Here is a 64,469-nt window from a genome sequence, read left to right as displayed (position 1 = left end):
AAAGGAAAGGGGTCATTTACAAAAGTTGAATGAAATAAATCAAAGGGCTTAAAAAAAATGAAATAAATCAAAAGGGGGTTGTCCCATCGTTCCACTACAAGCAAATCAACAAAAAATAAAGGCTAAAAGGAAATAGAACCAGTGCTGTAGATGTTTCCTCTCCACTCCTAAAATATCGGCTTTTTAGGATTTTTTTTTTAATTGAATAAATTAAGGATTCCTTCTTTTGGGTTGGCTAAATCTGCCCAATCACCTACAAATGCTTCCCCAATATTCTCTGTTTGGTATAAACAAATGCATTATTGTATTAATTAATAGGTTGGATTTATTTACTCTTTGTTATTAGATAAGTTGCAGTTTGTTTTAGTTTTATCTGTCGTGACCTGGATCTAGGTAATATTCTACCTTTAACAATTCTCTTGTCCTTATTATCAGAAAAAATTAAATATATTATGATGTACATCGTTTGATGAAAATAAAAAGTCACCCCTACTGAAAGACCAAAGTACCCCTATGTTGTTGACTAAAGCCATAGCTTAATAGGGTTTGCTCATTTGGGTTAAACTTTAATATATATATATATATATATATATATATATATATTTGAATATGCAACCAAATTCAGCCACTCTAGAGTTGTAGCGAACCAACTTGATTAATGTGGCTGAGGCTTGGGCAGCTTTTGAAACTTATAATTTGGTCATGCTATCCTCTCTCCACTGGAATATCATCAAAGAGAAGTTAAATATTCAATATTCTCGTCTCAGAAAAGCTAATTTTGCAGCGGATTGACTTGTAAATATGGGTTATGTTGTGGGATCTAGTGGGTTTGTGAGTTTAACTCGGTCGTTTTTTTTTTTTTTAAGTTAAAGGTGATATTTGGCATCGGTGGTGATTTCTTGAAAATTACTGTCAGGTTGAAGTCACATCAGCATTAGAGGAATTGGCATTGAAATTTCCGTTTAGTTGGCCAATTTTAATGATTTTCAGGAAATCGGTCAAAATTGATTATTGGAATCAGCCTTTTTTTCAGGGATTATCTTTTTTTGGTAATTTCTTGATTTCTAGCTGATTCTGATTTTTTGAGTATTACATGGCATTGTATAATACAAAAATAATTGGCTTGAGAATCAGTACCAAACAAACTCAAAGACGATTTCTCAAAACTGGGCTTACATGAGGGAAATGATAGCAAATAATAAAATTTTCCGATTTTCGAAAAAAACACTAATTTCAAAAATCATCGATTAAAAAAAATCAATAAAAAATAACCAGCACCGATGCCAAACATCATCTAAGTGATTGCTGGGGAGGGCTACCCCATGTTGTATAGCCCACTCTTTCCTCAAAATAAAAACACACACACACAACTGGATTAATTAAAATACCAAAGTTTTGGCCTTCTGAGCTGCAGTGCTCTTGCTACACTTGATTTTCTGAGATGTCACACAACGAAATTTTAAAAAGAAGAAAAAACGAAAATAAGGACATCCAAATTCATTAATAAATAATAATTTAAATAATCTGTGCAAAAGCATAATAACCATAAAAAATTAAATAAAAAAAAATCAATGTAGAACGTCCAGGATTCTAATGAGATTGTGCCCGCCTTGTGGCCCAACATGATAACTAGAAAACAAAAATTCCTGGCTCACCCTTGTTTTAACATTTTAAGGAAATCTTTCACGTGCTTTCTACCACTACAAAGGAAATCCATTCCGGACGATACACATTTTGGGCGGCCCATGTTACCCGTATTTTTTTGTATTATATAATGAAATGGATCCAATCTAGGCCCATTATTTTATTTGTTATCACTGAAATGTCAGAGAACATATCCATCAATGCTTTTCAGGGGATGGACTAAAGTTGGAGTTGTCTGTTTAACTCAACTATTTTTCTATTAAAACCTAATTTTTTCTCTAGTAAAATAAAATCTAATAAAGAGGGTGGTCAAGTTGGAGTTATTGTTCTTTCCTAACTCTTAAATCCTAACAACTCTTCTTTTTTCTAATAGTTTAATTAAATTTGATATTCTCAGTTTAGGTTTATGATATCTAAATTCCCCACATCTGCCAATTCTGCTTCATTGTTTCACTGGGCCTCACATGGGTCCATGCTCATATAAACATAACATGACTGATGTATACAAAAACGTACAGTCAAGTCACATGGGTATACTTATGATGGGGTGGCCATTAATGGAGTTATGTAAATCTGGCGTTTCATGGAGTTAAGAGATTTAGAATTGAGGTTTGGTGCACTTTTTTTTTTGGCTGCATTTATCTTACACTGATTCTTAGTAGTAGTTGGTATTGATTCTTTGATATTTGGATTGGATTGAGTTGGGAATTAGTTGAAGTTCTTGGTAATCCGACTTGCAGCCGTGTGTATAAAAATGTAAGGTAAGTGCATCAGATCCAGACTTTGATTCTTAGTGGTAGTTGGTATTGCTTCTTTTGAAAGGTTCAAGTTAGGGATGGATTTTCGTGTGTATATTTATATGCAAATTTTAGGAAGGGAGGGGGGGTGTTAGTCATACCTTTGGCATTGGGAGAAGACACAACTCATGAATGCAGGCTGGTTTGGTTGAATTGTTGACTGTTGAGCCATTTCTTTCTAATGAAAGATGAGGGTGGATAGGAGACACAATCATGCATTGAATGTGCGTTTGCGTGCTAAAGAGGAGATGAGTGTTTTCCATGCTTCAGAAATTCATTCATGGAGACCCAAAACAGAATGATAAGAGGAAATTTAGAACCTAATGGTAGTCCTTTGATGATCACATCATTGTATTAACTAAAATTATTGAGGGCTTATTTGGTTTGTGGGAATAGACGTCTGAAAGTAAAATTGGAATGGGTTATTCCGATTCCAACTGTTTAGTTGGGTGGAATCAAAATTTTATTCTCATTTTAATTAATTCTGATTTTCATTCCTATTCCTATTTGAACCAAATAAATTATAGGAATAGATTATTTCAATTTTGATTCGAATTCTGACTACAAACAAAATCAACCTTAAGATTTAATTGGAGTAAACTCGATACTAATGCTTAAAATATAGAAATATATGAGTTTACTTCATTTGAAACTATAATATAAAATCATAAATAGGAAAAAGCATGAATTAATATCAAGAAGAAAGTGAAGAGAAGACAAAGGGAGCAATAGGAAATGGGGTTGATGCTTGAGGACAAGAGGAGGGATGGGATAAGGCCTGAAATGAATGGACTCTGATGCCTCATGTCGGGAGAATATTAATAAATTAAAATTAATTAAATAAATGAGATGTCATTCATGCAAATGCATGCACACATACCCATCTGGATTCCAAACATCATATACACAATAATATTTCTTATGATTAATCATTCTTTTTCCTTAATATAAATGGTGGGGGGCTTTTCATCATCAAGCAACAAGCATAGACCGGACTGTATGGATATCTCCTACAGTCCTACTTGCATGAACGGTTATGCTTTCAATCATGAGATATAATTAGATTAGTGGAATCCAGATTATTCTTTAATCAAGAATTGGACATGACATGGGTATTAATTAAATTAAACATTTTTTATATATAGAAGTACTTCCTGTCTCATCCTGTCTATCTTTTATCCGGATGACTCTCAAAAGTTTGCGATTCTTCTTTTAGTGGCATTTTTTGATTGGTCGAAACTCGAACCCAGTGAGTCATCCCGGCCGGTTCTATTTCCACCCGGTTGTAATGATCGCTACAGTAGGGTTGTATTAAGCGGTGTTTGGAGCCAATGCTATTTTCTGAGATGTTTTTATCATCATCATCATCATTATTACTGATATATAGGTGTTTTTCATTATCATGTCGGCATAACATGAAAACACCAAAAAATACGTTTTTTTTTTTTTTTCAGACACAGCTTTCCCAATTTTTAAGGCATAGTCTGAGTATATATTTGGCATCGATGTTGTAGATGCAGCTGCTGATGTCTGAGTTGAAAGCATCGTTTTCTGAGAAAATGATGTATTTTTTTTTTCTTTTTTTTGTTTGGAATCGTTGCTTCCAGGTAGGACATTTCCTAGAGCAACAACAACTTTTTCTATTTGGTACCAATGCTCCAAGAAACGTTTTCAGCACTGGTACCCATTATCCAACACCACATCACTGCCACCTCACATCCTTGTTGGTAGCAACAGGCTGCAGTTCCAAGAAACGCCAAAATCGGCATTGCTCCAAGCCATGCCTTCCCAATTTTCAAGGCGTGGCTTGGAGCACTATCTTTTATGGAAAAATGGTTCCAAACAAATGCCCATTTTCTGGAACACCATTTTTCTGATGTGGTGCTGATGTGACCCCATTTTCTGGAGCAATGGCAACGATGCCAAACAAACACTGAGAAAACGTTTTTCAGAAAAAAAATGGTTAATGAAACATTAAATGTTTTCCCAAAAAATAGATTTCTATTGTAGTGCTGATGATGTTCTTTTATGAGGAAATGGAATTGATGCCAAACACCTACTTAATTAACCAATTTATCAGGCCGCCCTCTCCGCGTACGGACTGCATCTGGACCATCTAAGCTCACCTACCTCCAGGCGACTTCAAGTATAAATAGGAGGTGAGCCCCTCAAAGTAAGAAACTAGAACTTAAGCTCTCTAGCTAGCACTCGAGATCTCCTATTCTCTCTAGTGGCCTCGTCTGGGTGCTCACACCTTGGACCTTGTCCACTTTGCACCTTCTAGTACTAACTTGACCATCGGAGTCTCCGCCTCAAATTTCTACTCGGGGCCTCTGACATTGTCTCTTTCGCAGGATCGACCTACTAGTCCTTGGGTCCCAGATATCTCGGCCCGGATACCTCGATCTCTTCGGCCTCTTTGGATACCTCGGTCTCACTTTGGCTGAGGAGTGAATTGACAGTATTATCCTTGGCCATTCCGAGCATCAACAACATGTAAAATTATAAATAAATTTCTAAATTAATAAAAATAAGAGTTCAGCAAAATACATATATCTAAAAAACTTATAACCAATTAACCGGAATGATAAAGGTGATAATTAATCGGATGAATTTAAAAAAAAAAACGGAAAGATTTTCATCAAAATTAATAAAAGGTTGTGATTGGTCAAACCGGCATCATAGATTTTCTCTAAAAATAAAAGCCACGTGGGTTACACATTTCTTTGGCTGTATTTTGAGTTAAAAGAGCGGAAAACAACAAACAAACTGCCTGAGTATAAGGTATTTTAAATGATTTGACACCGCAGCTGAAAGTGACCTGAAACAAACTTGACGAGTTGAGAAGGAAAAGGATTCATTTTGTAACCGAAACAAAGACTACTGATATTAAGTTAAAGGGAAAATCTATGATACGGAAATATATGGTATGAGAAGGGTTTTGACTTTTGACCAATTAAAATCTACCTATTAATTTTGATAAATAATACCTAATTGGCTATCATGTTTATGATACCAGTTGATTTGGTAAAAAAAAATTAACATATGGCATCTTTCCCGTATCATAATCGAACCCTAAGTTAAGTTAAATCACGAAGCGTGTGAGAGTCAATTTCAAAACCTTGGTGGTATTTGCAGAAAAAGAAAGTCAACGTGGCTGCCGCTTAGGGCCATATTTTTGCCACGTAACCATAAATCACGGGCTTCCATTTGATTTGGGGTTTTTAATGTTCAATCCACTCCGCTCCATTGTACAGTTAGGATAGGTGTTAATTCGGAATTGATGCCAATACATGACGGGGTATTAGTGTTCTAAATGGAGGTATTTAAAATTTTGAATTGAAGTCTACAATGGAATTTAAAATTCTGAGCTGGTGCATTTGTGTACTTCTTTTTTGATTTTTTTGCACCTTGTCTCTTCATCTGATTCAAGGTGAGGCCATAATAATACATTGAATTATTTGATTTCCTGTCATGGCAATAGTGGTTGGACAAAAAGGACCTATTTTCTTTCATTGGGTTGGGATCAAATTAGATGTAGCAAAATACGCATCCGTTCCAAATATTAAGAATCTACATCCAAATTTGATCGGATTTAAAGACTTGAGTTCGAATTCGAATCTTAACAGATTCAAATCGGATTCGGATTTAATTTGACTCTACTTTAATTTTTTAAAATACCAAAAAAATCATTTATTTGTCAACTTTTATATAATTAATTAATATAAATATAACATACTAAATCTCTTATATATATAAAATCATATATAATATAATATTTAAAATATATTTTTAAAAATAATTATATAAAATTTATATATTAAAATTAATAAATATTATAATATAATCGAATTCGAATAGATGAAATCCAAATCCTATCCAATTACATAAATACATCATCTCAATCCGAGATAATGGGACTAGATGTTGGATTGAGCGTAAGGTATCCACTAGTGCAAACTAGAGTAAGATAAGCTATGGCAATGATTGCATGGGCTTATGTAAGTAGGCTGTGTCAGTTCGGTAACTTATAGACGGGCCATGCGTGGCTACGCATGGACCTTCAGAAACTTTCTTATTGGTGCCATTTCTTTAGTTGGATATTATATTCTAATACTTCTCGTGGCGTTTCTTGTTGCTATTCCCTAAGATTCTGAATCAGCTAAAGCTAGTTGTAAGACTTGTACCAAATTAAAAACTGGAATTCTGCACAACAGGTCACGATTTTATCAATGATTTCACTTTTGCTATGACAGTTTAATTCTTAGCGCAGGGCTAAAGCCGAGAATCAAGACTTTTCTTATATTGCAGCATTGACCCCAGTGAGACGATACTTCATCTAATCCAAATAAGGTGGGATCATAGCAAGACATCAAGGGCCTTAACCGGGACCCAACATGCTTGCTGGTTCTTGATTAATTTTCATGGTCCAACCATCTGTCTAGTCCAAGACTAGCTTAGAACACTGGAATCAACAGGAAATTAAAATTAATTTGGGTACAAATTAAGCAGCAGGCTATAGTCTTCCAAAACCAGAAGATGGGCCATCTTCACATCATCTCTGAGGTGGTGTACTCGCATCTCATTTTTCTGATCAAAGATGACTCACCCAGTTTTCCATTTCTTGTATTTTACTTTTTTTTTTCTTTGGTTGGTGAGGAGGGGGTTGGAAGTTGGAACTTCCCTATTCATTTAAATTGAAATGTCAAATCTGATTTGTATTTAAAAGGTTGCGGGTTAATTAACATAAGAGTTTAATATGATCGATTTATTAATATTAGTTAAACATTAAATCAAGATTTCAATCAAACATATTAAAAATGTAACATAATGTATTTACATTTTATTGGATGACATTTAGAAGATGTACTTATTTTAACAAAGTTTAAGAAATTGGTTATGATATGTCTGTTTATCATCGTCGCATCGGCAAAATCAACATATTTTTGTTGACGTAATTGATGATGCACAATCTGGCTGGTTTTAGCTGTCAACGACCTTGCCTCTGAACCGAGTAGCGAAGAACCTGAAACGGAGGAGATGAGGAAGCTCCGAGGGGGGGAACCCGGTGTAAAGGCTCCGAAGCTTAAGTTAGAATCCTTCAAAGGCAAGGTAAAACCAGATGGCGCAAAGTTTGCATACCTCCTCTTTGGGGGTGGAGAGCCTTTTATAACCACCTCGCGCACTCATTCCTAGACTCCTGTCAGGTCGGAAATGAGTATTTCCGTGCTTCTGCCAGTTCGGGCGTCATCGCCTCCGCTGGGGCAGAACCGTCACTGCTCTTTTTGTCGGAGCCGTCTCTGTAACTGGGGGTAGCGGTGACAGGTGACGGTGGCAGGTGGCCGTTTGAAATGCAGCCGTCAAGCGTCAGATCCCAAGTCAGTCAGGTGCGTCGCCCCTGGATATGGACTCCTTTGGTGTCAGGTACGGTGTGGTTCGTTCATTTCAATGCTCTAGAAGCGAAGTGCCTGGAACGGTGCGTGAGGCGAAGTCTTGAGTTTGGATAAAAGGGGGGGTCCCGAACTGTCATAAGACGGGCCAGTTCGGGTCTCTGCTTTGTGTGACTTGGGGCCAAAGGGAGAGTTCGAGCTCTTCGTAGGGAGTTTGAACTCTAAGTAGGGAGTTCGGGCACCTTGCAGGGAGTTCGAGCTCTAAGTGGGGAGTTCGGGCACCTTGTAGGGAGTTCGAACTCCAAGTAGGGAGTTCGGGCACCTTGTAGGGAGTTCGGACCGCTGGTCTCCTCCCTTTGGTGTTTGTATCCTTGGTACGCTGTTTTAAGTGCCGAACTACTTGTTTTTGTCAGGTGGCGTGATTTGCGAGGTCGGGCCAAATCTTCCTTCATCAGTAATAATCGATTATTGTTTCATAAAACAAAACCATACACATTGGGTGACGGTGATTCATGCAAATGATCCAATCATGAGTCATTCAAGTATTCACACGAGGAGGTCAAGAACCCAATAAAGAAGATGTTTGACATCCCTCCAAAATAGGGGCGCAGCACAAGATCAAACCTATGAAACCGTAGGCTCTCCGTAGTAGCAGTGGGCCACATCACATGCACCTTACTTTGTACTCACCCTTGATTCCCCTGTGGTGTGTACTCTATAATTCCAAACGAAAAAAAAAAATGTAAATCACACCAGAAATGATGAAGTCTAACCAGGAATGTAAAGGTGACCGATTAAATGGAGACTACCATCTCCAAGTTTATCAACTAATTAAGGTAGCAAATGTAGAAGCAAAATTTGCTGCTGTTAATTGGTAATCCGTAATAATAGAAAAAGGGGTTTTAACCGTTCAGTCCACCCCTACGGTGGAGCTAAGAGTTTTAGGGGTGGACTGAATTCTGACTGTGAATTGATGTTATATTTATGGGCAGGATATGATTTATTGGAGAGGCCACTAGTAGTTTAAGAGGTGGCTGTAATTTCAGATTTTAGGCTTTTTATTCGTCTTCTATACATACATATTAACTTTATTAATGTAGATTAGGTCTATGAGACTGGATTTATGGCAGGACCAAATCAGCCCGACTACTTTAATTTTTTGACGCAAGTAGGTAAGCCCAGGGAATTAGGTCCATTTTAATTCTGTTCATTGCATGCATGTTGGGCCAACTGATCCATAACATCTAATGGAGGAAGGAGATCGGCTTCAGTCAGAGCAGGGTCCGTTTGAACACTGTTCGAACAGTCTTTATAGCCTTGCATCGGGAATATTTCTATAATGCAAGACTATGATGGCTATTCGAATAGACTTTGCTCTGACTGAATACTGTTTCATTAGGAACGAATTAAAGGTCCCAAAATAACCGTTAATCCAGCCTGCATGATCAAAACTCTTTGGGGTCCTTCCTCTTTCGTTCTGTTTACAATTTTTTATTTTTTTAAAGGAAAGAAGAAATAAGAAAGGAAGCAGAATATCTAACAACAACATCAACACACGCCTAACTCTTTAAAGTCTCCATTAATTAGTTGTGACATGCATGCAAAATGAAAGGAATCGACAAATAGCTTCAGCTGTGCTGAAAAAGCTGAAGGGCACAGCTTGAGCTAATTGACCACTTACCGTCCATGCCTGATCGCATCTGCTGCCATGTTCATCTTCTCTTTTCCCTCTGAAGTCGAGCCACCATGCAGCAACTACTGTAGTTGACAAACCTACTTCAACGTGGTGGGGCTACACACATCTTAATTGAAGTGTGACAAAGATGTCTAGACTCTAGAGAGAGAGAGAGTGCTCTACGTCGTTTATTGCTGTAATATTTGTCTGTCCTGTTATCTGAGCTCGTCCCAATTATTGATTTGATTCAGTACACACACTCTCTCTCTCCCTGTGTGTGTGAAAGAGAGAGTGACATGGCAAAAGAATGGAATAATTAATGTATATAAAGGCTGACTGCTGACGTGGAGTTAGAAAAGGATCCCTAGAGTGAGAGTGAGAAAGAGAGGGAGCCCAAAAATCAAATATGGGGATGAGTAGCATAATTCGAGCTTTAGATACAAAGGTTAGCTACTTGCTATTTCAAGGGCCGGGTGGTCCGATGGGCTGACCCGGCCCTCGGACGGGCTTGAGCATGTATTTTAGTCTGTGGGCTTGACTTCAGGCTTAAAAGCCTGAGCCTGACTATTTTACAGGCCAGGCTCGGAATTTGTTAAAAATGCCCGGCCCGGCTTAACTTTTGTATAAGTTAAACCCTAACCCTAAATATTAATCCCTCTCTTATCACTCATATCCTTTTCTTAGCCGAACAAACTCCCTTTTCAATCATAGTCTCACAAACATTCTCAGAAAGACAAAACCAACGCAACCAATAAACTCCAGCGGTGACTGGTGAGTCCTCTCTCTCTCTCTCTCTCTCTCTCTCTCTTCATTGTTCAGTTGTTCCTCTTCTCATTTCTCCTTCTCACTCTCAGAATTTCAGCTCAGTTCATTTATCAGACGTGAACTCAGGCACCGGCAACGAGTCCTTTCTCTTTGCCCTTTTGTTCTATTCCTCTCTTATTGTTTGGTCGGCGACGAATATAGACACAGACACAAACACCAATCTATCTTTTTGTTAGATTGGGCTTCGGGGTCGGGCCCAGGCTTCGGGTATTTTATTAGGGCCAGACTCGGGCTTGGGCCTAACAAAATTTTGTTTATAAAGAATAAAAATCCGGCCCGGCCTATGAACAGGTCTAATCACGATCAAATTCATTCATCATCAACAAAATCGATCCTTGACCAGTTGACCCCCTCCTAGCTACATGCATGGTGCATGTGCATGGGGGGTATCATCAGCCTTCAGCCCGTCAGCTGCTAATCGGACAGCAGCGCTAGTCAGTTTGACCATTTGATCAACATTTTCCTCAATAACCCAAGAATGGAGAAATAATCGAAGCCGGTGGTTTGCCTATTTAGCTACCATGAAAATAATAAAAACAACACACACACGCCCAGACGAGAGATGAGGGCTCACGGAAGGAATTGTCATTGTCAATTTGTCATTCAGTAAGTGGAGTGGGACCATGAATCAATTACAATTTCCCCGGCCCCATGTACTTCTAGACGGGCACGTTCCACTCTGAATCCCTCTCTTCATTTTTTTTTGGGTTTGGATCCATGTCCATCTGCATTCTGCACTGTTTCTCCTGCTCTGCTCACGTCTAGTGAGTAGTGGCGTTTCATTTGTTACTAGTAGCAGCAGCTGCTCTCCATCTGCATGCACACTGATAGATAGAGATAGATATCGCCCCAGCCAAGCCAGCTCCTTAGTCCTTCCACCATGTTTGACTGCTTGGACTACACTGCTTTTGTTTTTCTTCTACTCCTCTCTTTTCCTGCCTCCCACATAGATATTAGCTAGAATAGATTATAGATGGATGGATCGATATATAGAAGAAAATAAATTCATACGAATCCTTTTCAGTCCACTGATAGAGACTTTCCCCAGCTCTTTTTCGATTGATCGAGTCTGAGGCTCAGCAACTTCACCAGAGCCCAGAATTTGGCTCCCTATCTCTAGCTACACCATGAAAACCCATCACCCCAAGCTCAAAAGCCCACCTCGTCCACTCTTCTCTTGTGGTATCTTTAGCTACTGCACTCAAACAGTACTTAGCCCCACTACTACTCAGACCCCAACCCTCCCTGAACCGGCTTCTGACACACCCCCACCTCCTCTTCCTCCTCCTCCGCCTCCGCCTCAACTTTCCACACCACCGTCCCGGCCTCATCCGGAGTCTGAGTCGTCTTCGTCTTCTACCTCCCAAAGCTTTACACAATGGCGATTCCCGTTGCCACAATCCCCGGTCGTACATCATTACGCATCAGCCGAGTTGGACGCACCTCTGGAATCCACGTCTGCCCAATTACCCAAAGCCTTACCGGAGACCGACACACCTCTGCCACTGGTCTCCAACCTCGAAGAGCTCTTCCACGTGGCGGAACTTCAGTTCAGCACCGGCTCTGACAGTGCTCGGCTTTCAGCTCTTCACCTGCTTGAACGTTCTCTTGTGCCGAATCCGCCGGCTGATGGAAGCCGAGACCCCACCTGCCCGCCGTCGGTAATGAGTGGGGTGGTAAGATTTCTGAAAGATCCGGCAGGTGCCAAGCCTGCAACAAAAGTTCTGCTGGCATTATGCCTGGCAGAATGCAATCGTCACGTCGCCGTGGAGGCGGGAGCAGTTGCAGAGGTGGTGGAGACAGTGGCGGAGCTAGAAGGATCGGCGGCAGAGCGGGCGCTAGCTGCGCTGGAATTGCTATGTACGGTCCCAGAGGGAGCTTCGGAGCTGAGGGCCCACGCCTTGGCCGTTCCAATGCTGGTAGAGATGGTAACGAAGATGGCGGGAAGAGGGAAAGAGCATGGGATAAGTGTTCTGGCAGTGATTTTTGGAGGGGGTGGCGAGGAGGGGGTTGCTCCGCCGGAAGAGGTTGGTCGAGCAGTGGTGCTAGCGCTACAGGGAGAGTGCAGCGCAAGGGCGAGGAGGAAGGGGGCCCAGATTCTAAAGGTGCTTCAAGAGAATGGACGGCTGGATCTGACGGAGGACGGGCGCTGATGAACGTTGATGGACTTTTGTTCTTTTGGCATACATAGGCAGACGACAGACGTAGAGTAGAGGAGAGAGAGAGACCATCTTTTTTTTTCTTCTTTTTCGTGTTTTGTCCTATACTCCTATATTGAATTTATGTTTAATATTCTACAATTCTACTTGGTATTTTGTAGCTGAATGCCTGAAACCCTTCACAGAAAATGAAGTGTGGGAGTCAGATGCCGGCAGCACAGAGAAACAAAAAAGGAATACTTTATACATGTGATGGGATGCCGGCGACCCAACTCTCTCGGATTCGCGTGCAGTGGTTTGTGTCATTGTGAATGTGTGTGAGACATTGTAAATTGTAATTAAGTTCGCAGTCCACACCTCGCAGGGGTGCAATTTGGGCAGGCAGGAATTGGACTTTTGTCAAAATTTAAATGGGTCCCGTCCCGGCCCATAGGGTCTAATCAAACCAGTGGACAATGTAAACTTAGGCCCATCCAAGTTGCACCACTATTAAACAGGGCCGGAACGTGTAGCGTAGCAGTGTAGGTCATGAGGTGACACAGCAAGAGGCAACTAACAAGGCGAAGGACCAGTGGTGGTGTATCAGATTCAGGCCACGTATTTGAATTTACAAAGTGGACGGGCTGGAGGTCTATTTATTAGTGTTGAAGGCTAATTCATCATATTGACGTATGTTGGAACAAAAACGGCCATCCTTGGTAGTTGGTATGGGTCTCAAGTCTCAACTAGGGGCAACGTCATAAGGTTACTTCTGCTTGCTATCTTGCCAAACTCTGTCTATAGTATAATTCACAATGCACAGAGCTAGGGATGTAAACGATATTCAAAAGTTGGATTTTGTATTCATTATTTAATATAATCACATCAAATTTGGACGGCTTTTTCAAATTGTTCAAATGAGCAATCATATACTTTACGTTGTTAAAATTTCCCATACTCAAAAAGTTTGAGAATCATCCATATAATTGATACTAGATTTCTTGTTTATTCAACATTTTAGAAGAAAATGATACAACTTAGGGGCAAATCATACATAAAAAAAAAAACCATTAAAGAAAATATATCCATTAAGAAGAAAATTAAGAGGAAAATATTATGCAGAAAATAGGGAAAAAAATTAAAAGTTAGCCAAAAATAGAAAAATTGCAACCTTGTACGGGTGCAGCTCGGGTTGGCCCAAGTTAACATTATACAGTGCTTTGGTCTGAGCCCATTCAAATTTTGACAAAAACCCACCCCAAGTTGCACCCCTGCAAACTTGAGATGCTAGATTTCTAGTCACCAAAAAGTGTAAAATAGTAAGAAAAAAAACTATTTAATTTGGCTAACAATGAAAAGAGAATAATGAACTTGTTGCATTGATTACTAGGAACTCTATATGCTCCGTTAGCTTTTCATTTTAATCTTATTTTATTTGGCCTATAATTACCAAAGTGCCCTTACCATATGTTTTAAAGTTAAAAAAAAAAAAACTCAATTGTCACAATTTTTTAGACTTATTCCTACAAGCTTATATTAATAAACTTACAGGAATCTGATATAGAAGCTCTACTCACTCCCTTCTCACATGATTTTAGAGCCATCAAAAGACTAGCAGTTACACCAGTGAATCTTTCTAAACATATTTTTTTGACCAGTTACAAATGGAAGAAGCATTGTTCATAATATTCACAATAGATAGAGCATTGCAATGAATAACCAGATCTTTAGGCTATGTTTGGTTTGAAGGAAAAGGTAGGGAAACCTTATACAGGTTTCCCAGTCTTTCCCTTCCTTTCCCTACCTTTTCCTTCAAACCAAACATAGCCTTAATATTTCTTCTCCATGCTTCCTGAAGGCCCAAAATAATTGCCTCCCATTCAGCATCCTAGGGTTGTTTTGCCTTAACCATATGACCTGCTGCTGCAATCTCCTCTCATAACAACATATGAACTAGTCTGATTAATGAATTACATAAAGGATCATCAATCTGTGTACTGGCAATATTGATCCTCTCCTATTTCTCTAATAACTGATATGGGATCTGTAGAGACATCCTCATGCAACCTCCTGTTCCTTGCATCTCATATTAGTCTAAGAGCAACTGAAACTCTTCAAAAGGCGCAAGTGTGACGCTAAGGCTTAAGCCTTTTAAAAATTAAAACCATCCTACTATCTAGTCTAGTCTCAAAAAACGATTGTGAAGCCTTGAACGGGCTCAACAGGGCTGGTCACTGACCTAACCCGTCTTCTTGTATCCTTTTAGGTTGTTTTGAACTGGGACTAGGGTCGGGATCATACGCGTCCAACCCAGGTTTGGTTCAAAGATACCTGACAATTAATTTTTAAGGCCACAACTAAACAAGGCGTATTTCCATGGTTACAGTCTACAAGAAGACAATTAACCCGTCTTCTTGTATCTTTTTTGGATTTGCTTCGAATTTAGTATAATAATATACACCCATGTCGGATTTCTGGATTATAATATCATATATTTATTAACAAAATCAACTTCAAACTGCCTTCGACAAAACTAGATATATCATACACCAACGAACCAACCACTGTCTAAGTACCCAGGATTTGTGTAAAATTCAGTTATTCTCATGTGAATTAATATAGCATCTGTCAAAGTGATTGGTTAGTGTAGGAAATCCGGATTCCTTTGGGCTCAGTTTGGAAAGAATACAAATACAAATACATACAAAATAATGCAAAATATAAGGCTTTAAACTCTACAAATCTGTATTTGTACTCTTTCCAAACTGGGGTAAAACTAAAGTTCATATTGCTTTTGTGATTTAAGGTTGCTTTTGCTATGATGCTTTTAGAGATTCACTTCAATGTGGGCTGAACTACAATTGAAGCGGCCGAACTATGGATGGGCTATCGTGAATGGGCTCACGCTGGCCTGGAGGCTAAGAGACTGAGACACAAAGGATGCAGAAATCTTGTTCTCCAATCATACCCCTTTATCCACCACTGTTCAAGCCCTCACAACTCAAAAGATGTCCTAATTGGAAGGTAACTCTGTAACTCGCTTTTTTCAGTCATTCGCTCCTGAAAGCAAAAATTGTGCACACACCCCAAGACTATGGCATCTAACTGCTCATCGGGAATATAGAGTACCCTTAGGTCTTGTTTTGATCTTGTGCTTGTTAGTTTGTAATAGTTCATTGTTTAAATAAAAAAAAAATGTCATTGAAATTTTGCAAAAAATAAAAAGAGAATCAAAAAAGAAAAAGGTATTTAGGCAGTGATAAGCTCCAACATTTAGGCAACCAATTATATATATTTTTTACGGTAAAATTACTCCATTCCATATAATGTTCAGTTAAAATACAAACGATTATCAGGAAATGATTCTGCAAACCTAAATGCATTGAAATGAATGGCATGGGGTATACAACAATCGAACTTCATATATGTGATGCAAGAAAAATGCAAAATATTAGTAGATCCTAGATTTCCCTGCATTTGGGTACACCCTATAAAACCTTTACCATCTATTCCCGCGTATTCAAGAACCAGGTTCAGATATTTGAACATAAACCATCTGAGTGTACCCATTAAATACAGAATTCTCAAGTCTTGTTAAGCCAAGCCTCTGAAACAAGCCAAATCTACCATCTTCAACAAGAGGTGTCTGTGCACGGGCAGGATCATATCTTGTTTGATGGGTAAGGGAAGGACCTGCCACCGGAGGAAGTTCCCAATAGACATCTAGTACCGATTCCACAAATCTGCTGTTCTGAAAATGTTCAACATAAGAAATTGCCTTGTTGCTATGGTTGAAATCATCCCGCATCTGCCCTCTAACTCCCCACCATGCTCCATCTGGCCCACATAGTTCTTCTCTGTCCACAGCCTTTTCCCAGAACTTATTTCTCTGCATCCTAATCCTAGCTTCATCACTGTCTGGGAAGCAACTATGACCGCCACCTACAAAAAATGAAAAATCCCAATAAGCAACTACTCTTATAATTATTTTTTCTTAAATTTTGTATAAAAATTCTACCCTCAAAGTAAATAGCATATTATTTTCGCTTATATAACATATCTCCATCTCCCATTAGATTTTGGTATTCTTCTCTTATGCTTCACATTTTACAAGTGGATAACTGTTATTTAGAATATAAATTTTCAATAAAATAGATTTCTGAAAAAATTGAAGAAAAGGGATAGAGGAAGGGCAAAAAAAAAAAAAAAAGGTTATGAGGCCATCCCTGTGCCTGTGTGGAGGGATTAACTAATAATAAGAAACAAGTTATCCTGTTAATTTACTGCTGCAAAGAAATTGGTTTGTCACAATAAATGGCGATTACTACCCTATCTAATCGTGAGTAATTTTAACTTTATTAATATAAACTTGTAGAAATAGAGATAGGACAAACAACCTTTGACAGGGTGGCGATTACTACCCTATCTCAATGATAATAAACAAGTTACAAACAAGCCCAATACATTAAATTTCTAGCAACCCCCCATTTTTTCTTTTTTCTTTTTTTTTTTTTTTTTTTGGGGGGGGGGGTGGTTAGGAGGGATCAGCACTAGTTAAGTAGTAGCACCCATTGACTCTTCAAAGCATGATTTTGAAAATCGGACCAGAAATGGAAAGGTTTTGGCCACCAGTTCCCAGGTCAAATGGTCCAACTGTCCAGTCCAAACCCGGGTCAGATGGTTTTGGGGTCCAAAACTGGACCAGGACCTATGACCGGTTCCCAGGTCAACCAATCCAGTTTTCAAAACCATGCTTCAAAATTATGCACCTTGTTAGCCAATTGTCTGTTTTATTTCATTTTTTACCAATAACTGCAGATTTCATTAAATAAGAAAAAGAATGTGTACAGAAAAATAATACAAGGACTTAGAGATAAACTCTCTTATCTCTCCCCAAGCAATTTTCTTTTTAGAACTGTGCCCAAAACATATTTTCTCTCCCCACCCCTTGTGCTTTGCCAAAACATCTGCAAAGGAATTGACAGTTATTTAAACTTTTTTCTTGTTTTAGTTCCACACCTTCATTTATTCACTTTGTAACCACCCCACCACCAATTTTGAGTCTCCTTCAATAGTTAATTTCCTTATGTTCATAATCCTTGCCCTTTGTTCTCCTATCATTGCCATGACCTCATCCCTAAGAGAATCATCCTCACCTGCTGGGCCTGAGTATAGAGCAACTATCTTCCCCTCATCATCTCTGAAAACCCCTCAAATTCCTGACAACCTGGATTTACAATACTACTTCCATCGAAGTTGAGTTTAATGAACCCCATCTCCAGTGGAGACCACAAAGGAGTGGCGATGCTCTTTTTGTGGGACAATTCAGCCAATCGGCCCAATCTTTCCAGTTTCTAAGCATATCAGCCACTGTGGTGGATGAGAATGTTTCCAAGGACTTCAACCAATGGGTTGTCTAATTGTAATAGATTCAATTAGAGACTCCCTACTTCTCTCCTTAGCTAAGAAAATTCTTGAATTTCCTTCCTCCCAAATTGTTAACAGTATAGCTGCCCTTACAGATCTCCACATGATTCTCCCCCTCTTCTTTGGCCATGCAAAGGTTGTTGTAGCAAAGAGGCCATTGACAGTTCCTTCCACTTCCTGTTTCATTTCATTTCTATAAACACAACCACTTCCTTCCTGCTTTCCATCCCAGCCTATGACAGTTTTAGAATTGGAGTACTGCAAGGAGTTCAGCCCTTGTTGAGTCTCCTTTCCTTTCTGATTGTTCAGAAAACAGAAAATGGGAGCATGTTCCCATTGATACTCTTTGTTCTCTATATATATTTTTTATCAGCAACATGGAAATGATTTCATTAATAAAAAACAGGCATAAGTACAACATGAGGTTATGAAAAAAGAAGAAAAACACAGTTATAGAAAAGCAGACTCAACCCAGATATTACAATTGAGTTCTTTGTACCCCGTGCTTAGCTAGACCATCTGCCAAGCTGTTGGCAGTTCTTCTCACCCACTTAACTCTTTGTTCTCTATATCAAGATCCTAAATGTGCAAAACTACAAGATATCTTAAGAGACAACCATGCTACATGAAGAGAAGACATGGGTTTCATCTATATGTATTGAAGATTGTCACACATCCCCTGATATCACACCTTAAAACATCATAATAGCATCAGGGGACTCTTACATCTTTTATTTTTCTTCCTCTTCTCTGTGTGGTTGATTATGCTTTTCTTTTATCCTTATTTTCTTCTTATACTTTTATATTTCTTTTCCTTTCTTTGCACAGTAGTTTTTAAGTTTTTCTTTGTCTCTATGTGCATTGGGAAAGTAACACTACTTGTTGACTTGATTTTAGCCTATCCTTGCTATAATCTATAAATTCTGCACAGAACTATTCATATTAGTCACAGTAGCATCTCCACAGAGCTCCTCTATGTTTTCAAGCATCAGCAGTTGGCATTGAATTTGATAGATACTATCATTATTAAGGCATTATTCACACTATAATTTCTAATAAAAAGTAGAACTTTCAGTTTAAACAAGGAAATATATGTATTATAAGATACAACAGGAATACAGGACACAAGGTATACATGCTTCATTTTTTTTTTGGTATTACATAGTACATAGTACACACTACAGGGGATTCAGGGATGGGGATAGGACAGGTGTACGTGAGGTCCATTGGCCATGCTACAGAGAGCTTGCAGTTCCCCAGTTTTGATTTGACCACAAACATTATTTTGGAGGAGTGCCAAGTGACCATTCAACTTCTGGATCATTGGCTACATGCTTCATAAGATCATATATAGCATACATGAAAAAGTAAAATAGGATAGGAGAAACACACCTCTAATGTAGAATTGATCACATATCTGCCTCAGTGAATAGTGATCACCAGTTCCAGTGTCATAGTTATCCTCAAACACAAGATGTCTGAAGCCAGCTTTCAGAGCCTGCTTAAGCCTACCAGCTCAAAGCATAAACATGGAAAATTTATCAACTGGAAATTCCTAAAGGAGAAAAGAAAATGAAAGACAAACATGCCCAACATATTACAATAGTTAAAATATAAACGTAGTTGTGCATAAATTGTTACATAAATGTTTAAGGAATTCCAGTTTAGAGACAGCACCTCTTTAGTTCATTCTGATGATCATCAAAAAAGATGAGAACACGATTAGCATCAGTAATCCCATGTTTCTTCATGACACTTCCCCAATTAACACTACCGAAATCCACAAAGTCCTTGCCAGCAAAGTATGTGCAATTCCCATCAACATAAGCAGGTCCTTTCCTGAGGTACTTCTCTGGGTGCCGTGGTGTGAAAGACACTATGGGTTTGTCTGGCATTGCTTGTCGGAGAACCCAGGTGGAATGCCCCTTGAAGGCACCACTCTCAATCATAAGATCTGGCTTCAGCCACCGCGCAATGAACCAAAGACCAAAGCTATGGTCGAATCCCATCCCATACATGTTATTTTTTATGGGACGGGTTTCGTAGATTGGTACAAACTCCTCCAAGCCCTTAAGCAAATCCTTTGACGTCCATTCAACCGTTCGCCCATGTTTCGATCTGCCTTTTTCCAATGACACGAATTATTTTTGATCAATATGACATGAATTAAATGGGGGTAAATTAAGAACTCAATGACTCGGTATTCAATTCATCAGGTTAAGTAAACTCTAAAACTTTCTCTCAACTAGCATTGTAGTTACATACCATCCAGACAGGAACCAACCAAGCGAGTGAAAACATGAAAAACAAAACGAAATTTTCTCACATCCACATCAAAAACCAACAGAAAAAGAATTTTTGAGTGGCGGGGTTTAGTGACCAGATAAAGATAGACCAAATTAATGAACGAGTAACAGGAATGCAGCAAAACTCCTTCAGATCTGACATGAGCATGACTCGTTAAAAGAAGCCAACATGAAGGAGGAAGACAGAACCCTAAAGCAAACCATTAAACAAGGCCGAGATCAGAGCGAGAAAAACTTACACCAGGGTACACCGAGGTATCCGAAGTCGGAATCAAGGGCGTCGATGCTAAAGAAATTCATCCGAGAAGAAGGCTGGTAGGAAGAGATACAAACGAGATTGCGGGAATGCGGTGAGAAGAGGGAGAAGATGAGAAGGAAAAGAAAGAGAAGGATACATGGCCGCAAAAACCCAATCTTATTCATGTACTGGGTGGTTCTCACGGCGAAGGAGATGTTCTTTCTGGTCTTCGATTCGTCATCTTCGTCGTCTCCTTCTTCGCTATACTGCGCAGGTCTGCGCAAAGAGAGCACTCTCTCAAGCATGCTAATTGGCAATTGCTAAGGGGGGGAAGAGGCCAGAGCCAGAGCCAGAGCCAGAGCCCAGAGGGAGTAGAGTGTGAGCGCGAGTAGTAAGGAATAAGGATTATGACCCCATCGTCATCGTCATCGGTTGTCCTCTCACCTCTCTTCTCTTGGGTTTTATTTCGGCCTTTTCACGCATTTTGATATTTATATGATAATAATTAGGCGGGAGAGATCACGCTGATTAATTTGGCTAAAATAGTGTGAAGTGTGTGATCCCTCATCCCTGTGGCTGTGGGTCGTGTTCATCATTCAAGGGCTAAAAATTAATTTGAAAAGTTATCACATTTTGAAGTTGCTCATCTTTTATGCTAATCAGTCGCGAATAAGAGGCTTTGCTCAATGTGGTTGTGGTCCCCCCCCCCCTCCCATGATTATTATCCATAAATCGATTAAACCGGTGACTAAACTCTAAAGTATTTCCCATATTGGGGGTTAGTTTTTTAAATCTTATCGCAAATGTTAGATAAGTGTCAAATGGCTAATAAGTTGATCAAGTCTTTGCCTGATTGTAACGGAGATTTGGAATCAAATTCCCCTAGTGATCAGTTGCAAAAGCCTTTTGGCTGATTCTTGTGAGGTCGGCTTCAGTCCATGGTTTTTGAACCGTCATTGACCTAGATGGTCGGACCGTTTGGCCAGGGAACCATCCAAGCAACCTGTTCCATTTTACCCCAAATCCGATCTCTGGTAAAAACCGTTGAATCAGTCAACGACTCATTGATCCGAGTAGTCGAACCGTTGACCTGTCAATCCATTCAAAGGTTTTTGACTGTTTTTTATGTTTAATTATTTTTTTAAATTTTTTGTTAGAATGGGCCGTCCATTTGAACTGGAAGGTCAAACCATCGACCCAAAAACTAGTGGCCAAAATGATTCCGTCTCTAGGTCATTTTTTAAAACCATGCTTCAGTCGGTGCTCACACCGTTCGAACAGCCTCTCCCAACCTTGCATTAGGAATATCTCCCTACTTATATGCTTTATATCATAGAGGGAGATATTCCCAATGCAAGGCTGTAATGGGTTTGAACGGGTCATGCACTGATTAATGCTGAAATCGATTGTTGCCCACACTTTGAGTTTTAGATCAAATTCCAATGTCAATATGGTTGAGTGGTGGGTGGAGTGGGGTGGGGGTTATGGGAACAGGTTCTGCTCCTCACACAGGGATGCCTCATAGGCACATCCACCGTGCATTGGAAACATCTCCCGTGAATAATAATTTATAAGTACACATCCACCATGCATTGGGAACATCTCCCACGAATAATAATTTGTAAGTATGGGAGATGTTCCCAATATATGATAGGATGTGCGCATGAGGTCGGTGTGAGGCACCCTGTGTGAGGAGCAGATCCGGTCTCAGGAGAATGGGCCACCTCCTGTTGTGTAATCATAAAAAGTGCAAGGCAAATTTATACTTTGGATTATAAATACAAATCTTAAATCATAAGGACTGAACCATGGACCTATTTTTACCACCAGTTTTTAGAAAACTGTGAACTGAATCGATCGGTTCAGTTTTTAAACCAGTTTGGTTCATTGGTTTTTTGATATTTATAATAATATATATATAATATGCCAATTGATTCGATTAATTGTCAGTTTTTTATATTGATTAACTGAAACTGAACATATACCTTCAGCTTTTCAAAAATATCAAAACGACCAATTTGGTTAACCATAATTTTCGGTTTTGATTTGATTTTTCAAAATTTTCGGTTTTTGATTATCACTCCTAAAACCAGATACAAATTTTGCACCCAGCCCCAGGTCAGTTTTACATATGTTTGTTACTTGTGCATGTAACTATGATTTGCTCTCCAATCAAAGAGATGGATATTAGAAATGTAGGTGATAAGTTGATAAACATGATATCAAAGTGGCTGAAGTTGAACATGGCCACAAACAAGTACAGTTGTTTTGGCCAAAAAAACAAAAATTCATTCCTCCGCGACTGAACTGTGTCCTCTCTTTACTGCAATGCAAATTGCAAATGGGGAAAACAAATAAATAAATAAATAAAGAAGAGAGATGGCTCTCTTGTTCCATCTCCCTCAAAATGTAGATTTCATAAGTAGCTTTTTGGATGACAAGACAAGAAGAGCATCATTAAAATTACTTCTATCTAAGACCTTAACTCTCTTTTATCGCAACAAAAAGAATGAGATAACCCTCCCAATGTCAATGGCCTCCTCGGTGCTACTGTACTCTTAAGGGTAATCCCTGGAACTGCTCAATAGCTCTGTATGAATTCCCTCCTCGTCCATTCTGCCTTAGGTTTCTGTTTGCACCTCCTCGATTTCCTCCCCGAGGGTAAAGCGTGCAAACCTCCTAACTTTTATGTTCTCCCCAAGGGCGGCAATGGTCTGCTTCACCAAGTCCTTAACTAGTACACTGTCATTCTTGATGAAGGGCTGCTCCAACAGAGCAAGCTCTCCAAGTCTCTTTGCCACCCGGCCCTCAACAATCCTCTCCCTTATGTTCTCAGGTTTCGACTGCAAGTCCTCTCTTTGCATCTCCAGCTCTTTTTCCTTGTTCACCACACTCTCCGGAATATCTTCTACAGAAACAACTTGCACCTGTGGGCAGGCTGCCACCTGCATTGCAAGATCATCAACCAACTCCTTGAATTTTTCACTTCGACCCACAAAATCAGTTTCACAGTTGACTTCAATCAGTACACCAATCCTGGAATCATGGACGTATGATCCAATCCTGCCTTCAGCTGCCAGCCGGCTAGATTTCTTGTCTGCACTAGAAAGTCCCTTCTTTCTCAGATACTCCCGTGCCTTCTCAAGGTTACCTCCGGTTTCTGAAAGAGCTTTCTTGCAATCCATCATGCCTGCCCCTGTTTCTTCTCGTAGTTGCATAACTAGTGCAGCAGAGACTGTTACTGTTGGCGGTCTGCAATAGAATCTCAAAGTCAGACCATGGAGATTATTGATTAAAAAGAAAGCCATGGCTGCTTCATTTATGAGACATTTATCCTTGATATGTATGTAATGGATGCACGGTCTACATATTTTGCACAATGGATGGCTACACCATTTGAAGGGTGCCCAAGGAAATTAATTGTGGACAGAATAGTATAATGAAATGACTAAATGGACCATCCAAAATAATTCAGCAAAAGAGATCCTTTGCGACCTGGGCCTTATGCACATGAACATTCAAGATGTGCACCTCAGATGAAGATTGATAACCTTGGAGATCCATAAAACAGGATTGATTCTAAGTATGGTAATTGGGCATTATTGAAATTCAATATATAGTAAAAGATGATAAGTAGGTCACTTAATGATTATTACTTATATATACTCTTATCATATGACTACAAAACTTCAAGTTCCTAAGGGGAATTCAGGAATTTTATATTAAATTAAATATTGATTTTCTACAAGTAATACTAGTACTAGCAAGAACAAAAGGGAGAATATTTATGGATAAGGTGCTTACTGTATGTTAAAAGATTTGAAATAAATTGAAATCTTCCTACCTTGTGCCAAAGTAGAGTAAATATGGGAAGCATTTATGTTTATTTTATTAAAAAGAAACTTTCTGAGGCTATATTATATATTTATATATTGAACTTTAGTAGTGTTAGATGGTGGTAGCTTTATATCTCTGTGGGTAACATGAACATAGTGAAGTTATGACTGTGTATCCAATAAAAACACACGTGCATGTGTCTGGGAGGAGGGGTGCATGCATTTTTTAGTTATTTTGCTTGTTTTTGTATGCGAAAGGTTAGGTTTGTATCCAATCCACCACTCCCAAGACACCAGATAGCTGGAACCAACATTGGGTAATGGCCTTTTTTGCTTTTTTAGATGTTCAAGGGGTTGGCCAATGAATGACTGAAAAAGTCTAGAGGAGTGCAGGGGACATGTGCAAATAGGACTACATAACAAGAAACAAGTATGACTACTTTGGGAAACCCAAAATACAGATGCTTGGGCATTCTTTTATTAGTTTAAAATGTAAACAATGGAATCAGAGTAAAGATGTGTTTGTTTCATAAAAAAAGATGTTTTTACAAGATACTTAATGTTAGTAAAACATTCTTTCCAACTAAATAATAAAATGCTTTCATTGTTATTGATATAAGAAAAGAATTAATAATGTTAGTGTGCAATATAAATGAACTTACATCAGAATAATGCTGGTCTTCACCAAAAAAAATAATGCTGGTATTTATGAAAAATTATATAAACTGTTTAATGAGTAATAGAATGAGAACGAGTTAAAATACATAATACTAGATTGCATTATTAAATAAGGATATTTTTTGACTGGTCATTATTAAATGGAAAAATCTATGCTGCTGGAAAGACATGATACCAGAAAGGATTTTCCCAACCATGAAGTTTAATGAAAACCCACCTGATTGGTTACTACTTGTATGATGCCAGTTGATTGGTTATAAGTTTTTCGGGTATCATGTCTTTCCGGCATCATAGCTGAACCCTTATTAAATAAGTATATGGTATATGACATGATGCTCATTAAAATAGAACTTGAAAAAGGATCAAAGACATTAACAAAAGATGATAAGCTAAACTTTACCCTTGCTACAAATGTTAACTTATAGAACAATGCACTACTCTAACATAGGCACAGAAGATGTACTTCCATAATGCACAATATTAATTTGGAAGCTCAACAAAGTAAACCTATGAATTCTTTAACAATGCATTAGCATAACTACCATGTATGTATTGCAAAAAATTATCATATGTCTTTCGTTGCTATCATTTTTCCAATTTCTTTTTCCTTTTCAGTGGGATAAGCTGGGAATAGATACATGACAGTGGCACTGAAGGCAATTAAGACAGGGATGGAGGTGTGGGACCATATTGCCATCTAAGTTACCTGGCTGAATAATGCATTCCCATTTGCACTGTTAATATAGTTGGGTTCTTTGCCACTACTTTAGCTTGCTATCTAATAATTTGACTATATTAATTATCAAAGCTAATGAAAAACCAATATATCATCATAGTTACTGCTCAGAGAATAGCCAGGAGGAAGAAAAGGCTTACTTCTGAACAGTTTCTTTGGCTTCATCTGCATCAGGTTGCTCTTTTTCTGGAACTACAGGCAATGATTTAGCAGCAGTTTGGGCAGCCACCTCTGCTGCAAAATCCTGGCTTTTCTTCTCCAAGCCTTCTCCAAGACTATACCTTACAAACCTCTTCACTTTTATATTCTCTCCAATGGTTGCAATTGTCTGCTTTACCCAATCCTTCACTGCCACCTTATCATTCTTTATGTAAGGCTGCTCCAGCAATGCAAGCTCCTCAAGCCTCTTCCTGATACGACCTTCAACAATCTTTGACCTTATCTGCTCTGGTTTTGACAATAGATCTTCCTTCTGCATTTCAATCTCCCTTTCCTTGTTGACAATCTCTTCTGGGATATCATCAGTAACAACGCATTGCACTTGAGGGCAGGCAGCCACTTGCATGGCAAGGTCATCAACCAACTCCTTGAAGATGTCACCCCGAGCAACAAAGTCTGTCTCACAGTTCACCTCAATCAGGACACCAATCCTGCTATCATGAATGTATGAGCCAATCCTGCCTTCAGCTGTGACTCTACTTGCTTTTTTATCTGCACTAGCTAACCCTTTCTTCCTCAGGAATTCCTGAGCTTTAACAATGTCCCCTCCAGTTTCTGCAAGAGCCTTTTTACAATCCATCATGCCTGCTCCTGTTTCTTCCCGGAGCTGCTTTACAAGAGCTGGGGATATGGTTGCTGCAAAGCATGCATGAACTGAAATCAGGAAGTGAAGGATGATATGCATTTTCTTTGGGATTACCGTAACATAAAGATATTTTTATTTCTGAACTGTGATCCTTATTTTGCTTGACTCATTCAATTTGCCCTTCTGTTTTGGTTTTAGTAGTTCAAAACTATAAAGGCCACTGCCCATTGTTTGTCCTAGCTCTCTGGAGTCTTGGGAGAGGTAGACTGGACACAGACCTAACTTTGGCATTTCTACACAGAGTAGCTGTTCTCAGACTCGAACTCACATCCTCGTGCTTGTCAGCCTGAGAATTTAGCATTATACCATGAAATGGTCCCTGGTTTGAATTCAAAACTACCTGAAAAAATGTATTCCTATTGAATGTCTTTTTGCCTAGACAAGATCAGATAAAGAAGGGGCAAGCATAGTGTCAAATCAGAGTAAAAGCAATATATATATATATATATATAGATAGATAGATAGATAGATAGATAGATAGATAGATAGATAGATAGATAGATAGATAGATAGATAGATAGATAGATAGATAGATAGATAGATAGATAGATAGATATTGTTGTCCTAGAAACAGAAGAAAAGAAAAGAAAGGATGAAAGAAGAAAATCAATATGTGTTTATCAGACAAAGTTTTCAGTTCTTCCATGTTTATTAGTTCAAGTTTTAAAGTCTTCAAGGGTTCAAGACAGTATACATCTTGATTGAACCCTAGAAAATAAGAAAAATAATAAAGAGAATGTAGTATTTAACTCAAACTAAATAATTTAGTTAAATAATGTCTTATTATTATTATTATTATTATTATTATTATTATTATCTCATAAAGTAAGAATATAAAAGCACCCAAGAGCACTGTGTAAAAATATTTTGACAATTGGGGCGGCCTTCCATGAGAACCTTATTGCCTAAGCATCACTCTACATGTTAAGCTACCTTGGTATTATTTGATTGTCATAGTTAGACAGTATATCCTCGAGGTAGTCTCTATTTTTTTTATATGATAATGGGTTGTTCTTATATCATTTGGTGTACCAATACAAACATGCCTTCACTAGGTTATTTGGTTTTGCATTTGATTGATAGCAGCATGTTTTTGTTTTATTCGATGTCGGTCGCAAGAATTGGTGTGACTATGTGAACTCAAGAAAACCAAATCACCTAGGCATGCACTCATTTGGTGATTTGGTTTATCCTTTGACTTATAGTATGTTTGGGTATTTTTAAAGGCCACAAGAAAGTATTATAATTAAAGTGAACTTATCACCTCCACTTGGTAGGCTACCTTTGTATTTTTTGATATTCCTACTAAGGTAGTCAATCCCAGAGGTAGTCTCTGTTTTATTATATGATAGCAGGTAGTTCATGTATCACTTGGGGTAGCAACAACAAGCATGCACTCCTGGGTAATTTCATCTTTCATTTGATTGATATAATGTCTATGTTTTATCGAAGGGTTGCAAAAAAGTGTTGTAACCATGTGGACAAATTGAAACCAAATCACCTAGGCATACACTGAAAGGTGATTTGATTTAAAATTTGATTATTAGCATGTTTTTGACTTGTTACATGGTTACAAGAAAGTGTTGTAACCACATGAACTCATCAAAATCAAATCACCTAGACATGCACTCACTGGGTGATTTGGCTTTTCTTTTGATTGATAGCATGTTAGTACTGTGACCATGTGAACACATCACAACACATGTTAGGCTACCATGGCATTTCTTAATTGTCATAGTAGGGTAGTAGACCTTAGAGGTAGTCTCTTATTTTTTTTCCATATGTTGGTTGTTTTTGTACCATTTGAGGTAACAAAAAAGCGTGCACTCACGAAGTGATTTGATTTTTCATTTAATTATTAGCATTTTTATGTTTTATTGTAGGGTTGCAAAAAGTGTTGTGACCATGTTAACTCATCAAGAGCAAATCACCCAAGCATGCACTCACTAAGCAATTTGGTTTTTCATTTGATTTATAGCATGCCTGTGTTTTATTGGAGGGTTGCATGAAAGTGTTTGGGTTGTTTGAACTTTGAACTAACCGCTCAACATGTTAGGCTACCTCGATATTTCTAAATTGTCATAGTAAGGTAGTAGACGCCAAAGACAATCTCTATTTTTTCATATGTTAGTGGATTGTTAGTGTGTCATTTGGGGTAGCACCAACATTATGTACTAACTGGATAATTTGGTTTTTTGTTTGATTAACAACATATCTGTGACTAGTAAACACATTGAACCAAATCACCCAAGAAAGCATTCACTGGGTGATTTGGTTGATAGCATGGTGCATTTTATTGGAGGATCCAAAAAAGTGTTAGGACCATGTGAACTCATTGCTCCACATATCTTTGTATTTCTTGATAATCAAATGTAGTGGACCCTAGAGGAATGGTTTTTAAGGCATCGAGATAAATCTAGGTGATGTTTGATGTTTTTTTTTTTTTGAATAAAACCCATCTTTCACTATAAATTGTCACCTAGGTGATGGGTTTTTTGAATAAAAACAATAAATCCTAGGGAAATTCCATAGGTTCCATAGCAAGCGGCAACCATCTTTTGCTATTAATCGTCTATAATCTTCATAAAAAATGTACAAGCTTCATTTGCAACATAGAAAATCAACAGATTCATGACAAAAATGGATGAAAAAGAAATTTCAGAAAATGGAAGAGCTGTTTCTTTCCTAGGAAAAGAAGAAAACAAAAGAATGTGTGAAAATAATCATTATGTTTTGATTGGGAAAATTTCGAGTTGAGGGTTCAAGGCAGTATACATGTTGAATAATTTAGTTTACTAATGTCTATTTCATTACTATAATATCAAAAAGTTAAGAATAGAAAAGTATCCTAAAGCACCGTGTAAAACATGCCTTGGCAATTAAGCAAGGCAACCCTCCATGAGTGCCTTATTGTCTAGGCATTGCCTTGAAAACTATGATCAATCTCTACTAGATTACAATTCAATAATCAAGTCCCTCAATAGTACAAGGACTGAATGCACACATATTATCATTGATCATTAATATGAAAATTATTTAATGAAGTTGCCGTTTCCAATAAAAAAAATCATTAATATGAAAATTACTGGCATTGAATCCACAAAGTAAATTAAAAGTATTCCTTGATAAAAATTTGGACTACAAAAATAAACCAAGAGACATAGAGAATATATTAAATAACTAGGCATTCATCATGTATCCAGGAAAATGAAAAATCAAATCTTTATTATATAATCATTTATTTTAGGTTTGTTATGTATTACTTCCTAGAAATTAATTATATATTTCATTAATACAATACAATACCTTTTTCTCAAAAATAATTATATATTTCAATTGTCACAATTTAACTCATGTGACTATTATCTAATGATGGTCCTATTATCTGGGGTCTTAGGAGGGGTAGACTGGATATGGACCTAACCTTTGGCATTAAAGTGGTCATTCACAGACTTGAGCCCACATTCTCATGCATGTCAGCCCAATATTTTACCATTGCACCAACCACAAATCAATGACCCCTTTTCACCTGTGATGAATTTAAAAAGGTTACTATGGATGATCTTCTGAGGGAGGTCAGAAGATAGGTAGGAAATTATAAACTTTGATAAGTCCAGTCTAGGTAAACTAGAGGATTCTGGCATATGGGGAGTCAACAGAGATGAAAAGAGGGGGAATCCTTAGTTTCTCCGGGTGGACTGGCATCAGAAACTCTCTAAAAGAAAAACCGTTGGCATTAGTCTAGGGTTTAAAACTTGCTTTATCCATTGGGTGAACAGATATACTTGTTTGTTTTTTTTTTTTTTTGATAATTGGTGAACACATATACTTGTTGAAGGGGAATGTCAAGTTGCTAAATTGGCTAGAGGCTGGGGATATTGCTCCTTGGATACTTAGATTTCTAGTTACAAAATCTAGTGCTCTGGTTGCCAACCTGAATGCCCCATTTAGGTAGATTCGTAGATCAGGCAATAGATTAGCTGACCTCCTAGCTAAATCAGGAGTTACAAGTGCAAATATTGTATGGGGAACACCTAGGCCAGGATGGGGATTGTGAAATCTTTCTATTTGCTAAATCTTGTTTTTCCCTTTTTTTTGATAAATTGCTAAATCTTGTTTTTCTTTCAGTAACAAAATTTCTTTTACTGTTACTATAGAAAAACTTATTTCTACATTCTTCTCTATTCACAGTAATATCTTCCATTAAAGAATGGGATGCCAAAACTTTGTTGAGTACTTGAAGCTATGCACCTTTTTCCCATTCCCTTGTGCTTCTAGCACAGAAAACTTGTACCAAGTCAAAAAACATTAATGTTTTTTTGGGTCTTAGTTTCACTTTCACATGGCCAACTCATCTCAGTCAACTTGGATATACTTGTTTCTAGTTATATAAATAATTGAATACTCATATAATAATCTCACAAAATTATTATACATAGTTGTAATCTTGTAGATGTTGTGTTCAGGATCCAACTTTGCCATGTCTGATTATTTATTCATGTCAAAGCTGTATCTTTTGCATTTAGACAAACGTAAAAGTAGTAAATCACAAGAGAGGAAAAATGAAAAGAAAGAAAGGAATCATAAACAAATTAGTGGAGAAAAAAAGTTTATAACCTTTACTTGAGGTTTCCTTGGAAGGAGGAATTTCAGCTTGTCCACTTGAGGTTGTGACACTACCATTCTTATCAGGAGGAGTAGGTGGTACATTATCATCTTCACTTGGTTCTGCTGGGGTCTCATTCTCTTCTGCAATTGATGTTTGTGCCTGCACTTTATCCTCTACAATAGTTTCATCAGCTTGAGTCTCTACAACTCCGCTGGCCACATTTTCTACAGAAGAGATCTGACCAGCAGTCACTTCTCCAGCTGTGTCTGATTTATTATCTTCTTTCTCACTATCTGCCACAGAGGCCTCTTCTGATAGCAAACTTGCTTCAGTAGATGAAGTTTCAGGAGTTTGCTCTTCCCTTATGGTTTCATCTGCAGTATCAGCAACCTGTGACAAATTAGAGGACATGTTCTCTGTGTCTACAGTTGTGGCAGCTGCTTCCACTTCCTCCTCTAAAGTAGTTTTCTCTTCAACTGCTTGATCCACTATATCCTCTTTTTCATCTCCTTCTTCTGAAGAAGTTTTGTCCTCTTCAATCACTTTATTCTCTACAGAAGGAACATCAACCTGGTCCCCATCATTGCTTGTTGGCCTGTCCTGCACTTCAGGAACGTCAGACTTATCTTCAGCTTCGTAGACCCTCTTTTCTGTCCCTTCCAAAGTATCTGGTACTACTGAAGTATTAACTGATTGTTGAACTTTCTCTCTCTCATCCAAAAATGCAGCAATGTCCTTGTTTTTACGGAAAGCCAAAACAAAGGGGTTGGTTGCAGTATGCACAACCCCCTGGCTGAGTTTTGAGTTCAACTCATCAGCACCCTCTTCTTTCTTCATTGTCAAGGTGACCTGTCCTTTTGTAATACGTAATACTCGGACACTAACTTCTTGACCTACCTGCAGTGAAGAGCCACCCATAATGTTTCCAAACCCTTCATCAGCTTCCTCTGCTGTGGGAAGGAATCCTTCCTCCCCTTCAGGAAGAGATATAAAAGCACCTGCTCTGGTTAAGTTCTTTACGGTTCCTTCCAGGTCTTGCCCCTTGACAAACTTTGAGGTCTTTTGCACCCCATCACGCTTGGACTTTGTAGCGCTCCTTCTTGGAGGTTTTTGCTTATCACCACCTGCAGGAACATCTTTCCATTGCTGAAGCTTATCGATGTCATCACTGTCTCTCATAGTTAGAGAAATCCGTCCAGTTTCGATATTCGCTTCCACTAATCTCACCTTCACCTCTTGTCCAACAGAGACAAACTTTGCTACATCTTTAACAAAGGAATCACTCAACCTAGAAACATGTACCAGGCCATCTGTAAATGCTCCAAAATCAACAAAAGCACCAAATGGCTGGATTGACCGTACTTTCCCTGTAAAAGTCGCACCAGGGACCAGATCCTCATTTTTCACGGGTGGCATCTCACTCTTCCTGGATGATCTTGTTCTTTTTGATTGAGCATCTGGTGTAGCAGTTGTGGTTGGTGAAGGTGCTTCACTAGCTTCAACGGTACTGGATGGAACATCAGATGTTCCATCAGCATCTTCCGCTGCAATGGAAGAATCTGGCTCCTCTATAGCTACTTCAGTCCCTGCAGCTGCTAAGATGTGGCATCTTGATCCATGTGGTGCAGAAAAACCATGTCTGAATTTTGGAAATAAGCTTACTTGTCTTGACAGAGGTAAGAAAAGCTTATGTGAGAATGATGTTTGTTCTGAGGATTTTCTCAAGAAATTGAATCTTGTTATACGATTATTTTTCCTTGAGATAAAGGGAGTTGCAGGAATAAGTGCAACACTGCTAATTGAACAAGGAATTACAAATGTCATGTTGGCTGCAGTTGCACCAGCTGAGTTCTAGTATGCAACTACAATAAGTTCATTTGATTTCTTAACCTGCATAGAACATGGAGAGATGAGTCAACAAAAGTGGTGTAAGCCTCCCTTGACATTAAAAGTATAGGTGTTGTTTGTTGATAGCCATTGCTTTGAAAAAAAAAATTAACAAAAAAAGAAAGTGTCCTATTTCAGAGCAACTCTGATATATGATCACATTAACAACACAAGGTTTAGAACCAATGACAAGATACACCAGGCTATCAACAGACACTATATTTTACTCCACAATTTGGCTCCATTTCCATCAAACTATTTTTTTATCAGCATCAAACTCACAAGCTTGCATTGAGGAAAAGCTAATTCTAGTGGCATTATATTGCTTTTTTATGTAGTTCCATGTATTTAAAGCACTTTTTATTAACATGGGGCATTGATTCAACAGTTAACTAATGTTGATATATGTGAACAAGCATATAGGAAGAGAATAAAAGAACATGCCACAAACATATGGAAAGTGAATAAAAATAAAGAAAATGTACCTACTTAATACTCTTACTAAGTCACTGACTTAGATTCACTCTTGCAACCTTCTTCCACTCATTTATTCAGTATTCTCAATAGGTTGATTGATCAGAAAAGGAAAGAGAACTTCTTTGATATGATAAGATAGCAGTGTCCTCTAGAGTACAAAGCAAGAATACATCCCACGATAAACACTTAATAGCATCTTTTATCATCATATCACTTTTGAGGATCATGTCAAAATGATTGTATTAATAACTTAACCAATAGGGTTCCAAGAGATTTGCATTCTAACAAGGCACAACTTCTTCTTGTGACTTGTGAAAGGGCATGGAAGTGTGTGAGATAAATAGGAGATCAAATTAACTACACTTTAATTTTTTTAATTGCCACAAGATAGAAAAGTGATTAGGCATTGTTTTATTTATTCTCAAAAAAATTGAAATATGTCCATGTGAACTGGGAAAGGATGCATTTTGGGTCAAAATGGAGGAATTGGATGAAAGTTTGCATTACAACTCCTAGTGTTTCAATCTTAATCAATGGATCAGCAAAAGAACAATTTAAACTCTCAAGAGGGTTAAGACAAGGTGACCCTTTATCGCCTTTACTGTTCCTCTTGGTAATGGAAGGCTTGAGCCGGATGGTGGAAAGAGTGTCATCTTCAGGCTGTCTAGAAGGCTTTGAAGTCAGCAACAATGGACTGAAGGTGCCTCTTCTGCAATTCGCAGATGACACTCTACTCCTTTGTGATGCCAAGGCGGATCAGGTTAGTATTCTGAAGCACTTATTATTCTGGTTTGAGGTGGTGTCGGGGTTGAAGGTCAACCTTTCCAAAAGCAAAATGATGGCAGTAGGTGAGGTGCCAAATATTCAGGAACTGGCTGATGTGTTAGGATGTAAAGTGGTAAGACTTCCTTCTAAATATCTGGGACTCCCTCTGGGGGCTAAGTGCATCTCCAAATCTCTGTGGGATCCAGCCCTTGAAAGATCAGATTCGAAACTGGCTTCATGGAAGGCTTGTTACCTGTCAAAACTCAAAAGGAGGTAAGATGACCTTAATCAAAAGTGTCTTGGCTAGCCTACCTGCCTATTTCTTATCCAACCAGTGCCCTCGAGTGTGGCTGACAAAATCAAGGAAAAAATGAGGAACTTCCTTTGGGCTGGCTGGAATGATTCAAAAAAGTACCACCTTGTCAATTGGGAGCAGGTGTGCAAACCTTTGAGACAAGGAGGCCTAGGAATAAGGAAGGTTAAACTGTTCAATGCTGCTTTGTTGGGAAGATGGTTCTGGAGATTTTCTGCCGAACCAGATAGTTTGTGGAGAAAGGTTATTGAGGAAAAATATGGTTTGAGAAGCAATTGGTGGGATGCTTTGGATCCTAACCAGTCTTACAGATGTGCAATGTGGAAGGGTATCTGCAAAGCTTATGATCAGTTTTCTAAAGGCCTAAAATTCAAGTTTTTGTTGAACCCTTGGTGTGAGGATAATTCTCTAAAAGGTGATTTCTCGGCTCTATTTTCACTGGCTGCAGATAAATCAGCATTAATAACTGACTCTTATGTGGTGGAAAATAATGTGGTCACTTGGTCACCAGCCTTTAGGAGAGACTTCAACAACTGGGAGTTGGATATGGTAGCACATTTGCTCGAAGTCCTTCAAAATCAGCAGCTGAATCTGCAAACCCAAGATACAAGATGCTGGAAGTGGACAACGTCTGGGAAATTCTCTGTTAAATCCTTCTATGTGGGACTTGCAGGAGAAGCAAGGGATGTGTTTCCCAGTAAATCCATTTGGAGAATAGTGGCCCCTTCTAAAGTAAAATTTTTCCTCTGGGTAGCTGTGTTGGACAAATGTTTGACAAAGACCATGCTAGTGAAGAAGGGCTTCAATGCCCCTGATCTGTTGTGTGTTTTCTGTAACAGAGAGCTGGAGACATCCAGTCACTTGTTCTTGCACTGCAATTCCAGTGCTTCATAGGGGTGGCAACGAGCCGAGCTTTTCACAAGCTGCTCGAGCTCAGCTCGTGAAAAGCTCAGCTCGGCTTCAGCCGAGCTCGAGCCCAATTCAGTGGCTCGATTATTAAACGAGCCGAGCTCGAGCCTACTAGAGCTCGGCTCGTGGGGCTCGCGAGCGGGCTCGAATATATATATATATATATAAAGTAAAAATATTATAATTATTAATTATTATAATTCTTAATTTTTTAAATATAAAATAAATATATATATATATAATTTTTATTTTTATAAAATAACTTTTCTAAATATTTTTATAATAAAATATTTATAAAATATATTTTTATAAAATATAAAACAAGTCGAGCCGAGCCGAGCTCAAGCTTATGAACTCTTGACTCGAGCTGAGCTCGAGCTCAAGGTTCTGGCTCGAACCGAGCTCAAGCCTTGTAGAATAGTCTCAAGCCGAGCTCAAGCCTGGTACTATCCGGCTCGGCTCGGCTCGAATCCACCCCTAGTGCTTCAATATGGAACTATTTCCTTGCTACTCAAAATCTTAGTTGGTGTGCTCCGGGGTCAGTGAAGGACCTACTAAAAGGATGGCAGGTCTAGGGTATGTCAAGGAAAGGGAAGCTGTGTTGGTCATCTATCCTGGCTGCAATCTTATGGACCATCTGGCTGGAAAGAAATAGCAGAATTTTTTAGCAGAAACTAGGTTCAGAAGCAGTGGTGATTAATGCTGCAGTAGGGTTCTTAATGTATTTAGAAATGATACTTTTTCTTCTTCCTTTTTGAGGGTGGATTTTTTTGGGGGTCCATAGTGGGTAGTCTTGTACAGTTTCTCGTTGTACAAAGGACCTTGATCAGGTTTTATTTCAATATACTATACCTTGCCTTTTTCAAAAAAGAAAATTGAAATATGTCATAGGCCTTGGTAGAAAATAAATTCTATTCAATAATTATGCATTTATCTGAGTGAAATAGAATAAAAGTAAAATAAAAAGAATAAGAAAACATGGGAAGAAAAGTGTATATCGGCAAATCTTAGTGCCCCATTCTGGTCCTTAGCTACAGCCTGACCATGAAAGGACAAGGGAAGTCACATGCTTCAAGCACAAAGTCATAAGAGTGCAGATAAAAAAAAGCAATTATAGTAAAAACTCCTGGTGATAAGTTACAATCGGCCAAGCAAGGGTTTAAACTTGCCAACCAAGCAGATCTTAAGAACTTGGAGATAGAAAGGGACTCAAATATAGTGATATCTTGGACCAATTCAAGCGGTAATGTTCCTTGGGTCTATAGACATCTGTTAAGGGAGATAGTAAGCATAGCAAGGAAACTTAATGCCTTGTTCACATGGATCAGGAGAACTGCAAATGGAATGGCTGATTCTCTGGCCAAACAGGGAGTTCAAAGGCAACAGCTTTTTTGGGCTTTATCGTAACAATTTCTGGTGCAATGTCTGCTTTATAATTGCTGTAATTCTCTTAATTGAATAAAATTCTCATTTTGCTGATAAAGAAAAAAGGTGCAATCAACCAGACACATATGGCCCTAATTTTGACAGTTCTAGACTTTCACAGTTCCTTAAAACAGAACTTAACCCCTTTTTCCCATTTTATTTCATCCTTGTTTTTGCTTCTTCAGGCCAGACTTTTTCTACAGTAACCTGTTGTGACAATGTCAGCACTTCATACCCTATATTAAACTTAGCAGGGAGATTCTATTTTTCCTTAAATCCTTATAAAACTTTACCTTCAATTCCAGATATCAATTATTTTCTACATGTAGACCATCAATACTGTCCTAAGAGACTAGAATTCAAAGAAAAATTTTGAGTTGGTTAATGGTGACTTGAACTGTTCAAATATGTTTTAATAGTACATTTAATGGTCCTGCTTTCAGGACAACTAGTTCAACCAACTGATGTAATCTGGATTCTAATAATTGCTACAAGGAAAGAGAAATTCCAGTATTAAGGTTTCCCTTTGAAAATTTTTCAGGATAGCAATTAGGAATTATATCACAAATACAAATATATATACACGAGTAAACCACAAGCAAATGCTTTCAACAACAAATACAAGATTAACTAAGACATAGACGAAAGAGGGAAGGATGTTTGCTTGTCCAGTAGTACTAGTACAGACCTATAAACATACCTATGTAGGTGCATACTTATACATGTATATACACATTTTTAGTTAAGACCACATTCATGCATGCAGAACTTGCGTTCTTCTACACAGACTGTACCTTGTTTTCTAGTTAGCAAAATGAGAGGGTGGCATGAGGAAATTAAATGCAATTCATCAAAGCTGTAGTGACAAACTAACACAAACGCATAAAGAGCCATAGATAATAGTTAACACTGGTGGAATATCACATAATCATTGCGCCCACACAAGATAATGGATAAAAACGCAAATAAATCAGAGAATTTCACAAATTTCGGACAAGCCCTTGACCGTAAACCATAATAGAATAAAACCCTTCAACGCCATTGATTAATATAACGACTCAAAACCCTAAAAAATTAAAATAGAAACTCAATATGAAAGAATAGAAAAAATAGCAGACTTACCTTCAAAAGATAACGTCGCCTGAGGATTGAAGACGTTGGTTCGGGCTAAAGTCTCTGAAGATGAGAGGAAAGAAGCATCTCAGAGAAATAAGGGGGGAAATCAACAAGAGTTGAGTGAGGTGAGTATAGTATCTAGTTAAGAGAGTGAAGCGAAGGAGCGGCTCTGGCCCTCTGGACGCTTTGGAAGATAAGAAGGGAAGGGACAAGGGAGAGGTAAGAAAGGCGCGAGACGAACTTGTGGCAGTTATTATCCACTTATCCATACTCTTTCTCCTGAATTACTTTCTTACCCCTTTCATCCTTAACGTTCACAGGATCGTCGCTCGTGATGGCGTTGTCTCTGCAGGGACCCACTTAGAACCGACGGCGAGGACCAGGTAGTTGATGGAACTTATATCACATCCATACTAGGCTATCGTGTATGGAATCGCGTGTCATGCTTATGAGGTTCCTGGTAAACCGGTTTGATAGGTGAGCTATACGTGGCTCGTTCTCCTCCCTGTCGATTCTGGACCAAGGCCCTGTTTGAGGACATTTAATCGAAGTACTTCTTCTTTTAATAAGTACTTCTTTTAAGACATGGGACCACACATTAGGTGGTTTTTAAGTATTTATGGGTGTTTGGTAAAAAAGTAGGGAAGAAATAATTTTTTTAAATAAGTATTTCTTTGAAAAAGTGACTTTAAGTTGGTTTTTTTTAGTACTCCAAAAAAATGGGACAAACTAGTCCCTGATAATTTTTTATAATGTCTAAAATATCCCTGCAAGGGTTATACCTCCTCCTTTTCCATTCATTCGAACCTCAAACCTAGGTAGCGGCGCACCAATTGTAGCCTTGCAGGTCCATCGATGACAATCGACAGGCCTGTCGTTTGGCCTTTCTCTTCTATGTTTTGAAGTTTTTTTCTCATTCTAATCGTTTTTTTTTCTAACTTGAACTCCCAGTTCTTTGTAGATCTACACTTGTGAACTCTCCTGTTCGAACGACAACATATTCACCATCCAGCCACCACCGGTGACAAGAGGTTAGTAGATCTACACTTGTGAACTCCCTGTTCTTTGTAGATTTACATGTGGAATCTGTAGTTTCTTCCTGTTTTTTTTTTCATTTGTAAGGCCAACAGAAAATGGGTATTTATTATTTGTATAAGCTGACTGTTTGACGAACTCAACAGAGATCGACCTCTATTTTTTTTCCTGTTTTTTTTTTCATTCGTGAGGCCAACAGCAAATGGGTATTTATTTATTTGTATAAGCTTGACTGGTTGAAGAACCAATTGCTCATTTGCTCTAAAAAAATTAGGTTAGGTGTAGCTATTATTGACGCCTATTCAGTTCAGCTGTCGTAACAAAATCCTCATGGCTTGTTAGTGGATTCTCGTTTCTTGGTACTTGTGTGAAGTGGGTGTCTAGCTGTCTGGGTGTATGTAGGGAGAGCATTATTGGTTCAAGTGTCTTGAAGGGTTTAGAGGGGATGCCCATATCTTGGACTCTTTGAGCTGGGGGAGTCTAATCAGTTACAATTTTTTCTTTCTTGCTCAGTTGCTCTCTTTATTCTTTTCATGTTTTCCTTTTTTATTGTTCTTGGTATCTATATACGTTGTTTTATGTCATGGCATGTGGATATTTTTTCCCTTTTTTCTCCCTTTCTCTTCTCCTTTCTTCATCTTTTTCTGTATATGAATAGTTTGTCATTAGTTATGATTGGTTCTTCTTCTTCAACACAAATTTCATATATAGCTCAGTAGCAACTACACAAATTTCCTAACCACAAAGCTAGAAAGCCTATAATATATGTGCATTGATCAAAAAAATATATGTATATCATGTGAAACCATGCCAACAATTTGATAATCTTAAAGAAAATAATTTATGAAGTGGGGTCCACGTGGGCTCTCAATTAAAATGTATAGTATAACATGTGAAAAGCATTGTATATATGCATGAGTGAAGTGAGGCTAAAATTGTCATTTGTGTCAATATGAACACTTATAGGGAAAGGTAACTTACCAAACATTACCACCCCAATAAGTGCTTAAAAACATAATAAGTGATTTGAAAAGTGGGTTACCAGACATCTTTAAGGGTTGTTAAAAGAAGTACTTCTTTTAACAAGGACGTAATCATAAAACAGGGCCCAAGTCCCAATGACAAGTAAGCCTTGCCATGAAATCACCAACCAAAAAATGATCAGCTAAGAAAATTAAATATTCTCTTTTTCATCCATTTTTTGTTACATTAGGCTGTGTTTGGTTTGAAAAAAAGAAAGACATAGAAACTTGTACAAGTGTTCTAAGCATTCGGCTCGCAATCGGATTGAATGTTAGCCCAAAAGGAATCAAGCCATATGACAATAATAGTAGTAAAAAAATGCTGCCACATTAGTGTTATCTAGGCATTCATGTTTATTGCACATGAAACTATTGTTTGGTTCCACCGTTTATCAAATAAACACCGAAAAGCTGAAATGCTTTGATTTTTGTGCATGTAGTATTTGGATAAATGTCAAATTCTCATTTTCCCAATGCTCCAACATTTTCTTGTAATGAAATGCTTATGTGGCATACTTTTATGGGGTGTTAATCTGAGGTGGAAAGTAAAAAAAAAAAATGTTTAGAGTAATGCCCAACCAAACAACAAAAGCAAGAACCGTTTAAAGCAAAGTTGTGTAAATAAACATTTAAAACAATAAATGGCCCACTACAAACACCTGCAGAACCAAACATATACAAAATCGATGATTACATGTTCATCACCAGGGGTGTTTAAAAGAATAGTCTTTGTCCTTTGACCATCACTTGCAAATAATACTTAAGAACATTTTCTCAACTTTCTGTTTCTCTCTTATTTTTATCAAACCAAATATAGTTATAAAGGTTCATGTTTGGCATCAATGCTGATTCTTCTTTATCAATTTTCCAAAAAAAAATTGGTGATTTTTCAAAAATTGGTAAAATTTGTTGTTTGGTATAATTTCTACCACGTGAGCTGATTTTTGAGAAATCAGCTTTGAATTTGTTTTGCATTGATTTTCAAATGGCCAATTATTTTTGCAAAATTACTATTCAATATTATGTTGATGCCCATGTCATCCTCAAAAAAAAATCGAAATCAACTGGAAATTGGAAAATCATAAAAAAATGATGATCCCTGAAAAAGTGTCAATTTCAACAATCGATTTCTCAAAAATCACTAAAACCAACCAACCAAACAAACAAAAATTTTAGCACCAGTTCCTTTATGGCTGATGCGGCTCTGGCATGGCAGTGATTTTTGAGAAATTGACACTGAAGCCAAACATCCCCAAGGTCCCAAATTGAATATCTATCTTATCATTTCCTTGCAAAACTTGATTAGTTGTAGGGGGATGTTGTAGTGAAACCTAACCAACCAAACTCCACCTTCAACCTGAGATTCTACATGTTGCATATCATAATTTACATAATTAAACATCACGTTTTATTAATATTTTACAAAGTCGAGATGTTTAATGACTTTCCTTCAACTCTTTCTTTCTCTTATTTTCTATCAAACCATAGACAGCCTTACTATATACTGACCCAATCAAAATTCCTTTAGGGCTGGGCTTGGGCCTAAATAACCCCTTAAAATTTCTGGATTAAGTTGGATCCCCACCTTGTAGCTTTATCCCGCCCAGCCTATATTAAACCTATTAGTCAGGTCTGTGCGACTGTGCCCAGTCTCTCTTTGGTTTTGTGTGTTCTGACTTGTGAAGCATTTTTAATTTTGTGCCACGTTGGATTTGGCATCTTTATTAACCTCGTAAAGCCTTAAAGGTAATTAGACTTATAAGTCTCATTATAGTCTTAATTAATTTGTTCAGTCCACGCATGATCTCATCTATTAGTGTATTAATAATAAGGGTAAAATACAAAAACCTCTCCTGAAGTTTCTTACAATCATAAAAATTTTCCCTATAGTTTTATTTTAGCAAAAACTTCCCCTGGATTTTTAAAGAATTCAACAAAAATCTTACCCTGAAGTGTCATTCAATTAATTTATAAAGTACCATATTTGCCCTCAATCTCCTTCACCGCGCCATGCCTGTCTTGTATCTCCAACACTGTCTCAAGAACCTTCCCCTCCCGTGCTCCTGCACCGCCCTCTGCAGTAGCTCCTCCCCTCCCGTTCCTGCCCCACTTGATATAATCTTCTCTATCACCTCTTCCTCTAGGTACTCCCCTGTTACCATGAAATACCACGACCCACCGTCTCTTTATACTCCACCATCATCTGCTGCCTCAACTCCTAGAAGTCCATCAGCTCCTTTAGCTTCTTCTGCAGCCCGATGGTGACCGAAGTTCTTGTGCGGTCCACCGGCGTCCCTTCTCTGTATCCAGAGAGCCTCCTATTGGCAGCATTGGCACAGTCCATATCCTCGAGTTGAGACTTTATGCTTCTCACCTTTTAAGCACGGTGACGATATCGACATTGGTCTATGTGTGCAAGGATTTCAGGGCCTCCGGCTTGTGGAGGCACTTGCTCTCTTCGTTGGCTTGTTGTAGTCAGCCAAGGATGTCTCTGGTGAAACTAATCTCTTTCACCATCTCGGCCTCCTATGGTTTATTTGATTTTGCGTCGCCGTCACTACCATCTCCGGGTCGACGTTGCTAGCTTCCAGATCTTTCATGGCTTCTTTCTTCAAATCCACATAGCTGATGAAGGGTTTTGTTATCAAACCGTTCATCTTGCTCTGTTTTCTCTATCTCAGTTGAAACTTGGAACCACAGGACTTTGGAAGAGAGAACGCTTCAGCTACAAGAGTAGATTATGGCTATATGAGATGTTTTTTCGATTTAAAGGACCCAATTTTGGAAATAATTTCCTTCATAGAAGTGAAATCTATATACAAATGACTTATAGTGCATTTATACAAAAAAATGATTTGGAAACCTATATATGGAAAATTCAGGGGCTGAAATATATACAACACACTGTGTGCTTTATGATTTGGAAACCTGTGTACAAAAAACTCATGAGAATGAGCCCTCATTCCCTTTACCTTCCTTGACTGGTAATGGTGGATGGTTGGCTATAGGAACCTCATACGGATGATCAATATCATCCTGTTCCCCACCATAAGTATCTTGCATCACCTTGGAGCTGTCAATGCCAGGCAACCAGGCCAATGAATGGTGAACATTAATTAATTATATGCTGAAAACAACATTCCATTAGCACAAACAGCTGCTGGCTTGAAGATTTTTTATAAGAAAAATACTCTATATCATTCAACAGGTCCATACCTCCAAAATACATTAAAATTTCATGCTGCAATAAATAGATTTTTTTCTAAGTCAAGTAGGGCAATAAACAGGCGAAACATAACTGAACACAAAATTATAGATTCATAGGAGATTGAAGGAGGAGGAAGAAATCGACAAAGAAAGTTCAGAGAGAAAAGGAAAGAGTTGTGTTCCGTTTGAGTTTGGATGAAAGATTAAAAGAGTTATTGCTTTCCTCCTCTTTAGATGATAGAATTCAGGGATAGGACAAAGGATAAAAGAGGTTGATGGGAGAGGTAAAGAGAATAACAGGTCGGCAGGGTTATTTCAGTAAAAATGTATGCAAACTAATTTGCAAAAGGGTAAAATGGGAATTTGAAACAAAATTGATGTACCGGTCTGATGTTTTCGGTTTGGGTCATTGTTGGAAGAGAGATTTTTGTCGAACTCTTTAAAAATTCAGGGGAAACTTTTGCTAAAATAAAACTATAGAAGAGGATTTTATGATTATAAGAAACGTTAGAGGAGGTTTTTGTATTTTATCCTAATAATAATTACCAATATATATCCAAAATCGGAGGATGGTGCAAGGGGCGGCCTAGGCCTAGCTACCATACCTCATGCTCTGGATTTCATCCAGTCTCCCATAATTGAACATTGATTGTCTAAGAGATTGAAGATGTTGAAATTATTAGATTATTAAAAGAGAAAAGTGTATTCCTTTGAAATGTAATTTGAGCATTAATGAATCGATGCCCGAGCACCAATGGGTTGGGTTCAACACTTCAACCCATGGTTTTTAAAACCGAACCGGTCAGGGGTTTGGTTACCAGTTTGAACGGTTTGACTGTTTGACTCAAACGGTTGGGCCGTTTTAACAATAAAAATAAAAAAAATTAAAAAATTGAAAAACAGTCAAAACCGTTTAAATGGTTCAAACGGTTTGAATGGTTAACCGGCCGATTCAGCGGTTTATTGACCAAAATCAATGATTTTAAAGAAAAAAAACGGTTTTAGAAAAAAATGAAACCGGTCAGATGACCGATTCCCAATTTTTCTAGTCTGACTGTCTGGTCCGGTCCGATTTTGAAAACAGTGCTTCAACCTGAACCAGCGGAAGGTGGAATCACTTTCACTTTGCACTATTGGCCCAAATATTCCAAGCACAGTTTATGGCCGGAAAAGGTCATTTTACGGACTGATGATGAACTTCGTGCAATGGTGCATATGCTGCAGTCTCATTTCTTGGTCGACAAGGGGCTGCATTTGGCCTTCCATTTATCACCTTTTTACAGTTACAAATTCAATATTAATATTTTAATTGCAAAAAAATGATAAGTCCTTGAAATAAAGATAAGTCCTTCATATCAGACGATTTATTCTTTAGGGTCAATTTGGAAGGAGTACAAATACAAATATATATATAATATAAATACATACTAAATACAAGGTTTTGTGCTTTATATATTTGTATTTGTACTCCTTCCAAATGGAGTCATAGGCGTAGCCGTTTAATATCTTTCATGTGAATACGAGTTTATCTGTTTATTATATTACTACAATATTTTCAAGGTTTTTTTTTTATTTTTTTATCATCAAACAGGGCAATCTATCATCCCAAACTTTCAAAACCCCCACGGCGGCTTTCTATCAGCTTATGCTGAAGTGAATCAGACGCTTTAGATATGTATACAATACGTCTAAGGTGGCCTTCTATGTATCAAAGTGAATATATCAGACCATTTGAATATGGGACATGATATCAATATTTTGGTCCTCAGTAGTGTTGGATTTGCAGATGTAACGCCGAGGAGGCTTCATAGGGCAGCCCACCTGTTGGAGTTCGGATCTGCTGATCGTGACACATTGCTGGCCACGGGCATCTAGTTATACATCAGGGATATGTGGCAAGATGCATATATGGCCAGCAATGCCTCGTGGACCGCAGATCCGAACTCACCCGTTGGTGTCATGGACTAGGAACCTATGAGCTGCCATGACTGTGACCTTGCACCTCGCGCATACTCCTGTTCCGCTTGATGATGTATGCTGATCCCCCTTAATATTCTAATCTGTCTATACCTTTTCCATATTTGCTTGGTAACTTAATTTGCCTTGTAGTATATATGCAAATTAAGGATCACTCCCCAGGAAATATTAATTTGTGTTGAATGTTCAGTTACTTGGAATTCATTAGGCTCAGTTTGGAAGGAGTATGAATTGAAAACAAATATGTAGAGTGTAAAATCTTTTAATTTGTATTATTTTGTATATATTTGTATTTGTATTCCTAAACTTTAAGTTTTAACATTATTAGTTGGTGTCGACAGTTGTAGTATATATCCAAGCCAAATCTTAGGCCCCATTTGGTTTGTAGGAATAGGGGTTTGGGATTGGAATTGGAATGGGCTATTCCGATTCCAACTATCTAGTTGTGTGGAATTGGAACCCCATTCCTATTCTTGCTAGAATGGCAGTCCCCCATTTGAGGGAATAGCAATTCCTTGCCCCTCCCTTGAGAATGAAATCTCATTCCTGCTAATTTTAATTCCTATTCTTGTCTGAACCAAACAAACTATGAAAATAGACAATTCCGATTTTAATTCCGAAGAATTTAGATTCTGACTATAAACCAAATGGACCCTTAGTTCAATTCTTCCCATATATCCATAAAACTCGTTGGGAGTTTTCGATTTTCAACTAGCAACATTCAAAAACTTCAGTGGTTCATCGATCCTGCCAAAAATTGGAAATCAATTTTCATTCCAAAAAGTAAAACATCTTCCGAGCTGTAACTCCAAGACTGAGGTATAGCCTTGGTTGTTCACATTTCTCTCGAACGAACGCTGGGCTATAGGGGTGTCAATTGGACTGGATTTGGTCCAATCCGGTCCAGTCCAATGTGAGTCCATTACAAATAGACCTGGTCCAATCCAGTTCAATGAATATTTTAGACCATTTTGGACCGGTCCAGAGACTGTTCAATTTGTTCAAATTCCTGTTAATTTAGATTGATTTCAACTCAAACCTGGTCCATTGACAACTATGTTCTTAACTTCTATCAATGGATCAAATATTGGCTCAATCCAATATAAATTCATTATGGATGGACCAGGTCCAGTCCAATATGTTATATTGGTCTGTCCACTCCATCCAAATTCAATATGTCTTATTGATCTGCCCAATCCGTCCAAATGAATTTTGATTTGGACAGAATTCAACCCAAAACCAGTCCATTGACACCCCTACTGCGCTAGGAACAGCTAATGAGTTAAAACAGCTGGTACAGAACCTTGGCTTAATTGGTAAGCTGCTGTTGGCGAGATCGGATTTTATCGTCTCACAATACTTGCAATGATGCATCAGAAATTAATATATCTCTCTATTTGTATGTTTTCATTCATGGGGCAGGATGTTTTCGCTCCAAATGTTGTGAGGATAAATCTGAATTCTATTTCTATCCTTCCTTCCATGGAATATGTTTGAGCATCTTTTTTCCAAGTGATACTGGCAGATGAAAGGGGTGTTTGGTTCTTGTTTTGATTTTTGAAAAACAAAATCATTCGTATTGTTCACATGGGAGGGGCATGTTTTTTGCTTGTCCCAATAGAGGTTAATGGAGTAGGTATCGAGTCTGTTTCAGTTGCCACGTAAGTTGCAAAATAGAATCTCTTTCAACATTTTGATAACGGAGGGGACATTGAACAGTGAAAAAGCAAAACACTTTTTTTGAGTTGTCATTTGTCGCGTCCTTATTGTAACAATGTTTTTCCTGTTTATTTATTTTTTAACAAGACAATAATATACAATATTTTGAATGTCATGTCAGCATTCTCTCAATCAAACAGCGTTTTTGTAAAAGTCATTGAATAAATGCGAGGGCATTGAATTGCTGTTTTGAAAATCTTTAAGTCGTGTGCTAATAGAAAGTGAATGTGAAAACTTAATCACCTCCATATATGGAATAATGGAAGCAGTTGTCCAGCAAATCTCTTTTACCGTATTCAGGATGTTCTAAAGTTAGCCCCTACTACATCTTGCAGATTTCAGTTTGTGGCAAAGATCAGCAAATAGAATTGCTCATGTTGCAGCAAACCGTGGCAGGACTGACTCAGGCCTGTTTGAAGAAAACCTTCCTCTATGGGCTGTGGTAGTCTTAGATGCTGATTTTAGAGGAGAAAGCTCCGAAGTTGGTTCAAATTTTCTGTGATGAATAGTCTTTAAGGAGCGTTCTTTTTTTGGATTTTGAGAGGGGGGAAAGTTGGTCAATGGAATTTTGATTCCCATTGACCAAGAAACACTAGGGAAATTTTATTTTCTTATGTATCACTTATCCATCTCATAAGTGGGTAAATAATTTTTCCACCTTGTAGGGAAAGTTGCCAAAACTTGAATGGGACAAAAATACCCTTTTAATAATAGATTTTTTATGGTTAAAATGGTCATTGTCTTATTTATATGGGAAATAAAAGAACATGGGTAAATGCACCTGCCCGGAAAAACACTTATTTGGATAAATAACTTACTAAAAAACGAATGGAGACTTTCATGTTTTCTTTTCCTTTCTCTGTAGTTGTTAATGTTTGTCTTTCCTGTGTTTTTTTTTAATGTTCTTCTTGTTTTCTCCTGTGTTTTTTTTGGTGTTTCTGCATTAATTGCTTTTTGTTTCACACCAAAAAAATAAAAGAGTTGCTGTTTATGGTATAATCAAGAAGCAAAAATATAGAGAATATATATATATATATATATATATATATATATATATATATATATTTAGGGAGAGAGAAAGAGAGGAAGAAGAAGAAGAACCCTCGACCATGCCAAACACCATGTATCATAATAACGAAGAATACAAGGAGTTTTGCAACTCTCTAGTAGACATGATAGGACCCATAAATGCCAAACCACAAAACAAAGTTGGATTTGTCTTTTTAATGGATTCCACCTTGTTTACAAAACCAACAGTTGCCTAAAATAAGGTTCAAAGTGTTCACATAATATGTCGGATACAAGGCATATCATATCATTATCTAAGATAAGGAGCATGTGGCACAGCACGGTGCCAAATATTCAACCCATGACCATAAGTTAGTTGATACAATACAATACAATAATAAATTTCAGTGTCTTTCTATGCATGCTTGATATTACTTTCTTGTAAGCTCGTTAGAGAGTGACAAGACTCCCAATTTGCAAAATGAAGAGGATGTGTTTCTGTGTGTTTTTTCATTTAATCATTCATGTTTTAGTAGATTTATGTATTTTGGTGTTTCGGTTGTAAAAATATGGTGATTTGTGATGTTTTAGGCCTTATTAGTAGATTAATTTATTAATTTCCTCCCAAAAAAGAAACATCTAAAAAATCACGATATGCAATATCGATAATCTGATCATTGGCTTAAATTGTTTACTAAGGCTCAGTTTGGAAGGAATATAAATACAAATATGTAGGGTGCAAAACCTTGTATTTTATATTATTTTATATGTATTTGCACTGTACATATTTACATTTATACTCTTTCCAAACTGAGCATAAAATCCATATGAGAGAATGCATTTAATTAAACTTTCATGTAGGGATGCAATTTGGGTGAATTTGGTCTGAGAATTTGTTACCCAAACTTGATTTGGTTGTAATAATTTAAATTAAGCAGCCCCACTTTCATGATCTTGCCAGATCTGGCATGCACATCAGTATAAATATACATTGTAATACATAAATGATAATGGAATCATATCCCAACATGCAAGTTGTGATATTGGTAACCACCCAGTTTGATATGCTTGAAGTAAGCAAAAAAGGGGGTGGCAAGAAAACAAGGAATCCATAAGATTTATCCAGACAGGTGGAACAAAGGAGCAGTATGGGGAGAAGTATATATAAACAATTTTTCATGATAGAGGAATATGACATCATGGCTCCTTGGGTTTCAATATTTTGATTGCAATATAAGAAAGAAGTTCATACATTTATTTATTAAACAAAAAGGAGACTTTGTAGGCGGATATGTCTCTATTCCCTATGTTCCAAGAAATCAATTCGTCTAACTAGCTATTCCCTGCTGCCATAGAATGATAAAGTTTTTTGAGTGAGATGGAAGCAATTTTAAAAGAAAGCCAGAAAGCCATGATCCATAAAAATATTTTTAAAACCAAACTTTTTATATTGATGATCAGACTCATTACTACGCATACAAGTCTTCTTCAGCCTATCTCTTCTATAAAAAAAAAAAAAAGAAAGTCTTCTTCAACCAATATTTATCATGACCAGATCAGTATCTTTGGCCAACAAGACACCTGTTCTTTATGAGATTTCTATCACTCCATTTAGATATCTCTCTCTCTCTCTCAAAAGAATTTAAGAAGTGATAATTATTCATCAGGAGGTAGATGGCAACCTAATCACATTGAGCGTCAGTTTCCAGGAAGATGAGTTCATGGGTTTTATTCATATTTTGAACTCCTTGGAGGAAACACAATCACTCCTTGCAATTTTATATTTCCATGCTTGGGCTTTGGTGTCTTAAAACATATTCTATAGCATTAATATTCTGATCAGTTTATAATTTGGTTTTGGTATTATTAAATTGATCATATGGTACACATTGGACATTTAAAATGGAGGCTAAGCTGTGAATTACTGGATTGTCCATCAACAATCTAGCAAATCATATCCAAGGTAGATCATAAGGGCACTGGGGATGTTGGTTTTGTCAGTGTTACTTTGGGATGGGGAAGAGACAAGAGGTGACCAGTTTATCGCTAATTGGGCACATTTCCTATTCATCAATCAGGCCTTTTCATTTATGTTTCTTAAAAAAGTCTCCACATACTAAACAATCATGGTTGAACTTTGTAGCATCTGCACATGTGTTGAACGGCTCTTTCCCCTTCTAGCTGGTTGTATCAAAAATCCAAAATTCCTCACTATAGATCCATGAAGTCTTACTTGACAACTCAACTTTTGTTTTTCTTTCACCTCTTGGAGGATTAGATCTAACCCTAGTCCCTATGGCAGAGGGCCTAGAAACCATGACTGTTGTCTTTGTCCAAGACTACTAATTCATATTACCAAGTTAATTGCAGTTTGTGAACGTTATTGTTCATTTTAGGCAAAATTGCTGAATTTGGATAAGCAAATAAATTTTCTACATTGCTCCATAATTTGTGGTTCCCCTTTGGAAGTTGGAACCTAGATAGTTGGATTTTGGTGATGATGGATAACAGTCCGACTCTGATCTCTATATAGATTGCCTACACCATACACATATATCTATATATTTGAATTCACAACACAGAGTGGCATATGGCAAGGAGTACTTCCTAGTTCCTACCATAACACTCAGGCCTTCATTTGATCCCCAAAATCACTATATGTCAACACAACAAATAAATATATGCATAGGGATTTATGCCCAAATCAACATGGAGCTATCATGACAAAGAAAAGAAGGGAGCTTCTGGGTTCAATTTAAAAACCAAATTAGACAATGAGATGTTGCTGATGGTCGATCTTTTTGGAGAATCTTAGGGGATTCTTTTGTTTTTTAGCCCAAAAGTTGAGACATAAGAGTCTCTCTCACACAGAAGCCCCTTAAAAGGGTTTTTGCTTCAAGTCCCCGTGCACATATTATATAGACCCACATCAAATTATTTATATGGGTAACATGGGTAAAAGAAAGGCACACAAACACTGATAGACTGAAGTTGATTTGGTAAATAGTTGGATAGATATCATATATATATATGTATATGAGATGGTGGGTGTATTAAGCTCTCCACATGATCGATCGATGTGCCTACACAGCAAATAGCTTTGTTTGTTGGAAATGTAGTTGTTTGTTTTCTGGATTAATTTATGTCGGATCGGAATTATGAGAAAGCCGAAGCCCACAGCGTTTTTCAAGGGATTGTTTCAATCGTGTGTAGTAATGCATCTATGCTCTGCATGTGCCCACAATCTACAGTTGATATTCTCTACATTTCCCCACTTTGTTTTGTCTTGTTTTTTTATATTCCTCCGCCGAGGTACATCAAATCGAACCTAACAAACAACACCTTGTGGGTTTTTGCTTTTTTTTTTTTTTCTTTTTCGTTTTAATTTTTGGAATTTGGAGGGTAATCCGAGTTTAGAGTTCAGGCTTGGCCCACCAATTAAACGGTCTGTATTAATCCATACCATATATAGTTCAAGCGAGAATGGAGAAGAAATGCCAAGTTAAAAAGCCCATAAAATAAGAAGCCAAATTTGTTGCTACTTCCTAGGCTCCTAGTCCAGACCAGCATGTCCATCTCCAGATGGACAAAACTGAACCATAAGTTCATGAAACCATGGTTAGTGAACACGATAGCTTAATGTACTAATGTACATTAGATTATTATATAGAGCTGAGTTTTGTATATCTGCATCAATCTCCATTAATGTTGATGATACGTTTGTGTATGTAACCAACTTCAAGCCGTCCAGCCAATGAGACCAGCTTACGCGGGACAACTTGAAGAAATTAAGATGATCAGACAGCAGAGGAATCAGAACAACATGGACCACTTGCTCCACCCTCCAATCAGATGATGGATAGCCAGAGTTAAAAGTTTGTGTACCGAATGGACCAAGATATAAGTTAGGGTTTCATTAATTGCTTGCCACATGAAGAGCAAATGAGAAAGGGTGTATGGTTTTCTGACTAGAAAGTGTTTGTTGTGGCTTCATTATCTGTCCTCAATATATCAAGTTTTGAAAAAAGAATGCAGAAATTCTTTGTATATTCGGTTGTTGCTAGTATTTTGAGAGCCATGATGGAAGACATTATATATTCTTATGGCTAGAAAATTAGGGATTAGGGTTTTCAAAGTTTGACTAATGAGATAAACTAATTCCTAATTGACTTTGGCTTGCAGAAGAAAACACACCAACACCTCGTTCATTTTATTATTTTTTTTTCAATTATTCTTTTCTTTATTTTGAAGCCCTTGACACTATACCTATACCTATATAGCCACGTGTCGACGATGGCTTCGAGGATTATTAATTAATATTCTGTAATTTAAATAACTAAATTAAGAAAGTTCTTTGACTGAGGAGTTTGAACTCAAGAACTTTCCTCACCTTAGAAAACCATACCTACATCTATACGTGTCCACTAGGATATGGTAACTCATCTCTAGACAAGATTAAGATCTATAAGATCCATCTTCCAAGCTATAATGCAGAAATGTATGCATCATAACAAAAATGATCAGTCTGCTAACAAAGTGAACAGCTCAACAAAAAGCCATAATAGGGTCCATAGAAATGGCCCTTCAGTGGGTCATGTTTAGAAATAGGTCAACATGGAATCGGACCTTGAGAGGACCCAATAAAGCAACCAAAGCCACTTGCAAACTCTAAATTCTAAATTTCTAATATATGGATGAATAGAATTTCTTTTTCTAGCATCTGTTGAATAATTCTTGCAAGTCATTTGGTTTCTAAATCTATGGATGGTAATTAAGTTTTTGTAGTTTTCCGGGAGTTCACATGTCTGTTTAAGCATGGAGACTACATAAATATTGTGACCCACAAATCATGCTTGAAACAGCTCAGTTTGATTTGGTGAAACATCCTGATATTTTGACCCACAAACAACCCCTCTCTCTCTCTCTCTGTGATATTTTGACAAAGATCACTATGTATTGATTATTTTCATGGTTCAAATTTGTTTGGTTAGGTTTCTTCTTTTAAATATTAGATATTCCAAGTTCGAACAGATAATAGTTATGTAATTAAGATTTTTAATTTATCCCATAATAACAACTAATAAAATAATAACAATTACTAATTTAATTAGCGACACCTCGAGGTTGATATAGTTTAGATACCTTGCCCAAAGTTTCATTCATCCGATATGACAATCCCTGGAAAGTTGCCAAAGAAATTTCTTGAAAATATAATCAGAATGAGATATGGTCTACCATTTTAATTGTTTTTAATTAGCTAACCTTTTCTAACTAATTATAAAAGAGGGAACAGAGTGTGCATTCCAGATAATACAAGCTTGCTATTTGCTGATATGGTGGAACCAATTCTTTTCATGGGTCTCTGATTGGAGCTGAGTCAAGCCAGAACCCAAAGAGATCTGAGCCACACAATTCATTGTACCCCACCTCAAGATTGATGACAAAACCAGTGAATGTCCAAGCTATCCATGTGGCCCACATATATTTTTAATTTTTTTATACATGGGTGCACGGTGCACCATCCTATCCTAACGTTCTACTCAAACAATTCAGATTTCCCCTCATAAAGAACCTGTTCTCTTATTGGATTAAAAAAAGGAAATTCTTAACAATTAATCAAACGACAATCGCTTTCCACTCTCAAATCTAACCAACCAACAAACAAAAGAACATGGGAAAAATATACGCATACAAGTTATATATAGAACCTCTCAATATGACTAAATGGGAAAAAAAAAAAGAGAGCAAAATCTAACTAAATATCTATATATGAATCTTCACAATCTGATTCAGCAGATCAATAATTACTTTGGCAAACAGCATTAAAAGGGCATCTGGAGATCTTCTCCATTCATTCGGTCACACTGGAGAACACGTTAAGAGAATAGAAGTTGCGTTGCGTTCAATAATCTTCAGTACAGAAGAAGAGACGATGGATAGAAGTTATTTTGGTGAGCCAAGCTTGGCGTATGGAAGATCTGGGTCTTCAAGGAAAGGTAAGAAGAGCAACTCAGACAAGCCAAAGCAACCACAGAGAGGCCTTGGAGTGGCTCAGCTAGAGAAGATTATATTACATAACCAAATGAGTTCAAGCTATTTTACATCCCTTCACAGCCCCTACTACACTAATCTGAACCAGGTATCGTGATTTCGTTTTGTTTTTCTTCAAATTTCATTCATCTTTCATGCTATATATGAGAAGATACGACCAAAATCTGAAGTCTACTGGACTATTGGTTATAGGGTGCTCATGGATGCTTTCTGGCTATAATTCATACTTGCAGGAGGAGGATGCGAGGATGGGCACAACATACTCGTCCATTCCATCTTCATCTTCATCATCCCTTTCTTATTCACCATCATCGTCATCGTCATCTTTTGCCTTTCAACCAAACATCATGGTATGTTGCATTAAATTTCGTTTTTCTTCCTTCGCGAATCATGTTCATATAAAATGCATATATATTAAATTGGGATTTTCCAACTCTTAGTCGTTCAGCGTTTATTTGATCATAGTGTTACCATTTGATCAAGCGAAACATGATTTTCTTTTTTTCTGGGTATACCGTAGGGACAAAACCCAACTTGTTCTATTTTATAAATTATTCAAATAAACTGTGTATATATTCATGCCTTTAATGGGAGATGGTTGCACAAGAAGAGATTCAAGAATTTTGAATGGATATTTTCTGTTTCTGTTTAAAAAAATTTGTTCTGTTGTGTGAATCGCTGATAACCAGATGGGTATGGGGGAGATGGAAGCGATGGATATGAGATATGGTGATTCGCAGTATGGTACTACAGCATCTGGGTACTTATCTTTGCTGTTTTTTTTTTTTTTTTTTAATTCTCTTGTTAAGCGAAATTAAATCTCCAATTGGAGTCATCTTTGGAGTTCATTCTGATATATATACAAACATCTGAGTTTTCTGTCAAATTCATTACAAGCAGATGGAACTACAGCAATGGTATCTTGGAGACCCAACATAGCACCGTGCCACCAAGCGTGACTAGACATCTTTTGACCCTTAGTGTGGAGGTTGATCTCAGATGCTCATCTATTTTATTTCTGTCATAATAATACATAAATGTTTGTCAATATTATTTTCTGCATTGTTTCTTCAATGGAGAATCAGAAATCTTCTGAATCTGATAATGAGATTTCTTTCCATAATTTCATCATCTTATAGGATTCGGTGCAGAAGAAGAGAAGGAAAGACCGTTGTGACTCAATGGGTTCAAGCAGTCAGAACTCCGATTCAAGTGACACCAGAGAAGTAGATTTGGAACTCAGGCTATCACTCTAATTTGCTATGATGTTCGATTCAAATTGATGGGTTTAATTTTCTTTCTTTTTTTTTTTCCTTTTTCTTCTTCTTTCTTGTGATTTAACCTCTACTAGGGAGTTCAGCATAAGTGCATAACCAATTGGGTTTTCAGAACTCACAAGAGTTAAGCTAGTTGACGTACAGGCTTGTTGTTTTATTTGTCAAGTGCAAGGAAACTTCTGTAATGAATTAAGCAGGTACAGTACCGTTAATGCATAATATAAGCGAATTAATTTCTTCCTGCAGCATCCCACGAACTGTAAATGAAATGAGAATAAACAACCACCAGGAAAGATCCAATTCTCTAAAAGTGTTCATGTTGAATAAAGTCTAACAGACAGCATCTAGTATTACCTTTTTTCTAAAGCTTTCATGAACATGCTCATGGTTACTTTTTATTCTGATGAAAAGTATGCATGTCAAAGAGAAAACAGAACTGGGAGTGGAAGAAGACAAAGAAATCCATTCTCATATTGACAAGTGGAGATTAAAGCTTTCTACTTGGAACTAAAAGTGAAGGAGTAATATTAATTTTCCCCTAATCACTTGAGTTAATTTCTCTGGAAATTGATGATCATCAGCACAAAGCGTCTGACTTATATGCATGATTAGTTACTTTACAACCCAGTGAAAGCATGCATTGTCTTACAATTTGTCTCCTGACATATTAATATCAAACCTGTTCCCTTCCCCCTTCCTCTCCATTTCTCACATACAGACGCAAATGCACATTCAATGTAACCAGATGCTCCACCACTTCACCTTAGGCCTTGGGGCTAAATAATGTAAATTATATATTTCATTGCTGTACAACATTCAAGGCATTAATTCTTGTCACTACATGGATATATCTCTTTGTACGAGTGATAAATGCAATTCTCAAAAGCCATCTTAGTTGCTGGCAGAAATTAAAACAAAACAAAAAAAAAAACTTCAGTAGTTTATTAATTTTGCATATATTTGATGAGTTAATAGTGTCCTTACCTGACTGCACAAAAACCCGAAAGGATTACCTCATTTGGATGCAAAAAATTTGCTCCATCCCGGATGTATGTACTGCTGCTTTTTCATGGTGGATGACACAGCCACGCCTCTTGAGAATCAAGTTTTTTTTTAAGTCTCCAAACTTTCTGCGGCCACCTAATTAACATTTTATTGATGAATGGCTGAAATCGTATTCAAAATACTGGGGAGGAAATGGAGGATGTAGCCACCTTGCCCCAATCCCGATGTACTGGACTCTCCCTAGACTCTCCACTCATTTCCCAACAAAGAAAACTAAACTAACTTGAAATGGATCCAAAGTTGATTAAATGTTCTCAATTAAATTTGTTAACCCACGAGAAAAGAAAAAGAAAGAAAGAAAAGAAATTGATTGATTGCTTTCTACATATTAAAACATCATCAGCATATATCCTTGAAGGTAATTAATTTGTCTATAGACCATGGCATGCAGTAGTAATTTCTGAAGACAGCTTGGACCTTCTAATTGTATATTTGTACTAGACCAGCTTTTCCTTTTTTTTTTTCTCAAATTCACGTATAATTTCCTGCAATTAATCACATTCCATTTATTCATTATCATCTCATCCCTCCCTATAAAGCATGAATTGATTTTTATGTTTCTCTTGTCGTCATCGGTCATCGTTATAACATGTGAGAAAGGTGTTTCCTACTGGCAAAGGCAATCCATTTGAATAGTGGTCTACCCTTGACATTCACACACGAAATATCATGCAATCATGCTTCCTGCTTCCTGCTGGCAAAGACATTCACCCTTGGAAATTGGGATTTTGAGCCCAAGCCCTACCAGGAATCTTGAAATATCATAAAATCCAACTTTGGGCCTGAATTAATCCTTCATCAGGGTTGGGTTTTGGGTGAGGGCTACATCCAGTTGTATATCCTAGCGCAGAGAGAGAGATGATATCATATGAATTTATATTTCAAATTTTAACATTAACAAAAAAAGCAACCAAAAATAAATTTGCAAATGTTTCAGTAAATAATATTTTCAATTTTGTTAACAATAAATATGTTTATATAAAATGTAAATGAAATTTTGAAGATTCATATCATATGAAAATTCTTAAATTTTAATTACAAAAATAATTATTCATTATTAATATTTTTATTTTTATGAATTAAAAAATAATAATTTTTATTTAAATGTATTTTAGTGGATTTGATAGATTCAATTTATATTATATTCTCAAATATTTTGTAAAAAATATTTTATCTTTGTAATAATAAATACATTTTTATTTAATGCAAATTGAAATATTAATTAATAATTTATAAAATAATTATTCTATTAATAATATTTTTATTTGTATAAATATATTGAAATTAAAAATCATTTATATATATGTGGGTTTGATAAATTGTTTATTTTATTGATTTATAAAATAATAATTTTGAATATTATTCTTGTTAATTTGACTTGGAGTTATTGAACATTTTTTTTTGGTAAATGAGTTATTGAAAGTGTGTAGATTAAATGTAATATATTAATTGTAATAAAACATAATCTATTTCACTTATTATCATGAAATGGAAGTTGGCTTGATGGTTAATATCCTTGTGCTCTTGGATGTTTTGCAAACTTAGGTATGAGGGATCGAATCATGTTAAGACAATTTTTTCTAGCGAAAGCTATGAAGTTTTTGTGCGATACGCATGTTCCGATACCGATATGATACGCCCCGTATCGGGCATATCGTGTCGATTTTTTAATCCTTGGTTACACCCCCTACATCTTCCACCATTTGGAATCATTGGTTGGGCCACACTCCATTCAGCCACATCTCAAGATTAAAAGAATTGTCCCTAATAGAACACAATAAGTTATACTATTGTTATGTTTGTTTTAAAGCCAAACAAACACGAGCACCTTTTCCATTAAGTTGAATACACACTTCCTCACCATTTGAGCTAATTCATTGTAACATATGGGGAGGGAATGGAACACCTTCTATCACAGGTGCCCATTATTTCCTAATCATTATGGATGACTATACTAGATTCACTTGGGTATACTTGTTAAAATGCAAGTATGATGCTAGCTCCTTCTTCATTATGTTATGCAATATGGTAAAAACCCAACTTGGTTTTCAAGTGAAAGGAATCAGGTCTGATAATGGTAATGAATTCATTTATGGACCTTTGAAACAATATCTATTTGACCATGGAATTACTCAGCAAGGATCATGTGTCAACACACCACAACAAAATGGTGTTGTCGAACAGAAATACTGTCACCTATTAGAAGTGGTAAGAACCTTAAGGTTTCATGTAATTAAGTTCTAGTGTGAATATGTACTCACAACTACCTATATCATCAATTACTTGCTTACCCTTGTATTATCTGGTTGGAATCCATGTGAAGTTCTTTTTGGCAAAAGCCCATCTTACAACCATTTTAGGGTGTTTGGCTGCCTATGTTACTTCCGCACTGTTCAAAACATCCATGATAAATTTGTGGGACGCTCCAATTGTTGCATATTTATTGACTATCCTCAAGGACAGAAAGGGTACCATCTCTACAATTTGGAAACTGGTGATATCTTTGTTTCTAGAGATGTGGTGTTTTTTTTTTGAGAACAAATTTCCTCATCTTGAGGACTCAAAAACCATTCCTCTCCTAGTGGATGATACACATGACTATGATAAGCCTACGGACTAGCCCATTACTGATGAAATAAATTTACAAAACAACTCAATACATTCTTGTCAACCCACCACTAATGGTCCTAGTTCGGCCCACTAGGACACATACCCACTTGTTTGCTTATGAATGTCCCACCTTGTCATCATCTCACACCAAATATCCAATTTTAAACCACATCACTCATGCTCCTTCCACCACCTCCACCCCCCTTGGCGTCAAGCCAGGGTAGCAGAACTCCCTTCTCTTAAGTCCACCAATACATGGATCCTTGTTGACTTACCCTCTAACAAAAGCCCATAGGTTGCAAATGGGTTTACAAAACCAAATTGAACCTAGATGGGACCATTGAGAGGTTTAAGGCCAGACTGGTGACCAAAGGCCATACAGAATTAGAAGGAGTTGACTACTTAGAAACATATGCTTCTATTGGAAAGCTTGTCACAATCAAATGCGTCATTGCTCTAGCTGCAACTCACAATTAGGAATTACACCAAATGGATGTCAGCAATGCCTTCTTACATGGAGCTTTTCATAAGGAGGTATTTATGACTCCTCCTCCAGGACTTCTACCTCAAGGTGACAAGAGAGTATGCCATTTAAATAAATCCATTTATGGCCTCAAACAAGCCTCAAGGAACTTATTTGATACATTAGCTCATAATCTAAAAAACCATGGCTTCATTCAATCCTTAGCCGACAACACTTTGTTCACCTTAAATCAACTTAGTTCATGGCGATGACATTTCACACATCACAACTCTGAGATCTTATCTCAGTTCATGCTTCCCCATCAAGGATCTTGGTCATTAAGTTACTTATTAGGGATATAGATCTCTCAAAAACTGGTTGGAATTTTCTTATGTCAACGCAACTTCACATCCTCTCAGATACTGTCATACTTGACTATAAACCCAATGCATTTTCCATGTTACAACAACATCATTTACTACCCGAATCTAGAGTCCCTATAGCCTAGCTAGATCAATATCGTCAATTAGTGGGGCGATTAGTTTATCTTACAACCACTCGACCTAAGCTCACATACTCAATTCATATTCTAAGTCAGTTCATGAGCCATCCCTGTCAACTACATATGGATGCAGCCATGCAAGTTCTTCGTTACCTCAAAGCCTCCCTAGAACAAGGCATATTGCTTTCATCTACATTTGATATGGTTATACGAGCCTACTATGACTCGGACTGGGTTGGTTGCCCACTCACACAACGATCCACCACTGGTTACTTCACCACACTCGGTCACTCCCCTATCTCTTGGAAAATGAAAAAACAATCCACATTAGCATGTTCTTTTGTAGAGGTTGAATTTCGTTCTATGGCTGCCACCACCAGTGAGCTCATTTGGTTAAAGAAACTCTTTGCTGACTTGGGTCATTCTCATCCTGAACCAATGCTATTCTTTTGTGATAACAAAGCTACATTACACATTGCCGCAATTCCTTTCTATCATGAAAGAACAAAGCATATTTAAATTTATTGCCATTTTGTTTGAGACCATCTTCTTGTAAAGAGAATAACCATGGTATACATTCCTAGCAATTAGCAACCAACTAATGTCTTTATCTGATGTGACAAACTTCATGGCTTATATTCCAAGTTGGGAATTCTCTTCCATGCTCCAACTTGAGGGGGGCATCTTAGAGTCAGTTTGTTCATGTGTAAATTAATTAGTTACACAATTGTAAGGACGGTTACACTAAATACTTCAGCTCTTATAATAAATAATCAATTGATTTTTCTTGTGCAGCTTCATTCTTGAAGTCTTGAATTCTTTGTTTGATAGTTTTCACAAAACTTGTTTTACATTACAACGTGGGCAATTTCTTCTCTTCAACAACTCTTCTGTTGAAAATCGATCCCCATCTTTGTAGCCCATTACATCATTTATCGTGATTCTTATCTAATACCCTAGATGAATATTTAAGATGAAAGACCACTAGGTCTTTAAAGGACGTTATGGTCATAATGTGATAATCTTAACTATTCACTTGTTTTGTTAGGCCTTGTCACCATTGGATAGTTTAGACATATTAGTTAAGCACCTGATCTGAAGAAGTTATTAGGGCGGTTACATGATTTCTCAATTAAAATTTAAACTCTGGAAAGAATCCAATGATGAAACGATGTAAGTTGGTCAATTTTGCCATGAGTCTCATATGTTTCTGAAATAAGAATATGTGTAAGTTGGTCAATATGAACCACAATCCCATTGACCAACTTTCCCCTTTCAAAATCCCAAAAAATGAACAAGGCCTTAATATTTATGCTAAGAGATGTAATGTTTGGACAAAGGGAGAAGGTTAGACATGTCTTGAGTTGTTTGGCTTCTCACACAAGTGCAATACTTGTCATAGTCCCACCTTAATTTTCTAATCGCCACTTAAATTTCCATTTTATGTTTCTTGGTTGCTAACTATCAATTCTTCTTATAAAGAAAGGTCGATCTTAAAACCATATCATATAAATTTTCTATTTCCTTGAGGTTCTATTTAAAGTTGTTTAATCTATCAACTAGATCTAAGCTAATTTTCCTTGATATATCTTTTGATTAGGTGACTAAGGCCTCATTTGATAACTCTTTTTAGAGGTCCGAACTCTGAATTACTGCTTGATTGTTTAATCTGAAATGCCTTTTTAGATCTGAAAGCCATAAACATTGGTCTGGCTCTTAACGCGCTTAGACGTGTTTAAGAGGTGGCCAAAAGACATAAATACCCCAGCATTTTTTCGAAAAGACATGGTATGCCCCATTTTAAACCAAACCCTAAACATTTGTCTTCTTCTCCGCCGAGGAAGACGAACAACGAACCTTCAAACTTTGCTCCAGGAAGACAAACAACGAACCTTCGAACAACAAACCTTGAAGCAGCAGATCTTTTTCTTTTTCTTCTTCTTCTTCTTCTTCTTCTTCTTCTTCTTTGTTGTTGTTGTTGTTGTTTTTATTGCTTTGTTTTTCGTTGTGGTTTTATTCTTTGTCCCATTATGCAAGCATGCATCACAGTAACACAGAGTAGTTGCTCAATCTGACCGTGTAAAGAGTCTACACAGAGTAATAGCATTTTTTGGGGTTTATTTTTTAATCTATTTACATTTTCACCAAATGACAAACATTTTGCTGCAATCACAAGGAGTTGCATTTGGCACCATTGATCCGAGTTCCCCTCACCGTTCTTTCTACTCTTTGGTGCTTCTGTCTCTCTTTCTACTAGTGCCGCTAGGGAGATGACAAGTACCAGTTATCCCTCCTTTACCTTGTCAAGATTCGATTTTCCTATTCGAGTTCACGAGGAAGAAAGAATCTAGCCTCTTCGATCACATTCAGCAGAACCCAGTTTCCTCAGACCATGATTTCTCCCAGAATTTATAAATTTTCTCCGCCTAAATCAAATGGGTATCGATTATTTTCTTCTTTGGATGCTTCTCTGGTTGACCCAGCTGAAGATACGAGTCTCTCAAATCCAAGGTCGATAGCGGAAATTCCCAAACTTGAAGTACGGAGAAGGTGCTTTATTACTGTACTCATTTATAGTTGTTTCGTGCATTAGAATATTTGATTTTCTTTGCACTTTTGATTTTTCTTGTTCTCGAATTCAGTTCAAAATTACTGCTTGATTGTGTATACAGTTATACCAATTTGCATTATATTCTAATAGAATTATTTTATGGAGAATGGGAGAAGAATAATGGACCTGACACACTGAAATGGAGAATAGGAATAGGAATAGCTTTATGTTAATTTACTAGTTTGTTCGAGTATAACTGTGAAATGGAGAATAGGAATAGCTTTATGTTAATAAAATGATTGTATTGCAACTTGTATAGATAAATTACGATATCAATTTTGGAAAATGCAGGTAAAAGCCTCATCTCTCTTTGTTTAGAAATTAAATGATAAGAACCTCCTAACTTGAGAGTTGTAGTTCTATGAATTTACTTAACTTTTTATATGTGGGGGGGGGGAGGTAATGAAATATACAGATGTATGTCACCATTTACCAATATGCCGAGAGAAACTTGCAAGTGATTACATTTTCATTAGATGAACATAATGGCAAACAAGGTCAGAGTGGGTTTTGGGGAATAAAACTACATGCTGGGTTTGTTTGGTTCTCTATGTTGCAACTGTGAAGTGGCATTTTAACTATCAGAGAACTGCCTTTAGAGATTGTATGGGCACCGTCTGACACAATTAATAGATTTCTAAGTAGGCACTTCTTTGACTTCAAAAGTGAGATCAAGTTTATTAATTTAATTATATTATTTATTAATTAATAATTAATTTTCATAATTATTATCAATTATTATGTTTTTAATTATTTTTATTCGTGTTAGTTCAGTATTATTAATTATTAATTAGTAACCACTAATTTTTATTGCTTATTTTAATTTTTATTAAATTTTAATCATTTTATTATTTTTAATAGTGATTAATTATTTTTATTAATTTAATTATGTTATCTATTAATTATTTTTATTCATGTTAGTTTAATATTATTAATTATTAACTAGTAACCACTAATTTTTATTGATTATTTTAATTTTTATTATTTTTTAGTAGTGATTAATTTAATTATGTTATTTATTATTTATTAATTATTTTTCGTAATTATTATTTATTTTATTAATTTTTTGTATGATTTCAATATTATTTTGAATTTGATAAATTATTTTATATGAAATAGTACAAATTGAGCTCAAATTTACCAAATAGTCTATTTTAGGGGTAAAATAGTAAAATCAATACATTTCAGATGTTAAAGGTTTGGTCCAACACAAACAAGCTTAAGCATTTAGAGCCTCTAAAAAGTAGAAAAGCATTAATGCCTCTTTTTAGATTTCAGACACTTTTAATATCTTTTTAACTTTTCATATTTCAGATTTCAGATTTCAGATTTATCAAATGCCACCTAAGCCTATTTCAAAGTGCCTTTCTAGAAGCCTAACCTTGTCAATTCTTCCACCAAATAAAAAAAAAAGTTTGGCTACTTTAATAGTGAACCCCTTCTATGGTGTAGATTGTGGAGAAAGTTTTCCTAATTGTCGATTGGTCAAAGGTGATTTGGTTATCATATAACTTACCTAGTGATTAGAGCTTCATCATGCAATTATCACCCTCTTGGTTTCATTCTCTTTCATAATAAATTGAGAATTACATTATCCTACTTCTCGTTTTATTCTTCACAACCAAAGAAAATAAAGTCACATCAAATGCAAAAGTGAACTAGAACTTACATGCAATCCATTTTCATTTACACCAATGAAAATGAATTTTGCACCACAAATGCAATTGAGTAGAAAAGCAGGTTTAAATTTGAATGTGGACAAAAGAGCAACCTTTTTAGCCCTAATTGGTTACAAGTGGGTGTACACTTGATAACAACCTGCTATGCCCACTTAAAATAGTGAAGAAATCAGCATAAGCCAGAAAA

The 64,469-nt window shown here is 37.1% G+C and overlaps 4 protein-coding genes and 1 pseudogene across 6 annotated transcripts; 2 read left to right on the top strand and 3 right to left on the bottom strand.

Moving 5' to 3' along the window:
* The first annotated feature begins 10,902 nt into the window (after positions 1-10,902).
* LOC104592128 (ARM repeat superfamily protein) lies at positions 10,903-12,631 on the top strand. The gene has a single exon (XM_010251333.3). The coding sequence runs from the start codon at positions 11,459-11,461 to the stop codon at positions 12,482-12,484; it is 1,026 nt and encodes a 341-aa protein (XP_010249635.1). The 5' UTR covers positions 10,903-11,458; the 3' UTR covers positions 12,485-12,631.
* A 3,110-nt stretch (positions 12,632-15,741) lies between these two features.
* Positions 15,742-20,904, bottom strand: LOC104592126 (uncharacterized). Of its 2 annotated transcripts, none has more exons than XM_010251331.3 (4): positions 20,442-20,904; positions 19,574-20,018; positions 19,289-19,404; positions 15,742-16,411 (listed from the first exon to the last, which is right to left on the bottom strand). In XM_010251331.3, exons 1-4 carry the CDS (start codon positions 20,743-20,745, stop codon positions 15,990-15,992), a joined length of 1,287 nt encoding a protein of 428 aa, XP_010249633.1. In that variant the 5' UTR covers positions 20,746-20,904; the 3' UTR covers positions 15,742-15,989. The 2 variants fall into 2 exon arrangements, with proteins under 2 accessions (XP_010249633.1, XP_010249634.1); XM_010251332.2 differs by having other exon boundaries at positions 19,574-20,014; positions 20,442-20,902.
* A 1,878-nt stretch (positions 20,905-22,782) lies between these two features.
* On the bottom strand, positions 22,783-38,285 carry EMB2726 (elongation factor Ts family protein). 2 transcript variants are annotated; one of them, XM_010251330.3, is made up of 4 exons: positions 38,063-38,285; positions 31,179-33,054; positions 25,831-26,545; positions 22,783-23,692 (listed from the first exon to the last, which is right to left on the bottom strand). In XM_010251330.3, exons 2-4 carry the CDS (start codon positions 32,986-32,988, stop codon positions 23,062-23,064), a joined length of 3,156 nt encoding a protein of 1,051 aa, XP_010249632.1. In that variant the 5' UTR covers positions 32,989-33,054; positions 38,063-38,285; the 3' UTR covers positions 22,783-23,061. The 2 variants fall into 2 exon arrangements, with proteins under 2 accessions (XP_010249632.1, XP_010249631.1); XM_010251329.3 differs by having other exon boundaries at positions 31,173-33,054; positions 38,063-38,277.
* Positions 38,286-42,081: 3,796 nt separating this feature from the next.
* LOC104592592 (syntaxin-111 pseudogene) lies at positions 42,082-42,770 on the bottom strand (annotated as a pseudogene).
* A 10,950-nt stretch (positions 42,771-53,720) lies between these two features.
* Positions 53,721-55,573, top strand: LOC104592124 (protein SPEAR1). The gene is made up of 5 exons (XM_010251328.3): positions 53,721-54,163; positions 54,309-54,425; positions 54,765-54,835; positions 54,976-55,063; positions 55,215-55,573. The coding sequence occupies exons 1-5, from the start codon at positions 53,957-53,959 to the stop codon at positions 55,329-55,331; spliced, it is 600 nt and encodes a 199-aa protein (XP_010249630.1). The 5' UTR covers positions 53,721-53,956; the 3' UTR covers positions 55,332-55,573.
* Positions 55,574-64,469: the final 8,896 nt, after the last annotated feature.

Source organism: Nelumbo nucifera, chromosome 8 (assembly GCF_055504915.1).
Source record: "Nelumbo nucifera cultivar China Antique chromosome 8, China Antique-T2T, whole genome shotgun sequence".
NCBI classification, from domain to species: Eukaryota; Viridiplantae; Streptophyta; class Magnoliopsida; order Proteales; family Nelumbonaceae; genus Nelumbo; species Nelumbo nucifera.
Note: the sequence above shows the minus strand (reverse complement) of the source record. Positions and strands in the feature narration are given on the sequence as shown.

Bases quoted from the DNA above. Each gene is read 5' to 3' on its own strand.
- LOC104592128 (XM_010251333.3), top strand. From the start codon at position 11,459: ATGAAAACCCATCACCCCAAGCTCAAAAGCCCACCTCGTCCACTCTTC.
- LOC104592126 (XM_010251331.3), bottom strand. From the start codon at position 20,745: ATGCTTGAGAGAGTGCTCTCTTTGCGCAGACCTGCGCAGTATAGCGAA. The intron at 20,019-20,441 runs GTAAGTTTTTCT...CATTGGAAAAAG, and splicing joins ATACCTCGGTGTACCCTGGT to GCAGATCGAAACATGGGCGA. The intron at 19,405-19,573 runs GTGCTGTCTCTA...TTGAGCTGGTAG, and splicing joins CATCAGAATGAACTAAAGAG to GCTTAAGCAGGCTCTGAAAG.
- EMB2726 (XM_010251329.3), bottom strand. From the start codon at position 32,988: ATGACATTTGTAATTCCTTGTTCAATTAGCAGTGTTGCACTTATTCCT. The intron at 26,546-31,172 runs GTTATAAACTTT...CATGCTTTGCAG, and splicing joins CAAGGAAACCTCAAGTAAAG to CAACCATATCCCCAGCTCTT. The intron at 23,693-25,830 runs GTAAGCCTTTTC...ATTCTATTGCAG, and splicing joins GCCAAAGAAACTGTTCAGAA to ACCGCCAACAGTAACAGTCT.
- LOC104592124 (XM_010251328.3), top strand. From the start codon at position 53,957: ATGGATAGAAGTTATTTTGGTGAGCCAAGCTTGGCGTATGGAAGATCT. The intron at 54,164-54,308 runs GTATCGTGATTT...TCATACTTGCAG, and splicing joins ACTACACTAATCTGAACCAG to GAGGAGGATGCGAGGATGGG. The intron at 54,426-54,764 runs GTATGTTGCATT...GCTGATAACCAG, and splicing joins CCTTTCAACCAAACATCATG to ATGGGTATGGGGGAGATGGA.